This window comes from Grampus griseus, assembly GCF_964374135.1.
Source record: "Grampus griseus genome assembly, chromosome: 4".
Taxonomy (NCBI): Eukaryota; Metazoa; Chordata; class Mammalia; order Artiodactyla; family Delphinidae; genus Grampus; species Grampus griseus.
Genome location: NC_138997.1, coordinates 31,174,563 through 31,230,182, shown reverse-complemented (window position 1 = coordinate 31,230,182; position 55,620 = coordinate 31,174,563). Strand labels below are relative to the sequence as shown.

At 42.3% G+C, this 55,620-nt stretch overlaps 1 protein-coding gene across 1 annotated transcript; it reads left to right on the top strand.

Annotated features, from left to right (window-relative positions):
* The first annotated feature begins 1,620 nt into the window (after window positions 1-1,620).
* On the top strand, window positions 1,621-45,818 carry TMEM154 (transmembrane protein 154). The gene is made up of 7 exons (XM_082653857.1): window positions 1,621-1,742; window positions 24,554-24,799; window positions 24,890-24,928; window positions 31,083-31,110; window positions 32,298-32,383; window positions 34,477-34,537; window positions 45,689-45,818. Exons 1-7 carry the CDS (start codon window positions 1,655-1,657, stop codon window positions 45,702-45,704), a joined length of 564 nt encoding a protein of 187 aa, XP_082509983.1. The 5' UTR covers window positions 1,621-1,654; the 3' UTR covers window positions 45,705-45,818.
* Window positions 45,819-55,620: the final 9,802 nt, after the last annotated feature.

Genomic DNA, 55,620 nt, shown 5'->3' with positions numbered 1-55,620 from the left:
ACCCCCATTCTAATCCAACTCAGTTCTATTTTGTTTGTTGTTAACAACCTCTGAGAAAATAGCCATTCAAGAAGGAAGAAAGGTAAAATACAGAATTTTTCCCCCCTGAGAACATATTCTGCTTTGGAAATAGGCCCCTTAAAAGATCATTTATCTCTCATCATAGATCCAGCAATCGAGCTCCTTGGTATTTTCCCAAAGGAGTTGAAAATGTATGTCTACACAAATAGCCGTACACGGATGCTTCTAGCAGTTTTGTTCCTCATCGCCAAAACATGGAAGCAACCTCGATGTCCTTCAGTAGGTGAATGGATAAATAAACTGTGGTCCATCCAGACAATGGAATATTATTCAGCACTAAAAAGAAATGAGCTCTCAAGCCAGGAAAAGACATGGAGGAAGCTTAAGTGCATTTCACTAAGTGAAAGAAGCCAGTCCGAAAAGGCTACGTACTTCATGAGTCTAACTACCTGTCATTTTGGAAAAGGCAAAACTGTGGTGACAGTAAAAAGATCAGTAGTTGTCAGCAGTGGTGGTGGTGAGGGCTGCATGAACGGGTGGAGCACAGAGGAGTTTTAGGGCAGGGAAACTACTCAGTATAATACTATAATGATGATACCTATCATTGCTATACCTTTGTCCAAACCCACAGCGTATACAACGCCAAGAGTGAATTCTAATGTGGACTGTAGACTTGGGGTGGTTATGATGTATCCATGTAAGTTTATCCATGGTAACAAATGTACCACTCTGCAGGGGGTATTGATAATGGGGGAGGCTGTGCATGTTTGGGGACTGGGGGTACATGGAAAATCTCTGTGCTTTCCTCTTAATTTTGCTGTGAATTGAAAACTGCTCTAAAAAATAAAGTCTTTATAATGAAAAAAGATAAACCAACCAAACCTAAAAAGATGATTTCTCTCTGGAGAAGAAGAGCACACCCTTCAGGCATGGGTGTAGCACTGTCCTTTCCCTTCTGATGAGCTGTGGGGGGCAGGGCATTCAGGGCCCAAGGAGGAGCATGTGCCCGGCCAGAGAGAAGTGGGATGGCCATTTCCTGACAGCACAGGTGTCCCTACTGTCTGGTGTCCAATATGGTAGCCACTAGCCACATGGAGTTACTTAAATTTACATTAAGAAAAATAAAAACTAACAATTCACTTCTCACTAGCCCTATTTCGAGTACTCAGCAGCCTATGTGGCTAATGGCTACTGTATTGGACCTCTCAGATTCAGAACATTCCCATCATGTCAGCAAGTTCTACCGGAGAGCGCTGCTCTAGACTCCAGGCAGCCCCGGAGGCTGACCTGGAGTCTGAGGATCAATAAAATCACAAATCGAGAACCGACCCCCAGTCCCAGATTCTGAATGACATCTGAGCAACGGACACTGCTTCCACGGGGACAATGTCAAAAGACGGAGGCCCATGCGGGGCTGGGACAGAAAAGGGCTTGAGAGGCGTGTTAACTAAATCAGTGCTTGAAGAGCAACTTCTCTTTGGCAATTCTTGCTGGTCTGACAGGCTCATGCCGAATTACATCACTTCCTAAAAAACAGGCAAACACCTCTGCTTCAAGTCAGCACCGACCCAAACAAGCAGGAAACAGGAAACGTTTACGTTTCTGCGGGGCTGAAACTGCGCGCAGCATCACGATGCCGGGGCGCGCGTATCCCGAGGCTCGCCGCGCCGCCCTCATCTTCGCCCTGGTCATCGCGTTCCTCTCCACCCGCCAGGCGCAGGGTAAGCACCCCTAGGCTTTCCACTCCAGGCGGGGAGGATAATGAACGCTTGTCTCGTGCCGAGGCTACAGAACTCTGCCGGGGAGGGTAACACCCAGAAAAATCTAAGCCTTCCTGTGAAAAAAGTGGAGAAAAGTCGAACTGTCTTTTTTGGGGGGAAGGAGGGAGGAGGGACTTGGCTTCGTTTGCAGCCGGCTAATCCAGCTCCAGCTCACTCACTGAATTGACCCCCTTCCCGCAGTCTTTGTTTTCTAAGATGTAATTTACCGGTCCCAGTCATTTACCGGCTTTAATGGGCATATTAAGAAAATGATCAACTCTTTGGCAGTTCCTGTAAAAGAACGTTTCAATCAGCTGAAACAGAGAAATTATGAATTTACTTTTAATGATGTGGGCTGAGAAGTCTGCTGCTTCCAAAAATTCCTGGAAAACTGGGGTATGGACATTTACTACTGGAAAGTAGACTAAAGAAACACAGTAATTAAATTAAAAAAAAAGTAAACAGGAAATTATCTGAGGAATTACCAGGCATCCACTGTAACTTCTTAAGTCTTTCATATGCTTTCCTTTGATCTTGTTACTTTGGGAGAGATTTTCTTTGCATTGATTACGACAAATGAAGCTTTGTTTTAAAAAGTAATGTGACAAAAAAAAAAAAAAGTAATGTGACTGTAGTGAATCAAAGGTACCAGAAAAGACAAAATATTAAATCTCATAATTATGAGCTAAGAGCAGCAGTTGATTTTTACCCTGACAACAAGTCCATTCACCCTCCATTGCCTCTTACAGTTGTGTGGATTTGCCCTTGGGTAAGTAAGCTAGTTGCCTGTGGTTCCTGTTAGTGAACACTGCCTGCTGCTAGTGTAGAGCTGTACTGGGGGTGCAGCTAGACTGAGTGTCCAGCTGTTCTGGGGGTGCAGATGAAGAAACTGAGGTGGAGGAAGGTGAGACCCACCGACAGTCGGCTCTCCTGATTTAGACTCCAGGGTCTCCCCTCTCCCCGCAGGGGATCGACCACGCCCCCTGCCCGGACCTCTGGACCATATTCCTTCCCCTGAGGGGCGTCCCTCAGCACCCACGGGAGCAGGGCCCAGCCACCCCTCTTCACCCCTTTTAACTCTCACAGCCACCACAGCGTGTTTGCCTCAAACACGCTCCTGAGAATGACATTTAACCTGCCTGAGTAGTTTCTTGAGCATCTGAAAATGATTGACTCAAAGTGTCTGCAATTCAGGAGATGCAAAGGACTCAGTGAAAGGTGTCCCTCTGAGACCCGTATCTGATCAGTGACTCTTCCCCTGAAAGAGCTCCGGTGGCTCCTCATTGATGGCCCCTAGCCTCTCACTGCAACCTCCTTTCCACGGTATCTCCTTCTGTCTCCCTTCTGCTCCCCAGCTGCAGCCCCTCAGTCACGGTACAGAGTGTATGCTCCAGGCCTCTGGGGCTCTGGCCACAAGTGATGACAAGTTCCATTTTTTTTCTACTGAATGAATGCCTATGCCTATGCCTATGCTCAGACTGAATGTTACCTCTTCTTTGGTGTCTCTCTCACTGCCCCTTCCCTGGCACGCTGCCTGTTATGCCCCCAGAGACCTAAATTTCTGTAAACCCAGCCAACCACCTGGAATCATAACTGTGTCTATGTCCATGCCTCCCACCAGGCTGTGAGCACCTCCAGGGAAAAGAAAATCCCCTTTTGTTCACCTTTGATTCCCCCAAATCTTGTAAGGGGTCAACATAAATTAGGAACTCAGTTATTCTTGATAAATACTAAAATCGTCCTAGAATGGATATGAGACTGATCACTAAAGACTGATGAGCTCCTGAGAGCAGGTAGTGTTAGGATGTCAGGAGAAGTGGAAGATGAAAAGCTGCATTTCAGGGGGGCACAGGGATTATCTGAATCATCCCACACACTCACCTGTCTCCATTCCCAGTGCCTGAAAATGCAAAACTGCCCACTTGCAAGCAGCTGTATAATCAAAGCTTATTACTTTGAGATTAGCCAAGGGAAAGGCTCTTCTAAATTAAGGACTGAATATATATTGTAAAATTAAATAAGGTATATCCTTTTGAGCTAATGGTGCCTAAGACTTTAGGACGTGAGTTCGTTTAAAGGTGTCACAGTTGTATCTATTTCTTTGAATTCTTCAAAAAATACCTTGGAGATATTTGGTAAAAGAATCCGATCTACTGAACAGCCTGATTCTCCTTTGCAAGCATAATCCAGGTTTATCTCAAGTCAAGCCTTTATTAACCACAAATAGGCAACATTATTTAATAACTGCAGTTACCTGAGACCAGCATCATTATGGTTGAGTCAGCATCTTTTTTGCTTTATGTAGATAGAGAGTTTGGTGCAGAACTGATTACTATCACAAGTGAAATAATCCACTTGGAAGTGAGAGAAATGAGAAAATAGCTTTTCTGGGATTTTGACAAAACAGATGAGAATAATTAAAGAAAAGCTCTGGGCCTAGGTATCTTGGCCAGTGTAGGATGCTAAGAAAGTTCAGACTCAAGGCAAAATTCTGCCCGTGGAATGAAGGGCCACCTCATTCCTTACCCTGTGCCCTCTCAGTGTCAGCTTAACACTATCAGAAAGCTAAAAGCAACTTCCAGATACCAAAAGCACGGGATTTATTAGCTGCTAAAAGCAGAACGGTCTGTAGAAAAAAGAGCAAAAAGTCACAAGGCAGAAATAAGTCCTCTGTAACTGTTTTGGTGACCAGAGCTAAACATGGAATTTGACAGAGGGGACTAGGAGATTTTTCTGGGCTGTTTCAGAACAGTAAGGATCATATAATTATTGGACGAACCTTCAGAAGAAGAGAAAGAAGAGAAGAAAATACGGGTTGCAAAGATGAAACTGCACTTTCTGATACTGTTCTTATTTCAGTGAATGTGACTGCCACCTGCTATTTCCTGGGACAGTCCCAATTTCAAGTAGTAAAAATGATGATGGCCAACATAGATACTGCTCAGTATATGCCTGTTCTGAACACAGGACCAACTCATTTAATTCTCATAACAAATCTTATACAGTGGCTACTATTATTCCTATTTTACAGATGAGAAAACAGGCACAGAGGGGTTAACTGACTTGCCCAAGGTCACACAGCTAAGTAGTGGATCTAAGTAAGATTCAGCCTCAGGAGTCCACGCTCTAACAATACACTGTATTACCTCTGGGTTTTCAGGTTCTGTGTCTAGTTTTAGGTTTGGAAAAGTATGTCTCTGGCGCCTTCCTGACTGTGTAGGTGTATCACACAAACTCTTGGCTGGGCTGTAAGTTTATCACATGTTCATAAAGGAGCTGTATTTGTTTGATTGGGTCAGAGACTGGCTGACAGGAAAAGGGATAGTGGAGTTGGGTTAAACTTTGGCCTGTGGAGGGGAAGGGAGAGGCTGAAAGGTACAGAGTGAGCAACAGAGAATCTGGGGATTAGCATAGTGAAGACCAGAAGCAGGAAAAACAGAATGTTGAAGTCACTGGGTAAGAGGCTTTGGGGTGTGGGAACCAGGGAGAGAAAGCCCAGCCTTCTGTCAGGCAGAGTCACTGCCGTGGGAGAGCCCAGCTAAGAACTGACCCCAAGGACCAAACAGCCCTCAGGGCCAAAAAGAAAAGAAAAAAAACAAACAAACAAGCAGAGAGGGTTTTATTAAGGCTTAAAGTCCTTCTGTGTCTGAAAGGCTGACCCAGGAAACCAGGAGAGGGCAGGACTTTGGCTGGGATAGGCTCAGTTCTGTAAAGAAACAGTGCAACCTGCAATTTGCCTACCTGTGTATATAGTTTGCACCACCCTCAACTGTTGGCAAAGATGTGGAGAAACAGGAACCAGGCGCCGCCCATGGGAGGGCAGATCCGTGCAGTCCTCTAGTGTCTCCTGCTGCTGAACCCATGCATTGGGCTTTGAATTTAAGTTACCATATTTTTCATTTCTAGAAAATCCTAGAATATTGTACAATATATAGAGAGAGTCTTGGTTTTATTTTTCCTTATTTATTCCTTCTTTTATGTCTTTAAACATACTATTCACTATTTGATCATTTTTATCTGAAGTTTATGTAGATCGAATCTTGTTGCTTCTTGTATCTGTCACCTACCATCATGATGAAAATCTTGGGGGAATTAGGGCAAAACCCAGCACACAGAGCTTGGCCCACCCTATTTAACAGAACCCCAGATTTTCTGATCCTGTCACCAAGCTACTGTAAATACTTTCCCAGGGCAGCCTCAGTCCTGTCACCACAAAATAGGGTTTGGAAGAAACTCAGATAGGGGTGTGCTCTGGGCTTGAGGAGAGCGGGTGCTTGGACCTCAGGCTTAAACCCCAGCCTCGGGTTGGGGAGAGGGAGACCTCAGGGACCAGCCTCCAAGAGCTGTGTGAGGTACCAAAAGCTCATTAGAGGTGCAGGCCAGCAGAGGCAAGCCGGTAACCAGAAGCAGGTGACCCAAGAGACCAAAGTGACTGCCAAGGAGAACGAAGTAGACAAAACCCAATTCAAAACCAGGCCGTGGGTCAGGGGTCCACAGTGTCAGGATGATGGTGAGGTCAGCCTGGGGGAAGTGCAGCTGACTTTGAACTTTGCCAGAATCATTGAAGCTGCTTTTCTTTTTTCTTTCTTTCTTTTTTAAAGCCATGAACTGGTGTTTTAGCTTTCACTTTTGACCCAGTAGGTGGACAGGAATGCCTGAGAGTACTATATAGCTTCTCATATCCTGTGGGATTCGGGCAAGTCCCCATAGGTGGGTAGGTATGGCTCTGAATTTAAATTTCCTCTACAAGTTTTTTTTTTCTTTCTCCATATTTTCTGGGCCCTTGGGATTTCCTTGCTTTTTTATTATTTCTTTATACATTTAAGAAGTTGTTTCTTCTATTTCATCCAGTATTTCTAGGTGCTGCATACTGGGCGAATTTTTCAGGTTACTAACTATATGAGGTTATTGGAAAAGGAATTTTTTTTGATACAACCATTCTGGAGAACAATCTGGAAATATTTAGTCAACTGGAGATGTTCATACCCTACAACTACAACAGTTCACTGTCAGATCACTCACAAATGTACGACCGCAAAGAGTCATGGCCAAGGATGTGGACTGTAGCATTGTTTGTAAAAATAGAAACAATCTAAATATCTATTAACAAAAGAAAAATACATGAATCTTGGTATAGTCACAGAATGAGATATCATAGAGCAGGTACACTTAATGAACTACAGCCAAATGTATTAAGATAAATCAGTCTCAAATGTAATGTTGACCAAAAAACCAGTGGAAGGTTAATAATTACAGAATAATTACATTTATTTAAAGTTTTTAAAACACTCCAAATTCTGCTTCTATTGCTTAGGGACACGGGTGTATTTGGAAAGTGTGGGACTGATCCGTGTTAATTGAGGAGAGCGGGTAACTTGAAAGAGATTGGGGGAAGGAGGGCTTCAGCTGTGTTTACAATGTTATGTTTCTTTCAGAAAAATACATGGTGGTCCAGGGTCAGCAAACCAAGAATCATGGGCCAAACTCAGCCAGCTTCCTGCTTTTTTCCAACGCTTGAGCTAAGAATGGTTTTTATATTTTTAATGGTTATATAAAAACAGATAATAGCCTGTATTTTGCCTCTTGGCCCACAAGCTCTAAAAGAGTTACTCTCTGGCCTGTTAGGAAAAAGTTTGCCAACCTCTGCTCTAGTCATTATGGGGAAATAGAAGATAATTAGGGTGGGTCCCCTGTTATTTGTTACATTCGTCTCTATTCCCTTTGGTAGGTATACGTTCATAATGAAAAGTGAGAGAGCCTGTGAGCTCTTTTCCAGCTCTCCTGAGTCCCCGCGAGCTCTCCTCCCTCTTTCTTTTCTATAACTCCCAGTCTCTTTGAAAGACAGCCAACACATCTTCATTTTCACTCTCCGTTCACTTCTCAACCCCCTGCGATCTGGTTGCCATGTCAAGCACCGCACTCAAATTGCTCTGTCTGGGTCACCAGTGCCTTCTAATAGCCGAACCCAAAGGACCCATTTCCATCTTTATCTTCTGTTTTTCTCTGTAGCACTTAACATAATCAATTATTGAAACCCTCCTCTTCCTTGGGTCTTATGAGGCCATTTTCCTCTTGGTCTCCTAGGACTCTGATTGTTCCTTTCCCGTTTGGAGTTATGAATCTTTCTCTTCCACCTGTTCCTTTTGTATTTATCTTTTCTTTTCTCACTCCTTACATCATCTCAGGGTCGTGACACACTTTCATCGTTTTTATCTCCCTCCTAGGCTGATGGTTCCCCAAATCACTCCAATCAGGGATGTCTGTTCAGCTGAAGCCCTACATATTCATCATCGGTCTTCCTTGGAGACGTCCCAGGAGTCCTGGGCTCAGCTTGGCCAAAACGGAACTCTTTCTCTGCTCTCTACTGGTTTAGGCCCTTCTTAGCTCTCACCTAGGTTACTTCATTAACTTCTTAACTAGTCTCTTTGCCTTTAGTCTCTTCTCCAACCCAATTTCACATAACCTCCAGAGTGATGGTTCTCTAACAAAACTGTGATTATTTTTCTCTTGTTTTCACCCCTTCAGTGGTTTTTCATTTCCTCGGATAGATTCCAGCCCCCTCAGCCTCATTACGAGGCCCCTTGTAAGCTTGTGCTGTGTTCCTTTCCTACTAGACACTTCCCACCATGCATCCTATGATATAAGTACTTGAATGTGCCAACCTCTGTCGGGCCACGGAGCTTTCTATAGCTGTGCTTCAGCTGCAGTGCCTTCTTGCCATCGTTGCTTGACGAACTCCTGCGATTCAACTCAGTGGTCACCTCCTCTGGGAAGTTCTCCTGAATCCTCCACCCCGGATGCAATGAATGCCTTCCCCTCCCATATCCTCATGATGCTCTGTGCCCAAACATATTATGGCTTTTATGAAACTGTAATGTAATTATTGATTTGTATGCCATTATCCCTACTTACCAGTCACTTCCCAGGGAGGTTGGGGCCTGGTCTCATTCACCCTTACGTCTCTAGAATAGCTCCTGGTACATGACAGGCACACAACTCACTGACTAAAGAAATGAATGACATGAAATTTATTCTATAGCCCAAGACTTACTTGTGTTTGTGACAAAATTATAATCATTTCAATAATGCAATGAAACTGTGGTGATACCTGGATAAATATGACTTTTCATTAATCCAGTTTTATTTTGTTCTGAAATGTTAAAAGTCTCCCAAATCATTTTGTGTGTGAATAGTTCAGTTCTGGCTCCTCAAACCAAACAGGGAACAGCTATAGCTCCCTTTCCTGTAGAGAAAGCTACGTGGCTGTACCTATGAGTAGTTCCGAGAGAGCCTTCTGTCCTTCTCCCTCTCAGAATATAGAGGAAGTTCAGACCCAGTAGATAGGCATTGAGCAGCATGACAATTCGCAGAAAAGCCAGGTAGTTACAGACATTTTGGGGAAGTACTTGTTTTTTTTTTTTACATATTTATTTTTGTATTTGGCCGTGCCCCGCGGCATGCTGGATCTTAGTTCCCCGACCAGGGATCGAACATGTGCCCCCTGCGATGGAAGCACAGAGTCCTTACCACTGAACCACCAGGGAAGTCCCTGGGGAAGTATTTTTGAAAAAAAAAAGGGGAATATTAGTTTCATAGACATGAAATTTCAAGCCAGTAAGAGCTGATTTGAAAACTTGAAAAAAAAAAGTTATGTAACATAAAAAGAATAGAAAAGTCTGCCTCTGGTGCCTAAGACAGCATAGAAGCATTTCCTGAGAAATTAGAGGAGGTGGTTGGAAAGGAGAGCTATCCACCCCAGCAGGATCTCATGGGTTGTGGTGTTTTGCGTTTGCTTCCTTAAAACAAAACCAGCGAATCTAGTTTTTTTGGTGCAATCTGAATTTTTTTCTATGTTTCTTTATTTTATATGAATTAAAACAATCTTTATTATTTCTTATTTCCCCACCCCACTGTGGCATTCAGAAACAGGAGTCTACTTGTTAGGAGGGTTTGTTGACATTTTTTTCCCCTGACAACACTGTTTATTAATTTTAACATCTATTTATTCTTTTCTAAAAATTATGCTTATTTATTTGTCTATGATTCAGATGGCCAGATTTAGCAAATAATATAAAACACTCAGATAAATGTAAATTTCCAATAAACAAAAATTTTTTAGTATAACTATTGTACATCCCATGCAATTTAATGTAAGTATACATAAAATATTGCATGGGACACATTTATACTAAAACATTATTTGTTGTTTACCTGATATTCAAATTTAACAGGTGTCCTGTATTTTATCTAGTAACTCTATTTATGATTATGGTGATCTTTTGGCAGGCAAAGACCATTGCTGTGTTGGTATATCACTAAGACCAGAGACATTTTGACTATGTAGCCAGTTAACAAATATTAGAATATCTAAGTTGAGTCCTAGATCAGTCATTCAAATAACAAGGAATTATCACTAAAAAATAAACAAACAAACAAACAAACCCCTGGTGATTAAGTAGACTAAAACAAGGAATCCAAGAGTGGATCAACTTTAGAGAATCTATTCATGTAATTTGTCATATCAAAAACTCAATGAGAGGGACTTCCATGGTGGCGCAGTGGTTAAGAATCCGCCTGCCAATGCAGGGGACACGGGTTCGATCCCTGGTCCGGGAAGATCCCATGTGCCACAGAGCAGCTGAGCCTGTGCACCACAACTACTGAAGTCCATGCGCCTACAGCCCGTGCTCCGCAACAAGGAAAGCCACTGCAATGAGAAGCCCGCACACTGCAACCAAGAGTAGCCCCCGCTCAGCTCACCGCAACTAGAGAAAGCCCATGCGCAGCAACCAAGACCCAACACAGACAAAAATAAAATAGATAAATAAATAAATAAATTTTTAAAAAACTAAATGGGAAAAAAGTCATGGGATTGTATTAATAAATGCAGAAAAGAGGTTGACAAAAGAGAGTGAGAATAGCCCAGAAGCTCAAGCTGCGATACTGAAATTCTGAGGACTTAGATGGATGGGCAAGGATCTTGGATGCAAGGGCAGGATTGATTCTCTTTGGAGGTAGAATAGGGTCACAAGCCAGGCCAGCTTTAGAGACCTGCTAAGTGGCTTTGCTGACCCTAGAAAATCCCATCCACCGTTTTCTCCACTCAGATGCCACTTGGAAGACCTCACGAACTTGCTTCCTTCTTGAGCCTCCTGTAAGACAACTTCCAACAGCAAACACACTCTGGCCCTCTGCTGCCCCAAAGGCTGGCACGGAGAACTTTTGGTTATACCCTCCCCCCTTCCCTCCTGCAGCTCCTGGGCCCCCACATCTCCTTCCCCTGCCTTCCTCTTCTCTGATGATCACAAGCATGCATCTACCATTTAGGTTTTGGTTTGTCTCTCCTGCAGTGGCTTCTGGTAACACTGAGCTTGTGCTGACCTGAGCAAGGAGGCCAGGCCAGCACAGAGACCTGTGTGACCTGCACCAGAGTTCCCCTCATTTATCCACCCAGAGGGAGGCTGACACAGCAGCCAGGGAGGGCAGGGCAGGTCGAGGAACATTTGTTTTCACGTTACTCTTTTACATTGTAATTTTGAAATTGGCTTCAAAAGAGAGGTAGAAATATAATAAAAGTAGTAATTATCATTACTAACCTGAATACTTTTCTATCACTTAATAATCTTTCTTTTTTCATTTTAAAGTATTTTTCACACTACTATATATAAAATAATCAACAAGGACCTACTGTATAGCACAGGGAACTGTACTCAGTACTCTGTAATAACCTATATGGGAAAGAATCTGAAAAAGAATAGATGTATATATATGTATAACTGAACCACTTTGCTCTACACCTGAAACTAACACAACACTGTAAATCAACTATACTCCAATATAAAATAAAAATTAAAAAAATAAAGTACTTTTGTATCTATCATCCCACTGATGGTAGGAAGAAATTTTAAATGTTAAAAGTGTATTCTGTGTCATAAAAATATATACATTTCTTAAAACTGCCAGGTACTGACAGGCCAGGATAGGATTCCAGTGTTTGAAAAGGTACTCAGATGGTCAAAAATGCAGTTTCTCCAGGTGAGTAACTTCAAACCAGAGACAGCCTTAGGGTCTGGGCAAGTCTGCTTCGAAACAAGCAAGCTTTCTCTGAAAAAGACACCAAATAAAAAGTATAAAATGAAAAATGCATCTGAGCATGTGGGCCTCCATGGTGGGACATGTTTTCCTTTCTTTTCTTTTTTTTTAATGTTATTGGAGTATAGTTGATTTAAAATGTTGTGTCAATTTCAGGTGTACAGCAAAGTGATTCAGTTATACATAAACATATATCCAGTCTTTTTAAGATTCTTTTCCCATATATGTTATTACAGAGTATTGAGTAGAGTTCCCTGTGCTATACAGTAGGTCCTTGTTGGTTATTTACTTCATATATAGTAGTGTGTGTATGTTAATCCCAATCTCCTGATTTCTCCCTCCCCACCACGTTTCCCCTTTGGTAACCATAAGTTTGTTTTCAATATCTGTACGTCTGTTTCTGTTTTGTAAATAAGTTCGTTTGTATCATTTTTAAAAATTAGATTCCACATATGAGTGATATCATATGATAGGCATGTTGTAATCTGATAGTCAATTGCAATTGCAGGGTGCTTCTCAAGGCAATGGGGTAAAACACAATGGTGCTTCACAGGTGCTTTCCAGAGCAGACTATTGTATGAAAGCCTTTTATCAGATGACCCTGCTCAAAATAAGCAAAAGAGGCATTTCTTAATGATCTTTCTACATAAGGCATTGCCACCTTTCGTCGTCTGATGGCTGAAGGGAAAGGGTGTACGAAACACAGGCACTACTTTACCTAGACTGCCCTTTGGTGCTTACAATCTGCCACTAACCTTCGCTGATTTTGCACTGAGCCTGTTCACCCAACTAATTTATAATGTCAGAAAAAACATACTAAGTGAACATATTCACTTAATAAAGATGGTCAGATGCCTAGTACAACAGAGCTTACAGAGGAAGTAACAGTCCACCCCCACTAGTCCTGCACCCCAGAGAGAGTTCATGTGCCTGGACTATACACGTGAGGAACCCTGTGACACACCTGATTCCAAAACCAAAACCAAAACCAGCAAACAAAAAGAAAACCCAAAAAGCTAGAAACGTGAAATTTCATCATTAGAGATTCTTATCTTTTCACTAAACAATTCCTCTCATTTCCCAGTGTTTTCTTTAAAATTCAGATAAGTTTTTGAGACAACCACCGTAGATCCCTTTTCTCTCTGTGACTAAGAACACACTATGTGTGTTCCTGGAAGGGGGTTAGGTTGATTGAGGGAGGAAGATATCAGTCTCTTGATAAAAAGGCGACAGGCCTGTCTAGCACTTTACCTCCGGCTCATCTGGCCTTTTTCCTAAATAGCTGTTCAGTGAACAGCAACCATACAGCAGACACGGTTCCCGGGGCTGGAGATAGATACAGAGCAGAACAAAGGAGGACACAGACAATAAGCAAATAGTACAAGGAGGAAATCATTTCAGGTAATTAACAGCTCATAGTACTGTTTCAAAACCAAGTAAACTAGAGAAAGGGCAGAACCCTTCAGAGCTCCCCCTGTGCCTTATGCAGGATGGTGTCCCAGTGGCACCGTCTGGTCCACGCCAGCACCCCAGCACCGAGGAGGTGGTCCATCCACGCGGCGTTAGTACCCCCTGCATCAGCACAGTCATCCTCCTGCAGCCCAGCTTGGGCCTGGGGAGTCTGGTTTGTTTGTTCCTGTTGTATTCCCGTTTTACCCCTGGCCGCATCACAGTCAGATGTCACAGATACTGAACAACTGATTTTTGTAAAAAGATGTCAGGGCTTCCCTGGTGGCGCAGTGGTTGAGAGTCCACCTGCCGATGCAGGGGACACGGGTTCGTGCCCCGGTCCGGGAAGATCCCACATGCCGCGGAGTGGCTGGACCTGTGAGCCATGGCCGCTGAGCCTGTGCGTCCGGAGCCTGTGCTCCGCAACGGGAGGGGCCACAACAGTGAGAGGCCCACATACCGCAAAAAAAAATGTCAGAGTTGAAGAGATAGACTGCTTGACAGGTACATGCACCTATTTTTGTTGTTGTTGTTGTTAAAGTATAGTTGATTTACATTATTATATTAGTTTCAGGTGTACAGCATAATGATTCAGTATTTTTATAATTATTCTCCATTACAAGTAATTACAAGATAATGGCTATAATTCCCCATGTTGTACAATATATCTTTGCTGCTTATCTGTTTTATACATAGTGGTTTTCATCTCTTAGTCCCATATCCCTAATTTGCCCCTCCCCCCTTCCTTCTCCTCACTGGTAAACCACTAGTTTGTTTTCTGTATCTGTGAGTCTGTTTCTGTTTTTCATATAGATTCATTTGTATTATTTTTTAGATTCCACATATAAGTGATCTCATACAGTATTTGTCTTTGTCTGACTTATATTCACTAAGCATAATATTGCCTAGGTGATTCCATGTTGCTGCAAATGGCAGAATTTCATTCTTTTTTATGGCTGAGTAGTATTCCATTGTATATACTGGGTGGGCCAAAAACTGCCTTCAGTTTTTTAAGTAAAAATAAAAGACACATTTTTCATTTTCACCAAGAACTTTATTAAACAATGTATTCACCCTTTTGTTCCACTACTTTCTGCCATTTTTCAGGCAACTTCATAATTCCATCTTCCCAAAACTTTTTATCTTTTTGAGCAAAGAACTGTTCCTGGTGCCTTTCACAGTCTTTCAGGAATTGAAATTTTTTCCATTCAAAGAATTTTGTAAAGACTGAAATAAATGGAAATTCGAAGGTGCAATGTCTGATGAATAGGTGGATGAATCAGAACTTCCCAGCCAAGCTGTAACAGTTTTCACCTGGTCATCAAACAAACATGTGGTCTTGCATTATCCTGATGGAAGATTTTGCCTTTTCTGTTGACTAATTCTGGACGCTTTTCATCGAGTGCTGCTTTCAGTTGGTCTAATTGGGAGTAGCACTTACTGGAATTAATCATTTGGTTCTCCAGAAGGAGTTCATAATAGAGGACTCCCTTCCAGTCCCTCTATACACACAACATCACCTTCTTTGGATGAAGATGGCCTTTGGTGTGGTTCGTGGTGGTTCATTTCGCTTGCCCCACGATCTCTTCCGTTCCACGTTATTGTTCAGTATCCACTTTTCATCGCCCATCACAATTTGTTTTAAAAACAGAACGTTTTCATTACTTTTCAGTAGAGAATCGCATGCGGAAATATGGTCAAGAAGGTTTTCTTCACTTAACTTATGTGGAACCCAAACATCAAAGGAATTCACATAACCAAGCTGGTGCAAATGATTTTCAATGCTTGATTTGGATATTTTGAGTATATCAGCTATCTCCTGCGTGGTATAACGTTGATTGTTGTTAATCATTGTTTTGATTTGATCACTATCAACTTCAGCTGGTCTACCCAACTGCGGAGCATCGTCCAGCAACAAATCTCTGGCATGAAACTTTGCAAACCACTTTTGACACGTTTGATCAGTCACAGCACTTTCTGCATACACCGCACAAATCTTTTTGTGCGTTTCAGTTGCGTTTTTCCCTTTCTTGAAATAATAAAGCATAATATGCTGAAAATGTTGCTTTTTTTCTTCCGTCTTCAATATTAAAATGACTACACAAAAATTCACCAATTTTGGTAAGTCTTTTTTAAAATGCATGCTGATAGGACAGCTGTCACTATACAATCTAACAAAACTGTTTTGAATGAAGTTAAAGACGACCAAGTGCTGCTGGAGCCATCTTGAGGAAAAAACTGAATGAACCTTTTGGCCCCCCCAATATTTACCACATCTTCTTCATCCATTTATCTGTTGATGGACACTTGGGTTGCTTCCCTATCTTGGCTATTGTAAATAGTGCTGCTGTGAAGATTGGGGTACATGTATCTTTTTGAATTAGGATTTTCATTTTTTCTGGATACATACCCAGGAGTGGACTTGCTGGATCATGTGGTAGTTCTATTTTTAGATTTTTTTTTTTTTGCTGTACGCGGACCTCTCACTGTTGCGGCCTCTCCCGTTGTGGAGCACAGGCTCCGGACGTGCAGGCTCAGCGGCCATGGCTCATGGGCCTAGCCACTCTGCGGCATGTGGGATCCTCCCGGACCGGGGCACGAACCCGTGTCCCCTGCATCGGCAGGCGGACTCTCAACCACTGCGCCACCAGGGAAGCCCTATTTTTAGTTTTTTGAGGAACCTCCAGACTGTTTTACACAGTGACTGTACCAATTTACATTCTCACCAATAGTGTAGGAGGGTTCCCTTTTCTCTACACCCTCTTCAACATTTGTTATTTGTAGACTTTTTGATGATGGCCATCTGACAGGTGTGAGGTGATATCTCATTGTGATTTTGATTTGCATTTCTCTAATAGTGATACTGAGCATCTTTTCATGTGCCTGTTGGCCATGTCTATGTCTCCTTTGGAAAAATGTCTGTTCAGGTCCTCTGCCCATTTTTGGACTGGGTTATTTGTTTTTTGATATTGAGTTGTATGAGCTGTTTATGTATTTTGGATATTAACCACTTGTCATCCGTATCATTTTCAAATATTTTCTCCCATTCCGTAGGTTGTGTTTTCGTTTTGTAGATGGTTTCCTTTGCTGTGCAAAAGCTTTTTGTAATTAGGTCCCATTTGTTTATTTTTGCTTTTATTTCTTTTGTATTAGGAGACAGATCTAAAAATATATTGCTACAATTTATGTCAAACAGTATTCTGCCTGTGTTCTCTCCTAGGACTTTTATGGTTTCAGGTCTTACATTTAGGTCTTTAAACCATTTTGACTTTACTTTTGTATATGATGTGAGGGGATGTTTTAATTTTATTCTTTTACATGTAGCTGTCCAGTTTTCCCAGCACCATTTATTGAAGAGACTGTCTTTTCTCCATTGTATATTCCTGTCTCCTCTTAGATTAATTGACCGTAGGTGCTTGGGTTTATTTCTAGGCTCTCTATTCTCTTCCATGGATCTACGTGTCTGTTTTTGTTCCAATACCATGTTTCTATTATTCTGGCTTTGTAGTATAGTCTGAAGTCTGGGAGGGTTATGCTTCCAGCTTTGTTCTTTCTCTTCAGGATTGCTTTGACAATTCTGGGTCTTTTATGGTTCCGTATGAATTGTAGGATTAGTTGTTCTAGTTCTGTGAAAAATGTCATGGGTATTTTGAGAGGGATTGCATTAAACCTGTAGATTGCTTTAGGCAGTATTGATTCTTCCAATCCAGGAGCATGGGATATCTTTCCATTTCTTTGTATCATCTTCAATTTCCCTCATCAATGTGTTATAGTTTTCAGAGTATAGGTCTTTCACCTCCTTGGTTAAGTTTATTCTGAGGTATTTTCTTCTTTCTGATGCAATTTTAAACAGCATTTTTAAAAACTTTCTCTTTCTGATAGTTCATTATTAATGTATAGAAATGTAACAGATTTCTGTATATTAATCTTGTATCCTGCAACTTTGCTGAATTCATTTATTAGTTCTAATAGTCTGGGGGTGGAGACTTTAGGGTTTTCTATATAAAGTGTCATGTGATCTGCAAATAGTGAGAGTTTTACTCTTTCCTTCCAATTTCAATGCCAAAATACACCTTATTAATTTTGCTCCCAAAGGCTTCTTTCTGTGTAGGATTCCCCAGTCATCTTTAAAGCTAATAGGACTATCTTCATGAATAACAGCAAATTAAAGTCAATTGAATTATGATTTAACTCAGTAATTTTCAACCCAGCATAAATACTTAATGGACTCATCTAGGGAGCTTTAAAAACATTCCGTTGCTCAGGGCCACAACCTCGGATGTCCTCAAGTAACTGATCTGGGTGGAACTTAAAATACCAGATGATGCTGGTGCACAGTAAGTGCTGTAAACAGCAATAGGTATGACTGATAATTAAACACAACTCCATGAGATTGTTTGGGCCACTCAAACCCATGGTTCTCCAGGTATGGCCCCCAGACCAGCAGCATCAGCATTTTGTTAGAAGTGAAAGTTCTTGGCCTCATCCCAGACCTGCTAAATCAGAAGCTCTGGGGGTGGCGCCCAGCCATGTGTGTGGGATGAGCCCTCCCGATGATTCTGGAACACACCAATGTGGGTGGACTGCTGGTTCAGACCTCCAAGCCTCTCTGCCAGCAGTGACCTTTGCTGGAGACGTGGTTTTTAAGTTCCAGCACAATCTCTGTTATTAATAAGTCCCTTATTCAAACTTATTCGAATAATAAGGCACGATTGTCACAGCTCTCTCTCAATATATCCTGGCCAGAGGCTCTCAGGGGTTCAAGACTTCAGTGATGATTTTTTTTTTTTTGCGGTACGCGGGCCTCTCACTGTTGCGGCCTCTCCCGTTGTGGAGCACAGGCTCCGGACGCGCAGGCTCAGCGGCCATGGCTCACGGGCCCAGCCGCTCCGCGGCATGTGGGATCTTCCTGGACCAGGGCACGAACCTGTGTCCCCTGCATCGGCAGGCGGACTCTCAACCACTGCGCCACCAGGGAAGCCCCTTCAGTGATGATTTTTAAACGATTGTGTTCTTGTGATAGAGTGGGCAGCTGCTGGGAGCTGGGATCCAAATCCCTGGCCTGATTCTCCTCCAGTTCACCAAGAAGGAACAGAGAGAAAGAGGGGTAGACAGGGGAGGGCCAGGAGCGGGCAGGGTCTGGAGCCCTGGTTCTCAGCCTTGGCTGCACACTGGACTCTGTAAAAGATACTGAGGCCTGGGTTCACCCCAGGTATTTGGATGTAATGGTTTGGGTGTGTGCCCTGGGCATTGGGAGGCTGGAAAGGGCCCCAGGTGACCCTAATGTACGGCCAAGGCTGAAAAGCACTGGAGGACTTCTTGGTTTGGTTTGATCTCTTCCTTCTAACGTGAATCTCTTTGCTGTAGACAGAGGTACGGGGGAATGGAAAGTGGGCAGGCTTCTTGGGTTTCGTTTCTTGAGCATCTTGAAATCCATATTAAATCCAGTTTCTCCACCGAGCAGGACAGCATTTGAATACCTGACGCCTGCCGTGTTTTCTTCGTTTCACTGCCTGAATTATAAGATAGTTTCAACAGTCTGTGTATGGAGTCGACATAACAAGTGAAAGAATGGAGCGTCTGATTGAGGTCCAACATGCTTCCCGATATTCTGAGTTTAATCACATTCTCTCCTCATTGTTTTATTTTACATTGTAATATCAGTGTGGCAACCGTGCAGTTGCTATATAAGACTTTTATTTTAACTTTAAGAACTAGAGCTTGGTCGCACATTTGTTCCATTTTCAAAAGGAGAAGTCAGCTAGTTTGCTTCACCGAGAAACAGAGTCACTTCCACTGGGGGACGATGCTCGAGAGTGGTGACAAAGGGGCGAGGTGCCCACCCAGTTGCTGGGCTGCCAGGCTCACCTCAAGCATTTTCCCTCTTTTCCCACTTATGAGGATCCCTCCCAGGGTCCCCACCAGATGTGTGAAATACGTGTTTGCATGGATATTGTCAATAGTCGTTTCTAAGTGACTCTCTACACTGTGCAGTTAATTATCTGGCCATTTTAGGATTTTAGGATTAAAAGTAAAGGGAAGGGCTTCCCTGGTGGCACAGTGGTTGAGAGTCCGCCTGCCGATGCAGGGGACACGGGTTCGTGCCCCGGTCCAGGAAGATCCCACATGCCGCGGAGCAGCTAGGCCCGTGAGCCATGGCTGCTGAGCCTGCGCGTCTGGAGCCTGTGCTCCACAACGGGAGAGGCCGCAACAGTGAGAGGCCCACGTACCGCAAAAAAAATAAAATAAAAAAAAAGTAAAGGGAAGTATTGCAGCTTAATTTCATCGCTCACATGACCACTCCCATTATCTGCTATTAATGCTCCATTATCTGAGCAGAGAGGGAGAGAGTGAAAGGGAGAATCCCGGGAGGTTTGCACTGGGGTCACTGGAGAGAGCGTGACTAAGGCCCCTGGAGGGAAGAGGGGTCCCGGCAGACCCGCCCTCAAGCCCCTATACCAGTGCAGGCGGGGTTCAAAGCCACGCCCGCTGCCCTTCACACAGCCCTTCTGCTTTCGACAATGGTCCTCCTTCTTTCTTCTGCTTCTTCTCTTGTGCACTTCGCTGGCTGCCGCCCATCTCTCCACTCTCACGCTTGGTCCTCTTTCTATTTATGCAGCTTCTTCAGTTGTACCACCCCCCAACCCCTGGCTGCACCCCTTTTTCCATGAAATATGTCCACATTTAGATAAGAAGACAAAATGAAGAAGTTATACCGGAAAGATTAGTCTCCTGGGCAACAGAGAATAGATCAGTCTAGAGATGGGGAAACAGAGTGGGCAGAGGACGGAGGAAATAGCAAACTACCAGCACCAGGCATGAGCGTGGGCCTTTGTGGAACACACAGCATTTTCACAGCTGGGATTCCTGTCCCCCTGGCGACTCACTCCTGGTTAGAGATGCCTGGCCCGCCCTGGTTTTCCGGCTCACCCTTTGATGACATTTGATGCTCTTGGCACAGACTCTTGGGCTGATCCCCAACATTTTCAACTTTTCCATCACAGACCCTCTGCGTACCCAGCCCTTCTCCAACTCAGTTTCTGCCGATTCTCATTGCGCTGGGACTGGCTGGAGTTGTCTTGGAGCAGTTGTGAGGGCAGAACCCCCAAGAGCAGTTTGGTGCTGCACCCAACCTCCTCTCCCTAGTCTGGAGATACACTGCAGATGTGCAAGCTGACAGGTGTGCAGGGGCTACTGTGGCAGCATCATGGGAAACACAAAAGAAATAACCTACAAATACAAAAGAAATAACCTAAGTCCCCATCAATAGGAATAGGTTGTGTTATATACAAATAATGGAAGGAAAAGGCAGCTCTCTGTATACAGACAAGTAATAATCTTCAAGATCTAATTTTAAGTGAAAAAAGCAAGGGTCAGTACAGTATATAAATTTTGCTACGATTTGTGTTAAAAAAAGGAAACAGGAAATGATACTTACACTTGTACATGCAGAGAGTTTTCTGGCAGAAACAGTGGTTACCTCTGGGGAGGAAAACTGAGTGGCTGGGGAAAGGGTGTAGTGAAATGTCCTCTCTGAGCTTAGTGCCATGTGTGTAGTGCCTGTTCAAAAAGTCTAATTTAAAACAAGATAAATGCTTTAGAATCAACATAGAGATGTGGAAATAGATGGGATCTTGGGTCTCATTCCTTAGTTGTACAGATTAGAACATTGAGCCCAAATTTCCATAACCACTAAGTGACTAGAACCCTCACTGTCACTGGCACCTATGCTCAGGGGAACGCAGCTTCAAAACCCTACATATCACATGCACGCCTATGTTCACAGCAGCACTATTCACAATAGCCAAGATGTGGAAGCAACCTCAACGTCCATCAACAGATGAATAGATAAAGACGATGCGGCATATATACACAATGGAATACTACTCAGCCATAAAAAAGAATGAAATACCATTTGCAGCAACATAGATGGACATAGAGATTATCATATTAAGCGAAATAAGTCAGAAAAAGACAAATATCACATGATATCACTTGTATGTGGAATCTAAAATACGGCACAGATGGACTTATCTACAAAAGAGAAACAGACTCACAGACATAGAAAACAGACTTGTGGTTGCCAAGGGGGAGGAGAGTGGGGGAGGGAAGTGTTGGGATCTTGGGATTAGCAGATGCAAACTATTATATATAGGATGGATAAACAACAAAAGGAAAGGGAGGGTTGGAGGCGAGAGAGGTTCTTCCCAGGTCACTGTATAGCACAAGGAACTATACTGAATATCCTGTGATAAACCATAATGGAAAAGAATATGAAAAGAATATATATATATTATATGTGTGTGTGTATATCTATCTATCTATCTATCTATACATACATACATATCTGAGTCACTTTGCTGTACAGCAGAAATGAACAACATTACAAATCAACTGTACTTCAATAAAATTTAAAAAGAACTCTGTGTATCAGTAGAGCCGACAGTGTAAATATCAGGGTTGTACCACAGGGCGAGACATTTGAGACTCAGTTTCTTTATTTGTACTGTGAACAATGAACTTGTTGTGAAGATAGTTAGATGGTGCCTGTTTATCCTAGTACCTAGCATGTACTATCAGCATCTGATAAATGACTGTTATTTGGAGCTATTATGCTCTTGTTTGGGAACGGAGGGATGTGAGGAAGGATGGCACAGGAGCGTCTGGAGATGAAGGCTTGCAGAATAAAGAAAAATAAAACACACAGAGAGAACCCTTGACTCTCATTTATTTAAATAGTCACTAGAGAATCAGAGAGAGTAAATGATGGTTAACATGGAAAACGTATGTTAGGCTGTGTGTAAGAGGGATATTGTGGAGAAAATTTCCAGTCCTTTTCACTCCAAAATGCCACTAAGAGCCACCTGTGACCAGCATTGTCCCTTGTGCTGAGAAATAAATGTGCACGACCCGGGACCATCTGTGTGCTTCTCTCCATTTCTCTTTCATGCCTGATTGTCCAAACACCCTCATTATTCTTGCTAGCTTATTTCCTTTCCCATTTTCTCCTCTTCTGGGGCAACAGGTCAAGTGTGACTCAGAGCTCTGAGTATTCTACTGGGAAATTGTTCGCCTTCCGTGGAGAGGCTGGAAAGATCCTGTTGTTCTGGGCAGCTCTGCTCACAGCTGCCTGGGCTGAGGAGCTTAGCAAGAGGCCAATGAGAGCCCCTCATTGCCTTTGTGCCAGAAATCCACCTTCCTGTAGGCTGAGGGGCAAGAACACAAGTTTCCCTCTCTTGGTTACCACTTCATGATTTGTAATCATTCCATTCCTGCCTGATGGGAAGGAAAATATTGTGTGAGGTTCCAAGCTCAGGTTCTGCAATCATCCCTCCTGAGTTTAAATCTTCACTCCCCTGTGATAGCTTTGTGGTTGTGTGCTAGTTGTATAAGCTCCCTGCCTGGTTTCTATCTGAAAAAATAGTGGGGGCAAAATGAGATAATCTGGGTACAAGGCAGAGCACAGGGCTTGGCTCTTAGTAAGTTATCTGAAAAGGTAACTTGAAATCATAGCAGCAGCTATAGCAGTAGCAGAAGTAAATAAACAGAAGAAATAAAAAGGAGGTCTGGTTATTGGAGGAAGGTCCATCAGCACTGACTTCAAGGAATAGGGCCATTGTCACCAACTGCATTTGTGTGTGTGCCACTGCTCCCACTGCCCACCTGTCCCCCCCAAATGTATCCAGTCTTTGCTGGCCTGGGTTACCAGTGAAGAATGCTGTTTGGTCCCAGTAGTTCTGCAAGCAGGGTGATTTTAAGGAGGAGATGTCCTGGTGGACAAATATCTTTTCCTGGTCCAGAGTGATACGTGATATATCAAAGCTTTTAAAAATGTGTGAATACGTTATTGACTTACCTTATTGCAAAGACATAAATATAGGGCAAAGTCACTTAACCCTGAAGGCAGAGGTCAATAAGTGGTAGATATTTTTTAATCCTGCTTTCAGTAAATACACGAGAAGAACACCAGTTACTTAGACTCTGCAATTTGTAATTGATTCTGAGGGTTTGGGGTGGCATTGACAGATATGATTACCAAGTGGATCCCCTGGCCTTCGGAGAAATTGAAGTGTTTATATAACTGAAAAGTTAGACTGTGATCAAAGGAATACTTTTATAAGTCATTGTCATGCAGTCATGTGGAGAGCTAAGGACTGAATTGACCCTGCCATGCCCAGTCGGTCACCCTCTGGGTGGTGGCCTAATGTGCCTGAACATGGCTTCAGGAAGTGGACATCTTCCTTTGCAGAGTAACTTTCACCTTAGAAAGAACTTTCACATAAATTATCCCATTGGATAAGTTGTCTGTAGCCTCAGCTCATATGCTGGTTTTCTCATTGGACCCCACCTGAATGATAGGCAACACTGTACCACGATGGGAAGAAAACCTGGACTCTTCTCACCATGGTCACTACAGAGCCGGATGAGGAAAGATTTTTCAAATAATCATCTGGCTACTAGTCTTTTCCTATCCTGTGATGAACCATGGATGTTTCCGAACACAATCTGAAGTCCCAACAGAATAAACATGCATATAGCTTATTAATAGGGAAAGTTCTAAAGATGCATGTTATTCAATAAATTTAAATACTGGTGTAGTTTCCTTAGTTTCTAAGGGAACTTCCCCTTGAGAATTTCACTGTACAAATGAGATACACATTATATTTTTATTTAGAGTCCAAGAGGATTTCTGTAGGATCATTTCAGAGACGACTTAGTTCTCTGCAGAACTGAGGCCTACACTGACATCTGATCAGTCACCCTGATTTCAAAGAATTCTTTTCCATTGGTAGGTAAACTTCTATTAAAAAAAAAAAAAATTAGGACACAGTGCAATCCTTTTACCTAAAAGTGTTACGTGGCAAGTGCTTAACTCTCAGTAAAAGGGAATTTAGATTTATTCAGAAATGTTATTAAAATACCCTATAGGATATCCTGGAATATCGCCCTTGACACAACAGAGCTTCTCAACGCCCTTGGCTTAAGTGCGTCTAAACTGCCAGCCTTTGTGGGAGGTTTATCTCTGGGCTCTGATCCACGTTCAATATACTCCCCGGTTGAGCTCCATTTATGTTCGATCAATAGTATTCTGTGTCACACTGAACTGGAAGACCAAAGCCAGCGGATCAAGTTTATCACTGGATGCATGTAGGATAAATTTCAAATCATTGAAAATATACCATATTAACTTTGTCTCCATGACAATCTCAATTTTGTGTGTGTTCCCACAGAAATGGAAGAAACAGAACTGTCAACAGAATTGGGAAGCAGTGATGAAGAGGCTACGGTTCCGAGCATATTTGCTGCAGTGACCACAGAAATATTCACTGTCAGTATGAGTCCTACCCTTATTAGTGAAGATGCAGGCCAATTACAGTTTATATTAATGGGGTTGATCCCAGTGATTTTATTGGCCGTCCTACTTTTACCCGTGATACTCTTTGTAATCTACCGTAAAAGAAAAAGGAATAAACAAGGTAAATATTTTGCCTGTTCCCATTTCCAGACAACTGCTTCATATGTTAATGAATAAATGATAAAACACAATACTTTTTGCTTCCACACAGAGCCTTCTAGCCGAGGATCTCAGAGTGCTTTACAGACAAGTAAGTATTATCCTAACACCTGCCTGGAGTTGGGATGGTGTGGGAAAAGAAACCGAGAGGTTTTTAAGTGAAGCAACTACGTAAAATAATATGTGATGAATGACTTGTTTCAATGAAGTTTTCCAGAGTTTATAAATGTCATATTCCTTCCTATTTAAAAAAAAAGAGAGAGAGAAAATGCTTTCAGCCTAAATTGAAAATTAAAATACACAGCTGCCATCTCTGTATCTAATCTAGATGAGGGCCCTGTGTAATTTTGGCCAATAGGTCAACGTAACATTTCCTGACCATTGGAGGAAACAGTTAGGCTGGTGAAGATGTGGGTCAGATTGCGGACAGGGTGGGAAGGCTGGAGTCCTTGGGCTCACCGCCACAAGAAGAGGATTCTTCCATCTGTGCTTTGTCACAGATACTGTTTTCTGCCCTATGCCCCATCCCCATTTAATCTTGAAAAGGCCTGGGTGAAGCATGGTTCTTATTCCTATTAAATCTATGCTAACTTTTAGAATGAAATCCCTGATTGGCTAAAGATAACTATCATCAATGGAAAACTAATCTGATAGAACATCCCCGGGGTCAGAGATACACTCTGAGAGGATTCACTTCCAATGCCAGGACTATCAAATACTAGGTGTTGGGATAGTTCTGAGTCCAAAGCAGACTTGGTTTCTTTTGGCTTGTGCCGGTAAAAGTGACTCCAATTAGATCTTTTTGTTTGTTTGTTTGTTTTTGTGGTACGCGGGCCTCTCACTGTTGTGGCCTCTCCCGTTGCGGAGCACAGGCTCCGGACGCGCAGGCTCAGCGGCCATGGCTCACGGGCCCAGCCGCTCCGCGGCATGTGGGATCCTCCCGGACCGGGGCACGAACCCGTGTTCCCTGCGTCAGCAGGCGGACTCTCAACCACTGTGCCACCAGGGAAGCCCCAATTAGATTTTCAAGTTGAAGCCTTTAGGGATTCCAAAAGTCACTCAAGGGTGATAAGATACATATTTATATGTGCATACAAAACTCACTCTGTGTACTTCACATCCACTAACAGGGCACCTCTGGCTTTGAGATCATGCCCTTGGCCTGCGGGCCCCCTCACCATCCTAGTACCAGGAGAGGCTTTAAGCTCTCGTGGAGCTGTAAATGGTCATTTTCCATAATGCCAGCAGGTAGGGCAAATGCGAGTCGGGAAGGAAGCAGAGAAGAGCATTACCTTTCATGGCAGGGTAATAGATTCCAAGAAAGTAGAAGATATACATATGTTTCTCCACTGCTTGCAATTTCAGGGTGACCTAATAACAGTCATCACGTGGGAGCTCCTTTGTAAGCTAGAGAAAGAGAAAAAGCAAACAGAGCTGCCTGGACCCGTTTTTTTTTTTTAAGTAGGGAAAGTAAGAATTTCCTGCCCAAACCCTAACCTGTAGCTGATCTTACCTAATGTAGTCATGGGGTCAGGGAGAGGTCGGGGTTGACTAGTCAAATGGTCATGCTCTGAGGCTCTAAATCCAGAAAGGGACTTTTCACTGAATTTTATTTGGAGAATCTCAAAATTCAAAAGCCATTCACAAGTGAGAACTGACCTCAGACACGGTCCAGGCAGTATTTGCTGTTCCCTTTCCTGATGCCTCCATGCCTGATTGATGTTATGTCTTCTGTCTGGAATTTCCTTCTTTGTTGCTTGGCAAACTGCCACCCCCTTCTTCAATGCCCAGTTCTAAAGATTTTATGAAGAGCTGAGTAATCACACCCCAGGCAAAATTAATCACCACCTCTTGACTGTTCACACTTATTGTGCACAGTATTTACACTGGCGTAAGTTGGTGACTTGCCTTTTTTTGGTCTCTCTTTCTTACGAGGTTATGTTCTCTTTAAGGTCCGAGAGAACTAAGAACTTGTCTTATTTATCTTGTTGAACAGTGTGGCGAGGACAGACTTTGGAATACTCTGCCTAGTTGGCTTTTGCCTTTCCTAGCTCTATGACCTCTGCTTCAGTTTCCTCATCTGTCAAATGGGCAAACTCAGCACCTACCTCATAGAGTTGTTGCGTGAATTAAGTGGATTCATCTGTTTAAAGCACTTAGAAAAAACAGTGCCCGGCATATTGTGTCAGCTAATTATTATTATCCCTTTTATCTAACGGAATGCCTAGCCCAACACATATATTAGCTGCTCAATAAAAGTGTTGCAGGAATGAGTTGATGACAGAACGTGAGAACGTTTACTTATTCTCAGAGGTAAAAGTACATTTGCACATTATTCTTAATACAAATTGGCATATCGTTTTTACTTTAAATATGCCTCACTTGAAGAAAACACAAATGGAAAACTTAGAATTTCAAAGCAACTGCTTATCACCAAAGTTTTTGGTAAGGAGCGCTTTTTTGGAATATTTTCTTTTACTTGCCACTCCTTTAATATAGATTCAGATGGTTAACTGATGACTCTCTCTTCAGACAGACTGACAGAGAAAAGGTTCACAACCACTGCCCACTGAAGTCCCCCCATTCATATTTAGCATTATAATGCAAGTCAATAAAAGGAGAATATATTTAAATTAACGGAATTTGATTTAAATATATTTTTAATTTATTTTTCCAGGAAAAATAAAACTGTCATACTGCGTCAGACCAGCATTTTGCTTGGAAAGTTCCCAAAGGAATGTTTTGTGGGAGGGCATGGGTGATGTCTCAGGTTAGGAATAGACACGTTGTTTCTGTCCTCAGGTGAATAGAGCCTGCTCTATTCTTCCACACCAAGAAATGTCTTTAAATTTGACAACTGGGGAGCACTTGGCCAATATTTGTAGAAAGAACACTTCACCTGTTTGGAAATTACCTTTTTTCTTTGGGCCTGTCCGTTCCTTGTCCAGGAAAGGGAAGGCTGTGTAGTGACTTAATGTGCTATTGTCCTTTTCCCTAGACTTGCAAGCATTAGATTTGCAGTTGTTATTATTTAATATTTATTAGGTGTCCTGATGTGCTGCATCTCTGGGAAAGAGTTGCAGGGGAAACAGCTGGCAGTAAAGCATCCCTTTAAACAGGCTTTAACTACAGGACACCTGGCTGGGCTCAAGCTCCAGAAAGACTCTCTTGCTCACTGTTCAGCACAGAAACCAGATAAGAGAGCCGGTGTCCTGCTGGGTCCCCTGTCCCCACCTCTACCCTGCAATCCTACCGTCAAGTGCACCCGGGAGTCTAGCCGGCAGGGGGCTTCGTGGGGCTAAGTGGGTGTCAGGGGGGAACTGAAGGAGGCGGAGGGAGTGTGGAGGCCGACAGGAAGTGGCAGGGCTGTGGGAGGGAAAATGGAATCAAGTGCGGGTCGTGGGTTGTGTGAGACCTGCGTCTGCCTCCCGGTGCAGAAGGAGTAGGTGGCTATTAATAAAGAGACAGAAGCCAGGTGGAGTGGAGCGGGCAGGGCCTGATCGCTGAGGACGGGTAATTGGTCTCCCTCCCAGTTTAATGCTCGGCTCCTGGGCGCTCTCCCAGATGTTTTCCCGTTGCCATGGCGACTGGGGCAGGGGTAATGGCCGTGGAGCAGGGGAGACGAGGCCACAGGAGGCTTTTTGCTCTCTTTGAATACTGATTACAGGAGCTTCGCGTTTGGTGCATCTGGAGCACTTTTGTAATGGGTTTTTAAACTTTTCTATCATCCGCATGCAGGGCTAGCTTTGACTCACCGCGAAGCCTGCGGGCACCCAGATTAGAAAGATAAATCCCCCCCCCACCCCTGCACGGTGGGGCTGTAAGGGGTTATTAAGCAGGGAAAGAGGGAGGGGAAGGCGGGAGGGACAAAACAGGGGCATTTTTATGGGTCACCTGTAGGGAGGTTCAGCTGTATAGGGGCTTTATTTATAGTAAAATCCCTTAAGGAAATAGCCTGTACATTTTAGATGAAAAATGCATGGATATAAAATGAGATGAACATACTCCCCTTTCCCCAACTGAAGTGTCTGAGGAGTCAGGCACCTGCAGGAAGCTTCAGATTCCTACCGAGAGGCAGGAGGACACAACCTACAGCCCCTCGAAGGGAAGCAGTGATGGCATGAAACTGACATCTGTGCCCAACTTTCCTGGGTTAGCTGTGCCATTAAAGTTTGCCAACCCACAGGAAATTACAGCAGCTCCCGGCTGCCAGGAGCTCAGTTCCAGGTGCCTGCTGGTTGTGTTCCCTCGCTGAGGACCTGCACCTCTGCCTGCCAGACAAAGGCGGCCTCTGATGGCTAAGGATCGAGACCATTTGACTATTCAGTGGACCTCTACAAAGCGGTTTCCTTCCCAGTGGTTTTCACATCATAGAAGGTGCAGTGGGGCTGTGCTATCCACTCGCTGGCCATCATTGCCTCGTTTCTCTGGGTGCATTGGTTCCACTGCCAAACAAAACAGAGTCTGAGCCCTGGGCTCTAATTCTTGCCCGTGTTCATCTGGAGTCTGGTCAGCATTCAAGCCATTTTGCAAACTGTTACCTGACTCACTTCAACTAACAGCAACAAAAAGCAGGCTTGTTGGAAGTTTCACTACTATGAGAATGTTAAATCCAAAACATTGGGCACACATTTAACCCCAGGGCTGGACAATCCAGATTAAGACCTATTCATTTATTCAATAAATATTTACGGGGTGTTTGTCAGGTACCGTGCAAGCTGGATGGGGTAGGGCTGGGGGATGCCACCATGAACAAGGCAGACATGATCCCCGCCCTTTGGCAGCTATGGTCTAGTGGGAGTGACAGACAAAAAAGAGTTAAACAGAGAAACTGATCAATGACAAATTGTGGCAGACACTATGGAGGAGCACATGAGGATCTGAGCTGGGAAGCAGTAGGAAAGATGGGCCTTACTTCAGACAGAGGAGGTAGGGGAGGCCTCTCTGAGGAAAGAGTATAAGTTGATGTAACTGGGAAAAGGGCTCGAGTGCCCAGGGTGCAGGAAGCCAGGCTCTGAAAGAGCAAAGGAAGCCAGAGTTTGCAGCAAAGGAAGGATTTATTGCAGGGCGCCAAGCAAGGGGGTGGGAGACAAGCCTCAGATCCAGTCCAACTTGATCACTGAGTTAGGGGTGTTTTTAAAGAAGAACAAAGAAGCTGCGATTAATCATCGTCTTGTGACATTTCTTTTTCTTTCTTTCTTTCTTTTTTTTTTTTGTGGTACACGGGCCTCTCACTGTTGTGGCTTCTTCCGTTGCGGAGCACAGGCTCCGGACGCGGAGGATCAGTGGCCATGGCTCACGGGCCCAGCTGCTCCGCGGCATGTGGGATCTTCCCAGACCGGGGCACGAACCCGTGTCCCCTGCATCGTCAGGCGGACTCTCAACCACTGCGCCACCAGGGAAGCCCTCTGTGACATTTCTTAATCGTGATTCTGGGAGTCAGGACGTTTCTGGTTTACGATTCTCTGACGAGGTGGTCCATGGCTGGGGGTCTGTGAGCACCACTTGCCCTGGAGAAACAACCTGAGTTTGTGCTTTAATGATGAGATCTACAACAGCAATTTTAGTCCATTAACGATGTTATCGATAACAGCAGTTTTAGTCATCTGACTCTGGTTGGTTAGTGTTCAGTTAGCACAGGACTGAGGTCAGAGGGAAAAAGAAGGGGAATGAAGATTTGGATAGAGAGATTAATCATAAACTTGGTAGGGGACCTTCTGTTTTAGGGGGGACTTGGTTTCACTGAGACCAGAAGGTTGTGAGAGATCCACCCACACAAAGAGCAGGGCGAGAGGAGAGTTCCAGGGGGAGCTGGTGATTGATAACCCACGTCCTACTCCGGGACAAAGGGACAGTGTGTTGCAAGGAGATGAGACAGCAGTGGTTTGAACTGGCACATCTGGGGGCCCAGGAACAAGCCCTCTTTTCAACTCCTCCTTTCTCCATCTTACCACTATTTTCCTCTTCCTATGGATAAAAATAGTCAAGAGGGATAGACATCCACTGTGAAGTGAGCGCTCTCAGAGGGCCACCAGATCTAAAAGAACAGATTTCACGTGGATGGGACCTCATTTCAATATGGCAGTCTGCCCTTGTTTGACATAGAGGTTAACTACTGCTCCTTTCAAAACGTTATCTACTTGAAGTAATTTCCTCTCTTTGTAGAGGAGATTTCAGCTGTTGGAAATAAAAAGTTGTTACACACACTGAAAGTTAACACGACTTTTATATTTACTCTCTTTTAGATGACCTGGGAAGTGAAAACATGAAACTGTAAGTTCCCCACTGCCTCCAGTCCAGCTCGGGATAGGCCAGGATGTCAGGGGATGAACAGATTAGAGAGCCGGCTTTTCAATAGTTTTGGGTTTGACACCCCTTCCGGGGACCTTTGGCTTCCCCAGCCCCAGGAGGATGTGCCCGAGTGCCCACACCTCACCCCAGGGGAGATCTGAGAGGAGGGCAGGGTCCTTTGTTCAGAAAAGAACTTTTTTTCTGACTGCTACTGATTCCAAATGCATTGTTGGTTGAGTATGCTGACGCTGGGTGTATTTCAAGGACATCCGTTCATTTATTCTGATTAAAAATTTTATCTCCAGGGAAGAGACTTTAGCTGGTTATTAAGGGAGGGGAGCCCTGGTAGAAGCCTGAGGTTTGTATGTTGAGAAGCAGTGCGTGGTGGGGAGAGGGGGCGAGAAGAGGAATGGAGGTGGCAGGAGGGGGTGGAGGAGAGAGAAGAAGAGAGGATGACACCCGGAGGAGTGGCCTGGGGCGATGTCACCACCACCTCTGTCACACACACACACACACACACACACACACACACACCCGGTTATTTGGACACTAGGCTGGCTTCCTCTGCAGGGTGGCGCCTACGCAGCGCAGCAGTCAGAGCAGGTGGTCCCCTCCCCCAACCCCACCTGCATTAACCTGGGCTTCTCCCCTGAACTGCGCGCTGAGCCCCGGCTAGGGAGGACGGTGGATTTTTTAGCACAAGGGCTCCACTTCTTCATGGCAGGAAAGCCTGGGAATGGAAGGGCGAGGTGATGAAAGTAGCCTGTTGACCGTGGCCTCTGGACGTGGAGCACTGATCAAAAACCCCCAAAGAAAGGGAAGTGAAATTGAGCAAGGCTAAAATGCTAAATGTGGCAACTCCCCGGAGGAGTCTCGGGCTTGGTACCTTCCGGAGGAGCAGAGTCTCCTGGGCTGCCTTTCAGCCCATCATCAGTAATGGATGACGGTTTATTTTCGTTTTTGCCTTTTTTCCTATTAGAGTTTGGTCCTCTTGAATAGGGTAAACCCCCAGCCTATCCTGGAGTGTAAGACACTGAATCAAGTTCGCCTTCCTCACAGCCAACGGTCAACATCCTAGGCGCTCCTCAAACGAAATTCAGCACATCACACATGTTGGGTTTGGTTTTTGTTTTATTTTTTCCCACAAGCTCTTTATTTTCTCTCTCCAGCCCTATTTTTGAGGAAGACACACCCTCTGTGATGGAAATAGAAATGGAAGAGCTTGATAAGTGGATGAACAGCATGAATAGAAATGGTATGTGGTGTGGAATAACCTAAGGTGGGTTTTTTTGTGCTCTGTGGTAAGAGAAGGCTGCCCCCAATTTGTAACTATGCCATGAGTCCTAGAGGGACCCTGTGAGCCCACCCACATTACATCTGGCACATGCACGAAGTAAGCAGGGTGTCTGACCATCCTTAAATATGCAGTTTAATTATTGCATCAATGGTTGCTACTCTTTTGTATTTTTTTTTTTTTTTTTTTTTTTGCGGTACGCGGGCCTCTCACTGTTGTGGCCTCTCCCGTTGCGGAGCACAGGCTCCAGACGCGCAGGCTCAGCGGCCATGGCCCAGCCGCTCCGCGGCACGTGGGATCTTCCCGGACCGGGGCACGAACCCGCGTCCCCTGCATCGGCAGGTGGACTCTCAACCACCGCGCCGCCAGGGAAGCCCTCTTTTGTATTTTTGCACAAGTTTTTCAAATGGTCTTTTTCTTCTTGAAAATGATCTTATTTTCGAGCAAGGAAATCTCTTGAAACCAAACTATCTGGAAAAAGTTACCATCTGGCATTATCTGATATATTATAGAATCTAGAGATCTGTGATTTTAATCTGTATATAAATATAAAACTTTATCAAATATGGTTTACATAGATCTGTCTGTCTAGTAGGCACTAGCCATATATGTCTATTTAACTTAAAATTTAAAAAATTAAATGAAATTTAAAATTTTGTTCCTTACTCATTCCAGCCACATCTTGAGGACTCAGTAGCCACCTGTGGCTAACAGCTATTATATCAGACAGTGCAAATCTAGAACACTGTAGAAAGTTCTACTGGACAGCACTAATAGAGATAGTAATATAAATATCCAATTATAACTTAGTTTCCAATTGATATCTGGCAGTAATTGTAGTATATGTCCCTTACTTTTCATTAAATCAACATTTAGATGTAAAAATGATGACAGCTCTTTTTTCTATTTTTGATTCCTTTAAAAAATCAATAAATTATTTTAATGCTCATGCTAAACTACTACAATCTACTATTTATATTATCCTATCACTTGTATTTTTAACATTTATCTTAAAGAAAATACCCTGGGAGCTGTCAGATTCAACAATCTACAATGGAGTTCTCAAATCCAGAGGCTTGGTGTTAGAATTTTTGTACCAGAGGCTTTCAAGATGAGCTTTGTACCAGAATTTTTGTACCAGAGGCTATCAAGATGAGCTTTCCAGAAGATGAGAACCATTTAACTAAATTGTACAATTTTGAACAGTTTTTCATAGTCCAATATTGAGGGAAGAATGGTTCTGTAAAGCATTTGAGGATGGAGTGGGTCATTGAGATAGTCCTTAAAGTAGTTTCATTTTGTTGTTTTTAGTTTTGTTTTAGTTTATAAAAATAATATACGTACACAGTAGAATTTTTTTTTTCCAAAAAAAAAAAGAAAAGTGTTCCACCACCCAGAACCAATCTCTCTTAATATTTTGGTGTATTTCCTTTTATGACTCAGATAATTGTAATATAAAATCATGATCCTGTTACACTCACTAAAACCAGAAATCTGGAAGAAGGCATTTCCATTTGACAGCTAAAGCAGAGAGTGGCTTTGACACATAGGTGATAGATCCAGTGGATTTTTCTCCCCCTTGGAAACAGCAGTCGTGTAATAGGAGAGAATTCTGATGACTTTAACAAGGTCGACTGTTCCCCACTTTACCTGCTTCTTTCCTGTTGTGCCTCCAGACTGAAATCATTCTGCAGACACATCAGGACCTTGGGTGAAGCCGTTTTATTCCTGTGTCTACTCTGATCCATGCAGATTCTAGCCTTTGGAGCCCCAGTGGTGTTCCTCAGGGACTGAATAACCAAGCAGTGATGAATTGTGCCCTTTCCAACGGGGCCAGAGGCACGTTGAAGTCTTGTATCTGTGCTGTTAGTGCTTTTTCCATTTCAAGAGCCTTGCCGTCATTAATCTTTTAACCTCTGAAACTCCCTGGTGAGGCCATTTCTGCACAACTAACCATACAGATCAGAGAAATGTGATACTCAACTGCACGAGTTTTGTAGATAAAAAACAGAATTTTAGTGACTAACAATGAGCTTGCTTTTATTCTGTCCTAGCCAACTATGAGTGTTTACCTACTTTAGAGGAAGAAAAGGAACCAAACCACAGCAACCCAAGGTACTTCTAATTTCTACCACAGATTATATATGGTTGGGAGGGGGAGATTGGAGACCACAGTTGAGGACTTTTGCTCACCTTCTCTGTGCCTATAAATTTTTTAAAAGATTTCTTTATTATTCATTTATTTATTTTATTATTTTTGGCCGCATCGGGTCTTAGTTGCTGGCACATGGGCTCTTTGTTGTGGTACGCGGGCTTCTCTCTAGTTGTGGTGTGCGGGTTTTCTCTTCTGTAGTTCAGGGCGCCAGCTCAGTAGTTGTGGCGTGCGGGCTTAGCTACCCCGCGACATGTGGGATCTTAGTTCCCTGACCAGGGATGGAACCCATGTCCCCTGCATTGGAAGGTGGATTCTTTACCACTGGACCACCAGGAAAGTCCCTGTGCCTATAAATTTTATGTGACAGTTTTCATGGGTGTATGGAGAAACGAAAGTGTGAGTTATGGAAAATAGAAAGGTACAAATTAAATATCCTAGTGACTCTTTATCTTTAGAAATAAATTAGTAGTGACATTTTTTTGCCCTTCTAAAGAGACACTGTTGAGTCGGCTTCTGTTTTAGTCCTAAAACTTTCTGATTATGACAAACTGTAGGTTTGTTGACCTTGGATGAGTAGATGTTTGGTAAGGAAAACAGATGGAGGTGACAATCTCAAAGGGGTAACTGTAAACAAGAGTGAGTAAAATGAACATAAACAAAACAAAAGAAAACCCCGCCTGAATTGGATTGTTATATGAGATAAATTAAATGAGAATTTTTAAAAAACCCATACTCCATTCTACCACTAGGTGGCTCTGCTTAATAGAAAATTTTAGCGCACTGGGGCCTGTGCGTCCTTTAGCCTTCCACAGTCTTGTTTAAATTATATTATCTTTTGTGAGGATAGAAATTACCGTGTCTGGGTGTTTTTGATCAGAGAATCCTTTGGTCAGGACCTGGGACATGCTCGCAGGAAATAGGATTGATGATTCAGTAAGTCAGGGACTTGCTCCACAGAGCACTGCTGTGATTTGGGGGGCACAGAATTGCTGATGGGGTAACTCCGAGATGACCGACGAGTAGGGAACTTGACTGAGCCTGTAACTGAGATATTACACTTCTGTCGGAATAAACAGAATACATTTTCAAAGCAGGATAAAGACCACCCACCGTCTCTCCTTCCAAGTTAACCAGAGGCCCTGCACCAGTCCCCTTAAATGTTTCCAGAGCGCAGTCACTTGTCACAAGCAGTTCCTGAAGCCAGAGCGATGCGAGGAAAGACTGATTATTAGACAGTGATTGGGGCAGTCAGATGTTTGTCTTCCAGACCCTTGTTCTGCTTCCTCCCCTAAGCCTTACCTGAGAAGTCGTGCCACCATAATCTCACTGAGGTGAGCCTCCGCTCTGATGCAGGATATGCACCTTATTGTAGATGTCAGTCATTGTTACCTCTGCGGGTACTTGCATGTTAGAATTCACCACTGGTTCAGAAAAGAGTCTATCCTATTTAAAAGAGCTATCAGACATTAACAAGATGAAAGAAAAAAAAGAATGCTCGTGGGAGTATCACAGAGGACATTACGAAGGAATTATTTCCTTTGCATTTTTACCTAAAAATGAACATCTGTGTGTGTCCAGTTTAGGGCTCAGATCACCCCCCAAAACCTTATAAATATCTTATTACTGCATCTCTGATGTGCACCCTCAAAAGATGTGAGATATCATTGGTTTTTATATACCTGCCTCTTGTTCCTTGAAATTATTGGCAACATAGAAGAAGCTTAACGTTAGAGAATTGTATGGTGGTAAAAGCTTCTTAGAAATCATGTTTTTGAAATGCTGAGAGGCTGGTCTCTGAAGTAAGCTCTACCACATTTCCGCTTCTAAGGCAAAAAGCCTTAACCTATTCGGAGAGCTGCTTCATGCTAAATTATTGATTTTAAAGGGAATGTCTACATTCCTCTGTTGGTCTGGTTTTAATTCACAGGACAACTGTCAAGCTGTCACCTCATTCCCTCTTGATGAAGCCAGGACCAGGGTCATAGAACCAAGAGTGGCAAGTCCCCAGTCTTTGGTGCTGATGACACTGTCTGATTACTTCAAAGGGTATCATGATATTGCAGAGCAAATTTAATTTTTATTCACTAAAAACTCAGAAAAGTACAAAGCACTTAGAACAAATCCTGGTACAAAATTAACTCTCAATAAGTATTAGTTATTTTTAATTATTATAAAAAGTTAGAATTGATATACATAAACTTATTGCCTTTTGGGTGAATGAGCCTGTGTCCTAAGGTCCAGGCACATCTAGTATGTGGAGCATTCTTTTTGCTCCTGGTTTCCCTGGGGACTTCTTTTTGGCGCTTACCAATCCTGAGAAATTATGAATTTGTTTCATCCCCTAGTAATGATCTGGAGCCTTTAGGTTCCCCATCCATTACCAGCGTAGGTAATATGCTGGTGATTTCAGAATAGTCCTCTCAGCCGTCCGGAATTTTTGAAAGGGTACATAGTTTGGATTATCTTGTAGTTTGGATAATCTTTTCTGTCGTGATTTTATTTACATTTCTTTCTCTTATTGTCTTAATTACATTGATAATTGATGAAACATTTACTTTGAACCTTGAATCCAGGACAGATAGAAGATTTTTTTTCTGAAAGCTTGTGAATCATTAGAGATACAGGTGGTGAGTGCAATGGTCACTGGGCTTAGAATCAGAAGACTGGTTTCAAGACCCGACTTGGATGATCATTTATTCTTTGTACTAAGACAAGTCACTTTAACTCTCTGTAAGCTTCAGTTTCCTCATCTTGTAAAATGGATATAATGCCACCTGTCCTTCTAGTTTCACAGGATCCCAAGAGAGAAAAAAACTTTGTAAGTTTTAAAGCACCACACAAATGAAATGAATTCTTTTATGCTCTGGCAATAATTCTCCCCATCCTCTCCAACTGACTTTTTTTTTTTTTAAAGATTTTCTATTTTAGAGCAGTTTTAGATTCACAGCAAAATTGAGCAGAAAGTACATAGAAGTCCCCCATACCCCTGGCTCCCACGTGCACAACCCTCTCCGCTGTTGACACCCCCCACCAGAGCGGGACCTTCGTTACAATCGGTTAACCTATTTTGACACATCATTACGTCCAAAGTTCCCCAGTGGTTTTGACCTCTGTGAATCATCCTTCCTCTACCGTCTAAGCAGTATACGGGTGACTCTAATGCTTCAGAAAGTATATAACAGTCACTGCAGATTGAACGTAGTGGAAAACACACTTCCCCATCCTGCTTGGACTAGCAGGAGGATGGGGAACTAAGACTTCTGGAATCCATTTACTTCTTGATGCTAGAAAGACACTGTGACATAAAGCCTCTGTTATCCATAAAGTCCACTCTGATCCTGGGACAACGAGGTGATCTGGTCACCAGCCTACACTTAATGCACTACATTGTGTGCAGACGTCAACCCTTCACCTTCTCTTGTTCAGGTTCATAATCTCAGGTCTTTCCAGACTTTTCCCACACATCCCATTAGCCAGCAGTTCCTCATTACTTCGCCTTGTCCTCACTGAGTGGACATTTTCCTCGAGCTGTGGAATCTGAAATTTAGCACAGGATTTTAATAAGGGCCAGGGATGTGCAAAGTACCATGGGAAGTTTAAAGTATGGTTTTCATGTTTTCAAAAAAATCAGTGGGAAAAGACAGCAAAGGAATGGTGGGGGAAGGGGAATTCTATATCCTTATTTCCCACCTTAGCATTTTTCCCTATAATTCGTACATGTTATGTGCCAGGCAACGTATGGGGTACCGGGAACAGTGTCAGTGGAACAGTGTCCAAGGGGTGGGCAGGGTGGAGCTGAGGTCTGCCCTAGAGTTGAAGAGAATTTCATCACCGACATTGTTCAGCCTTGCCAGCGTGTGTTGATAACAAAAAACAGATCCATTGAGTTGGTTTTATTATTGTTTAAATTGTCTTGAAAGAATTCACTCCCTTATTGTCTACCCCCATCCTTACAATACCTTCTCTAATGCCACTCGACAGTGGCAAAAACAAGATGGAATTCCTTTCATCTTGGTGCTTACAGTCTGGGCAGTCTCTTCCTTCTTCCTGAGGCCTTTATAACTAGACAATTTCCTGAAAGCGTGGTGTTTCTGCCTCTGCAAGCTTAGGTGAATAACCACAGAAAAGGAATTGCAAATATTAGCCAAGCGCACGTCTTCTTTCCCTTTATGCCTGTTGGCCACAGTGATGATTTTATGTTGAGTAACAGCATTGGGAAAGATTGGGGGAGAATTAGATTTCATCCAAGTCAATTTATAAATTTGAAAGTACAGTAATAACAACAATAATAAGACACTTATTCTAGATACCAGATACCTAGCTACTACTACCTAGGAAATTAACCAAGTCAAAGAAGGTAAGTAACAGTATACCTGTTCTGCTTTTGTAATAATTCCATTGTTCTTTTTTTTTTTTTTTTTAAGAATCTCGGGTGTGAAACTCAGACACCAATGTATTTTTATTAATTTATTTATTTTTGCTGTGTTGGGTTTTCGTTTCTGTGCAAGGGCTTTCTCTGGTTGTGACAAGCAGGGGCCACTCTTCATCGCTGTGCGTGGGCCTCTCACTATCGCAGCATCTCTTGTTGCGGAGCACAGGCTCCAGACGCGCAGGCTCAGTAATTGTGGCTCACGGACCTAGTTGCTCCGCGGCATGTGGGATCTTCCCAGACCAGGGCTCGAACCCATGTCCCCTGCATCAGAAGGCAGATTCTCAACTAATGCGCCACCAGGGAAGCCCTCCATTGTTCATTTTATGATTCATGTCTGAGCTCAATAATATAAAAATGTATCACTTTAGTATTTTTCAGGAAAATGCAGGTTAGCTTAATAGAGAATTTTTTGAATTTCTCCCTGTTTCTTCCCTTCTCTTTGTGTTTTTTTGGAGAAAGTATGATCGTCAGTGTAATTTTTCAAATATACTTATTGAGTGCCTAATATGTGCCTGGCATTGTCCACATCATGCCAAGACAACCAGCTAAAAATGAAACAATCCATCTGAGTAAACCTGGAAATCAGAGAGGTTAAGTGATTTGTCCAAGTTTGCACAGCAAGTTTTTGATGAAGCTCAATCTAGAGAAGAGTTTAAAATTGGATTTTCATTTTCTTTGACTAATTAGTTAAAATAAAAGAGATATTCCATAAATGAAAAGACAAATTAGAAACTTTTAAAAAGAACCCTTAGTAGCAAGAAAGCCATCCACCATGAGGCCAACTATGAAAGTCTTCGGTGGCTGATGCAGTGCAGACATTGACAAGACTGAACCATGAATTGCAAGAAAACAGCAGTTTTGTGTGAACCGTTCTGGCCTCTCCACTCCAGTAAATCTCTGTGGCCGCTTCCAATTACTTTATGAGTTTCCTTCCTCTTTTTCTCTCCAGTCCCTCTAGTCATTTAAAAGTCAACAAGTATTAAATATTAAGTATATTAAGTGCCAACTGATTTCCCTCAAATCCGAGCTAAGTATCATGAGAGATACAAAGTCAGTTTATAATCCTGCAGGATGCTAACCTCAAATGACATGGTTAACATGTAGGGGTGTGTGTATATGTGTGTGTCTATGCCTGTCTGTGGTGGGTGAGAGAAGATGCACTAAATTCAATACACCACAGCCTCGTTTGAATACTAGCCCAGATTGTGTCTACACCGTGGGCATGATCTATGTGTCTTGGACCAATTCTGGGCCTGGCTCTGATGGCAGCCAGATTCTCGTCTCTATAATTCCACCTGGGCAGGCCTCTTACGGGAAGGAGAAGGGACGTTCTATTGATGACGCGGAAGAGAGCATGATCTAACTGTTCCGTGACTTTGTGCTAAACTGAACTTTGCACTCCTCCCCAAACCAAGTTAGAGAGCATCATAATTAGAGAAAGGTTTAGCATAGGTTTATTACATCTTGGGAGACAGGCAACATTAGCTGTGGTCAGAAAGAGAGATTGTTACAAGGTAAACTGGTCAGAAGGACAAAGATGGCTTATCTGATCCTGACTGCAACCAAGGGGCAGTTATGAAACCAGGTGTTACAATTGCACCTCCTCATTTAACTGGTGGCGTTCCACTTAAATGCTTTCTTAAAAATCATCAGATGATGCTTTTTAATCAATTCAATTGGTTTTTTACAGTTTGGAGGCTTGTTACTATACAGCTTTTTGGAAAGCTACCCCACATTCTTAAAATATCTACATATAACCCTCTGAGGAAAATCACTCACTCGTGCTGCTGTCACAGATAAGTGACCAAAGCCGTACGAATTAACATCAAGGCAAACAACAGAAGTTTGAAGCGGGATCACTGATTTTATTTGTTGCAATTCTGTGGCAGTTTGCCAAGATATTTTTAACAGGGAATTCTAGCATTTGCCAGAGCTGGAAACATCAGGGCTGATTCGATCATTTCACAGAGATGATAAATAACCACAAAGATAGCAGGGAACACATCTAACTCAATAAAGGAACGAGCGTGAGGGAGAATAATGCCTCCAGGCTCGGGCATGGGTGGGGAGCCAGGTCCCGGGTTGCTGACTTACTAACAGGCACGTTGTCCATCACACCACCGGTGAAAATCGCGTGTGAGAGTTGCAACACTAGGAATGACCTGCTGACCCACTGCTGAAGCAACTTGTACCCACACTGGGACTGTCTCTGGTGTGGCGGACCTGGCACGTTGTCAGTGGCCAGATCTATAAGCACATAAGTTCCACACGTATCATGCATGAGGTCCTGTGCTCTTTGATGCTTTAAATGAATGGGTTCTGGTTGGTGGGCAGTGTCACACTCTAAGCCTTCATAATGTTTGTAGAGTGTTCTAAACAAACTGCATTTAGGTTACACTGTCCTCAGAAACTGAAAGTTTGTTTTGGAAGACGGTTTCTTAAAGGCTGTGGATATTTGAAGCAATGTTCAAGCTTGTGTTTAACTGAACATTTACTAGCATAGAATCTAGCAAAATCAGAATGCCCGTTCATGTGTCTGGAGGTCGGGCCCGTGGCATAGAGCTTCGCCTACATTTTCTCATTGATTTTTTTCCAACAGCCTTCTAAGGCACATGGTATTATTATGCATGTTTTGCAGATGAGATGGGCTAAGAAATGTTAACTTGCTCAAGGTCACACAGCGAGAAAGTGGCTGAGCCCTGACTTAAGCTCTGCCCACCTGACCCTGGGCTCAAAAAGCCACCATGAGCACACGCCAAAATTTGGCTCAACTATAGAAGCAGCCCAAGAAGAGAAATACCTAGGCAAAAACTTAATCCAAAAATGTATGGATAATATAAAAAGAAATTGTTCAAATTTTTATGGAAGAACATCAAAGATATAAACAAATGGAGAGAGACGTACTGTGTTTCTGAATGAAAGACTCAACAGTGTGAAAATTATCCTTTTAAATTCAACTTAGTCTTTTAAAGATCCCAATGAGCATTTCATCTGGGAGAATAATTGTGCGCAGATAGGGTAATTCTAAAAGAAGGAAAAAGAACAATTGTGTGTGAGGAGGTGGATTTGCAGGGAACATGCTCCAATAATTAAAACTGTGCATACCCAGAACCAAATAAGTATTACTGGCATAGAATAATATATTCAAAACAGCCTCAAGTATATGTAAACATTTAATATATTATGAAAGTAGCAATTCATAGCAAGTGGATTATTCAGTAAATAGTCTTAAAACAACTGACTAACATTGGGAGGGAAAATTTAGAACTCGACCTCACACTTTAGATTAAAATAGACTCCGGATAAGTTTATATGTGAAAAAGAAAGAACTAAAATCCAGAAAAATTAAAGATAAATATTATAACTGTAAGGTGAGGTCTGGTTGAAAACATGACACACAGTCAGAAACCATATCAGAAAAGGATAGACTTAACTACATTAAAAACTCAGATTTTTTATACTTCCAAAAACACAATATAAAATTAGGAGGAAAATGACAAGTTGGGGGAAAGTATATGCGATATGTATGATGAACAAGGAATTATTATTAATACATAAATCAATAAAAAGATAATGTCCCATATGGGCAAAGAATATTAATAAGCAGTTTGGCAAAAGAAGAAATTAAAATTACCAACAGAGCTCTGAAAAAAACTTTAGTCTTCCTAGTAACAAAAAAAAGTAACCCAAGAATATGTTAAGGTAAATATTAGATTATTTTCACCTATTGAATTTACAAAAGCTAAAAATAATAATATCCAGTATTAGAATGTTGGGGAAAGGATATTTCCCTAAAGGAAAGTGTCAAGAGAAGGTAAATTTCTAGGGAAGGGGGGTAATTGGACAATGGGCTGGTCAAGCTTTAAAATTGCATACATTTTAACCTAGCAATTCCTCTTCTAGATATTTATGCAAAGGTAACAACTGGAAGCATGCAAAAATGTAGCAATTTTTATAATAAATAAAAATTATAAGTTGGAAATAGCTTAAATGTTTAACAATAAGGATATGCCTAAAAATAATGTTCTTGGTGAGACAATGTGAGACAATGGTGTGCTCTATAGCCAATTAAAAAGATATGGTATATTTATTAGCCAGAAAAGAGGTCTATATATGAATGAGAGTGAGAAAAGCAGATTACAGAACAATATGCATAACATAATTCCATTTTTGTACAAAAAGAATATATATCATTATCACAGAAAAAAGTTTGGAAGAATAAATACCAAAATGTTAACTGTAGTGAGGTTGTTAGTATTTTTATTTGGCTTATTTGTATTTTGTATTTTTTCAACAATGAATATGGATTGGTCTTATAATAATTAACTTTAAAAATCACTTCTATTTTAACTGCTGGACACAGATTAACGTTGTGGACAAATGAGGGACTGTGCCCATTGCTGTACAGCCTTGTATTTTGGTCTGCTTAGAGTAGCTGAAATGTCAAGATAAAGCCACAGAAGGAAAACATGCACTTCAGGGACTTATGCTCCATAGAGATGAACTCCTGGATCTCAGAAATATTATCTTGCTACCACCCAAGTTCCAAGAAAGGAAGCCTCCTTGCCCAGTTTAAGAGCTGTTCAGTGTGACGTATGAAACGGGTTGTTACGTTCGTTCTTCAGATAAAGAATGTCTTCATTTGCAGTCAGGTTTCCATTAAATAAGTTTTCCTATAGAAGTTGTCCTTTTTTATCCATGTCTGCTTTCCCCTTTCTTTCCCATTGGTCAGCTTTCCTGGTCACAGCTTCTTCCCCCTGTCTTCACAACACAGACACAGACACACAAACACATACACAATGTCTCTCCTCCTCTTTCTTGGCTAGATCTAGCTAGCTAGCTAGCTAGCTCTCTATCATCTAGCTAGCTAGCTGGCTCTCTATCATCTAGCTAGCTAGCACTCTATCATCTAGCTAGCTAGCTGGCTCTCTATCATCTAGCTAGCTGGCTGGCTATCATCTAGCTAGCTAGCTGGCTCTCTATCATCTAGCTAGCTAGCTAGCTCTCTATCATCTAGCTAGCTAGGTGGCTCTCTATCATCTAGCTAGCTAGCACTCTATCATCTAGCTAGCTAGCTGGCTATCTATCATCTAGCTAGCTAGCTAGCTGGCTGGCTCTCTATCATCTAGCTAGCTAGCTGGCTCTCTATCATCTAGCTATCTAGCTAGCTCTCTATCATCTAGCTAGCTAGCTGGCTCTCTATCATCTAGCTAGCTGGCTCTCTATCATCTAGCTAGCTAGCTGGCTCTCTATCATCTAGCTAGCTCTCTATCATCTAGCTAGCTAACTGGCTCTCTATCATCTAGCTAGCTAGCTAGCTCTTTATCATCTAGCTAGCTAGCTAGCTCTCTATCATCTAGCTAGCTAGCTGGCTCTCTATCATCTAGCTAGCTAGCACTCTATCATCTAGCTAGCTAGCTGGCTCTCTATCATCTAGCTAGCTGGCTGTCTATCATCTAGCTAGCTAGCTGGCTCTCTATCATCTAGCTAGCTAGCTGGCTCTCTATCATCTAACTAGCTAGCTAGCTCTCTATCATCTAGCTAGCTAGCTAGCTCTCTATCATCTAGCTAGCTAGCACTCTATCATCTAGCTAGCTAGCTGGCTGGCTGGCTCTCTATCATCTAGCTAGCTAGCTAGCTAGCTGGCTCTCTATCATCTAGCTATCTAGCTAGCTCTCTATCATCTAGCTAGCTAGCTGGCTCTCTATCATCTAGCTAGCTGGCTCTCTATCATCTAGCTAGCTAGCTGGCTCTCTATCATCTAGCTAGCTAGCTGGCTCTCTATCATCTATCAAGTTGCTTCAGAGACCTTTTGGAAACACCTGGTGTGTCACTGAGCAGGCGAGAACTGAGGTAGGAGTCAGAAAAACATGGTCTATTGCAGCCTCTACGAGCCTCTGAGCTAAGGAGACACCAGGTCCTGTTGATGATCGTCATTCAGGCACTTCCTTGGAAACACAGGTCACTTCAAGTGTAGACATGCTAGAATTTGGGTGAAAGGACACAAAATTTTTAAAAAGCGGGTGGAGGTGCGGGAGGTCAAGTAGTCTGCTTTCCACGAGACTTGGGTGGAGACATGGTCTCACTGGGGAAGAGCTATAGAGCCAGACCTGTGGCTGAGAGAGCCAAGTGAGAAACAAAAGCAGAAATTAGCCCGCGAGCATGGTTATGTCCACACACCATGTCCATAACTTATGTCTACTCACACCTGAAGATGCCTGATGATTGAATTCTAAATGACACTGAGAAGGCACTTCCAGATCCTCTATGCCTGGGAAAAAAAATGGGCTTTTGAAAACACGCCAGGACCACAAACCCTTGAGAGAAAATAACATATCGAAATTTTTTTTTTAAGGAAAAAGAAAAGGCGGTTTGGCTTCTATCCATAGAGAATGGGATCCGATTTCTTTAAAGGGGGAACCCCGGCTCCATCTGGTTCTCTCCGCATCAGCCCTGGGGAAGATATTACAACCAGAGCTAGGGATTATTTCTTGGCTTTCCTAGATTTCCTCCTCAGGGTTCAGATATAAAATCCAAACTGAACTGACCTTTGTTTCAGAAATTGTAATCTGGACACCGTCGGCTCCCTGACTGCTATGTTATCCTGAGTCACCTCCATAGCCGAGTGACCAGCTCTCAGTAGCTTCTTGGAAATATACTATTGTTCTGTTTTTTGCAGTGACAATGAATCCTGAAACTGAATGGTGCTAATGTTTTCCAAGAGAAAGCAGCCCCGGAGGGAGCCTGCTGGGCCTGCCAGCAGAGGATGAAGAGGATCCGAATTTAATTAATTTCAAATCAATGTAAACACAAGAACCTTTTGCTGTTGCTTCCAGCGCCCAGTCTTCCAACGCCCAGTGCATCACCTGTACTTGGAAGAATGCTCGATTGAGAAGTGCTGGGCAAAGGCGTGGCTGCCATCCATCGCTGAGGGTGGAGGAACCATAAGATGCAGTCAGCGCTTATCAGTGGGTGTTTCCTCCGCCCAGCCAACCTCTAGATGACTGTACCATCACCCTGGCCATGCTCTCAAGCCCTTGTTACCTTTCTGCTTCATTCCTCAGGGTACAAATCAGGAAGCTGTCTATGGTTTCCTTCTGGGTCACCTTGCGACCTAGCTAGCTTTGGATAATTTCCTCTCATGAGTTAAGTTCTCTGATAGGTCAATTACATTCAGTGGGAACTTTGCTCAAGGTGAGTTATGTCATGGAATAGACAGCAAACAAAGCAAGTGTTTCAATGTGGACCCCATCCCAGGGGGTGGGTAAGCTCATTTCCACCTGCCATGAGACACAGTGTGAGAGCCCACAGTCCTGAAGGGATGCTGTTTGGGGACGTGTTGACCCTGAGTTAGCCAGGTGAGGGAGGAATGGAATTCTCAGTGAAAGAGCACCTGTTTTCCTTCTCAGAGAAAATCAGCTGCTTGTTCACACTTCCCCACGGCTCATCCCCGCCCTCACCACAACTCCCTCGCGTGTGATGTATGGATAGATGTGTTCAGCTGGGCCTCCTCTGCCACCTTCTGTGTCTCTGAGATCTTTAAGGTTGTTTGGAACAAAGAGACCAGCAATAGGCTCTGTCTGTGCCCGAGGCAGGTACCCTTCCTCATACTCAGGATCTTTCCTGCCAGCCTGACCAGGGCTCGTGTCCTCAACGCAGCTCCCAGGAGGCCACCACCGGTCATCAGAGATGACATTCTACGTGATATTTGTTGACATCCTCCTGCTAGAAGCAATGGTGCAAAATGCAGAAGGGCCTAGTTATCACTCCCACTCACGTAAAATCAATCACCATTTAATCCTTAATTTTCCAATTCTGACCTTTAAAGCAATCTAGCAAATTAGGAGCCCTCAGCTCTTCCACGGCACCTAATGTTTTATTCCAGGAAAGAAACCAAGAATGAGAACTGTATCTTACTCCCCGCATATAAACGGAGGAGGGGTTGAGGTTCACCAAATATTTGCTGCTGTTATTTGGGGTCTTGTGTTTGAAAGCCTGCCTTAATGCATAATGAAAACAGTCCTTTTTTTCAGAATCCCTTTAACCAGCACTTGCCTTCTGAACTATGCCCACAATTTTAAAGGCAGAATTCCAAGCCAGGGAGGTCTTTCCACCGCAGTGAAAGATAGAACTATCTGGCTGTGTTTAACCACTGCTCTTATGCCATCCCGGGGTTGCAAAGAGCTTTGGCAAAAGACAGTCTTCATGGTACAGAAGCACAACAGAGCTGTCTGCTGTGTTCTCTTCAGCACATCCTGATTTTTGTTTTCCTTGCCGTTTTGCATATTCATATTCAACTTGTGGTCCATAGTGACTCTCAAGATATTTATGCCAAAATCGCTACTTTCCAAATCATCGTTTCTGGCTGTTTTGTTACCTTGTTTCTCATCCACATTTTGACTCTGTAAAGAGTCTCTTCTTTCTCTAGGTAGCTAAGATTTTTGCTGAACTTTTGGGCCCGTAAGCGTCATCCAACCCTATCAAGTAATGGACTTTAGCGGTTCAGAGAAGGATAGGAGGTCTTGGAGTCTCACTCTGATGAAGTGATATTTTATGATATGGTACATATATTCTCATTCGGTATTTGAAATGACTTCAAATTCCAGAAGAAGCAAGCTTCAGCAGTATGTCATTGTGTTTATATCTGAAAAATGTACTAACCTCTATAGTTGCATCATGTGCAAAGCACTTTAAAAAAAGAGTTTACTCTGGCAAGATATATGACATTAGTATGAGTCAAAACAGCCAAAGTTCAGTGCTCTGTATCTTTTTATTACTGTCCAGTCAAGAGGCATCATAGATTATGATCATTCCAAGAATTGTATTTAAACCTAATCTTAATTTTTATGTTTCAGTTTACTGTTAGTAAAAATCTTAATAATTTGCCCTAATTGGGTAGCCAATCAGAGAAAAATCTGACTTTAGAATATTTTCAAATGTGTAAATTTTATCGTTTTTTTGTACATATTAACTAAGCTAAGTTAGCAACATTGCCTTGTTGAACTCCTCAGGAAACTTGTGGTAATAAATATGTGAAAATCTCAGTCTTAACTCAGCGATGTGACTCCTCTCTCTGGGAAGGTCATTGTCATCCAAACAGCGAACACATAGCATGGATCAATCTTGACATCCATGGGGTGACAGATGCTTCTGATCACCCTTGTAGCTCTAGCAATGTAAACGGGTGCTTTAAAAAATACTTTTGTCTATTCATTTGTTTTGGTTGTTTAAACTATCAGTTTTCACCATCTCTGTAAGAAGGCCCTTATGTTGAGTAAACATAAAGTGTACACATTAGTTTCAACTTCTGTCAGAATTAGTACATATTCTGAATATAGTAGAGCAATAAGACATGGCTCACACTGGGAGACATAGCTGAAATTCTCACTGTGAGGAAAACATTGACATTTTCTACTGAATTAAATTTACACATGCTGCTTTTTCACACTCAGGATGAATTCTGGCCTGTCTATTTAATATCTACAATAGGTGGTCCAGAGTAGCTTCATTCATAGATTATATTTCTTTGCTCTTACAATAACCAAAAGATCACCGTATATTAGTATGGTGTGGAAGTAGTCAAATTGGTTATTAATAATTGCTAAAACCAAACACCCAATTGCCTGAATTATTTATTTTTTTGAACAGCTCTTTCACCTTGCCTTGATACTGTCTTGTCTAGTAGCCAAATTTTATTTTCCTCTTAGTCCTTTTGTAAATATCTGGTGGGATTTGTATTGTTTTTTGCCCTCTTATCTTTTCTAAATAATACGTCATGTTCATGAGACAGCAATCCATACAATTATATAAAATAAAACTTTTTAAATCACCTCTATGGATACTCTAAGCCCTTTCTGAAATGATATTTTAAGAAGTTAAATTCTTAAACCAAAGTACTTACAGTACCATAGGGACTTTAATCTCATTGCTGTACAAGATTAGAAATATATGTTGAACTGCTTAAGACAACCAAAGGTGGATGGGGTCCTGTGCCAATTGGTCTCCAGGTGCAGAAGGCTCAGTTAATCATCCTCCTTCATTGCCATCATATTATTATCATTGACCTTTGGTAGGTTATAAATAAATAACTAGACTTTTACAAAAAGCCTATTCATCACATTTTTCACTTCTTTGGTCTGCATGGAAAGGAATAAGATAATGATCTCTAGATACTACAAACAGTAGGTGACATCTTTTCCAGTGTAAAGATCAGTTGACTGAACATTCAAGACGGCGGACGAGTAAGACATAGAGATCACCTTCCTCCCCACAGATACATCAGAAATACATCTACATGTGGAACGACTCCTACAGAACACCTACTGAACGCTGGAAGAACACCTCAGACTTCCCAAAAGGCAAGAAACTCCCCACGTACCTGGGTAGGGCAAAAGAAAAACGAATAAACAGAAACAAAAGGATAGGGACGGGACCTGCACCAGTGGGAGGGAGCTGTGGAGGAGGAAAGGTTTCCACACACTAGGAGCCCCTTCGCGGGCGGAGACTGCGGGTGGCGGAGGGGGGAAGCTTCGGAGCCGCCGAGGAGAGCACAGCAACAGGGGTGCGGAGGGCAAAGTGGAGAGATTCCCGCATTGACGATCGGTGCCGACCGGCACTCACCAGCCCGAGAGGCTTGTCTGTTCACCTGCCGGGGAGGGGCGGGGCTGGGAGCTGAGGCTCAGGCTTCAGGGAGAGGTCGGAGTGCAGGGAGAGGACTGGGGTTGGCGGTGTGAACACAGCCTGAAGGGGGTTAGTGCACCACAGCTAGCTATGAGGGAGTACGGGGAAAAGTCTGGATCTGCCAAAGAGGCAAGAGACTTGTTCTTCCCTCTTTGTTTCCTGGTGCGTGAGGAGAGGGGATTCAGAGAACAGTCTAAAGGAGCTCCAGAGACGGGCGCGAGCCGCGGCTATCAGCGCGGACCCCAGAGACGGGCATGAGACGCTAAGGCTGCTGCTGCCACCACCAAGAAGCCTGTGTGCGAGCACAGGTCACACTCCACACCTCCCCTCCCTGGAGCCTGTGCAGCCCGCCACTGCCAGGGTCCCGTGATCCAGGGACAACTTCCCCGGGAGAACACACGGCGCGCCTCAGGCTGGTGCAGCGTCATGTTGGCCTCGGCCGCTGCAGGCTCACCCCACATCCCTCACTCGCCCCAGCCTGAGTGAGCCAGAGACCCCGAATCAGCTGCTCCTTTAACCCCATCCTGTCTGAGCAAAGAACAGACGCCCTCATGCGACCTACACACAGGGGCGGGGCCAAGCCAAAGCTGAACCCCAGGAGCTGTGCAAACAAAGAAGAGAAAGGGAAATCTCTCCCAGCAGCCTCAGAAGTAGCAGATTAAATCTCCACAATCACCTTGATGTACCCTGCATCTGTGGAGTACCTGAATAGACAACGAATCATCCCAAAACTGAGGCAGTGGACTTCAGGAGCAACTGTAGACTTGGGGTTTGCTGTATGTGACTGACTGGTTTCTGGGTTTATGTTTATCTTAGTTTAGTATTTAGAGTTTATTATCATTGGTAGATTTGTTTATTGATTTGGTTGCTCTCTTCTTTTTTTTTAATATATAGATATATATTTTTTAACTTTTTCTCTTTTTGTGAGTGTGTATATGTATGCTTCTTTGTGTGATTTTGTCTGTATAGATTTGCTTTTACCATTTGTCCTAGGGTTCTGTCTGTCCATTTATTTATTTTTTAGTATAGTTTTTAGTGCTTGTTATCATTGGTGGTGGATTTTTTTTTTTTTTTTTTTTTGGTCTGGTTGCTCTCTTCTTTTTCTTTCTTTTTTTAAAATTACTTTAAATTTTTTTATTTTTAATAATTAAAAAAATTAATAAGTTTATTTCTTTTTATTTTATTTTTTTCTTTCTTTTTTTCTCCCTTTTCTTCTGAGCCGTGTGGCTGACAGGGTTTTGGTGCTCCGGCCGGGTGTCAGGCCTGTGCCTCTGAGGTGGGAGAGCTGAGTACTGGACGTTGGTCCACAAGAGACCTCCCAGCTCCATGTAATATCAAATGGCAAAAGCTCTCTCAGAGATCTCCATCTCAACGTTAAGACCCAGCTCCACTCAACAACCAGGAAGCTAGAGTGCTGGACATCCTATGCCAAACAACTAGTGAGACAGGAACAAAACCATACTTATTATCAGAGAGGCTGCTGAAAAACATAATAAGTTCACAGACACCCCAAAACACACCACCAGACGCGGTCCTCCCCACCAGAAAGACAAGATCCAGCCTCATCCACCAGAACACAGGCACCAGTCCCCTCCACCAGGAAGCCTGTACAACCCACTGAACCAACCTTAGCCACTAGGGACAGACACCAAAAACAACGGGAACCTGCAGGCTGTGAAAAGGAGACCCCAAACACAGTAAGTTAAGCAAAATGAGAAGACAGAGAAACACACAGCAGATGAAGGAGCAAGGTAAAACCCACCAGACCCAAAAATGAAGAGGAAATAGGCAGTGTACCTGAAAAAGGATTCAGAGTAATGATAGTAAAGATGACACAAAATCTTGGAAATAGAATGGAGATTATACAAGAAACATTTAACAAGGACCTAGTAGAACTAAAGAGTAAACAAGCAATCATGAACAGCACAAAAAATGAAATTTAAAATTCTCTAGAAGGAATCAATAGCAGAATAACTGAGGCAGAAGAACGGATAAGTGACCTGGAAGATAAAATAGTGGAAATAAATACCACAGAGCAGAATAAAGAAAAAAGAATGAAAAGAATTGAGGACAGTCTTAGAGACCTCTGGGACAACATTAAATGCCCCAAAATTCGAATTATAGGGGTGCCAGAAGAAGAAGAGAAAAAGAAAGGGACTCAGAAAATATTTGAAGAGACTATAGTTGAAAACTTTCCTAATATGGGGAAAGAAGTAGTCAAGTCCAGGAAGCACAGAGAGTCCCATACAGGATAAATCCAAGGAGAAACACACCAAGACACATACTAATCAAACTATCAAAACTTAAATACAAAGAAAACATATTAAAAACAGCAAGGGAAAAACAACAAATAACATACAAGGGAATCTCCATAAGATTAATAACTGATCTTTCAGCAGAAACGGTGAAAGCCAGAAGGGAGTGGCAGGACATATTTAAAGTGATAAAAGGGAAAAACCTACAACCAAGATTACTCTACACAGCAAGGATCTCATTCAGATCTGACAGAGAAATTAACAGCTTTACAGGCAAGCAAAAGCTAAGAGAATTCAGCACCACAAGCCAGCTTTATAACAAATGCTAAAGGAACTTCTCTAGGCAGGAAACAGAAGAGAAGGAAAAGACCTGCAATAACAAACCCAAAACAGTTAAGGAAATGGTAATAGGAACATACATATTGATAACTACCTTAAACGTAGATGGATTAAATGCTCCAGCCAAAAGATGTAGACTGGCTGAATGGATACAAAAACAAGACCTATATAGATGCTGTCTACAAGAGACCCACTTCAGACCTAGGGACACATACAGACTGAATGTGAGGAGATGGAAAAAGATATTCTGTGCAAATGGAAATCAAAAGAAAGCTGGAGTAGCAGTTCTCATATCAGACAAAATAGACTTTAAAATAAAGATTATTAAAAGAGATAAAGAAGGACACTACATAATGATCAAGGGATCAATCCAAGAAGAAGATATAACAATTGTAAATATTTATGCACCCAACGTAGGAGCACCTCAATACCTATGGCAAATGCTAACAGCCATGAAAGGAGAAATCGACAGTAACACAATCATAGTAGGGGAGTTTAACACCCCACTTTCACCAATGGACAGATCATCCAAAATGAAAATAAATAAGGAAACACAAGCTTTAAATGATACATGAAACAAGATGGACTTAATTGATATTTATAGGACATTCCATCCAAAAACAACAGAATACACTTTCTTCCCAAGTGCTCATGGAACATTCTCCAGGATAGATTATCTCTTGGATCATAAATCAAGCCTTGGTAAATTTAAGAATATTGAAATCGTATCAAGTATCATTTCCAACCACAATGCTATGAGACTAGATATCAGTTACAGGAAAAAGTCTGTAAAAAATACAAACACGAGGAGGCTAAACAATACACTACTTAATAACCAAGAGATCGCTGAAGAAATCAAAGAGGAAATCAAAAAAATACCTAGAAACAAATGACAATGAAAACACGACGACCCCAAACCTATGGGATACAGGAAAAGCAGTTCTAAGAGGGAAGTTTATAGCAACACAATCCTACCTCAAGAAACAAGAAACATCTCAAATAAACAACCTAACCTTACACCTAAAGCAATTAGAGAAAGAACAACAACAACAAAAAAAAGTTAGCAGAAGGAAAGAAATCAGAAAGATCAGATCAGAAATAAATGAAACAGAAATGAAGGAAACGATAGCAAAGATCACTAAAACTAAAAGCTGGTTATTTGAGAAGATAAACAAAGTTGATAAACCATTAGCCAGACACATCAAGAAAAAAAGGGAGAAGACTCAGATCAATAGAATTAGAATGGAAAAAGGAGAAGTAACAACTGACACTGCAGAAATACAAAGGATCATGAGAGATTACTACAAGCAACTCTATGCCAATAAAATGGACAACCTGGAAGAAATGGACAAATTCTTAGAAAAGTACAATCTTCAGAGACTGAACCAGGAAGAAATAGAAAATATGAACAGACCAATCACAAGTACTGAAATTGAGACTGTGATTAAAAATCTTCCAACAAACAAAAGCACAGGACGAGATGGCTTCACAGGAGAATTTGATCAAACATTTAGAGAAGCTAACACCTATCCTTCTCAAACACTTCCAAAATAAATCAGAGGAAGGAACACTCCCAATTTCATTCTATGAGGCCACCATCACTCGGATACCAAAACCAGACAAAGATGTCACAAAGAAAGAAAACTACAGGCCAATATCACTGATGAACATTGATGCAAAAATCCTCAACAAAATACTAGCAAACAAAATCCAAAAGCACATTTAAAGGGTCATATACCATGATCAAGTGGGGTTTATCCCAGGAATGCAAGGATTCTTTAATATACGCAAATCAATCAATGTGATAAACTATATTAACAGATTGAAGGAGAAAAACCATATGACCATCTCCATAGATGCAGGAAAAGCTTTTGACAAAATTCAACACCCACTTATGTTAAAAAACCCTCCAGAAAGTAGGCATAGAGGGAACTTTCCTCAACATAATAAAGGCCATATATGACAAACCCACGGCCAACATCATTCTCAATGGTGAAAAACTGAAAACATTTCCACTAAGATCAGGAACAAGACCAGGTTTTCCACTCTCACCACTATTATTCAACACAGTTTTGGAAGTTTTACACACAGCAATCAGAGAAGTAAAAGGAATCCAAATCAGAAAAGAAGAAATAAAGCTGTCACAGTTTGCAGATGACATGATACTATACATAGAGAATCCTAAAGATGTAACCAGAAAACTACTAGAGCTAATCAATGAATTTGGTAAAGTAGCAGGGTATAAAATTAATGCACAGAAATCTCTTGCATTCTTATACACTAATGATGAAAAATCTGAAAGAGAATTTAAGGAAACACCCCCATTTACCATTGCAACAAAAAGAATAAAATACCTAGGAATAAACCTACCTAAGGAGACAAAAGACCTGTATGCAGAAAACTATAAGACACTGATGAAAGGAATTAAAGATGATACAAACAGATGGAGATATATACCATGATCTTGGATTGGAAGAATCAACATTATGAAAATGACTTTACTACCCAAAGTAATCTACAGATTTAATGCAATCCTTATTAAACTACCAATGGCATTTTTCACAGAAGTAGACCAAAAATTTTCACAATTTGTGTGGAAACACAGAAGACCCCAAAGAGCCAAAGCAATCTTGAGAAAGAAAAACAGAGCTGGAGGAATCAGGCTCCATGACTTTGGACTATACTACAAAACTACAGTAATCAAGACAGTATGGTACTGGCACAAAAACAGAAATATAGATCAATGGAACAGGATAGAAAGCCCAGAGATAAACCCACGCACATATGGTCACCTTATTTTTGATAAAGGAGGCAAGGATATACAGTGGAGAAAAGACAGCTTCTTCAATAAGTGGTGCTGGGAAAACTGGACAGCTACATGTAAAAGAATGAAATTAGAACACTCCCTAACACAATACACAAAAATAAACTCAAAATGGATTAAAGACCTAAATGTAAGGCCAGACACTATAACATCTTAGAGGAAAACACAGGCAGAACACTCTATGACATAAATCACAGCAAGGTCCCTTTTGACCCACCTCCTAGAGAAATGGAAATAAAAACAAAAATAAACAAATGGGACCTAATGAAACTTAAAACCTTTTGCACAGCAAAGGAAACCATAAACAAGACCAAAAGACAACCCTCAGAATGGTAGAAAATATTTGCAAATGAAGCAACTGACAAAGGATTAATCTCCAAAACATACAAGCAACTTATGCAACTCAATATCAAAAAAACAAACAACCCAATCCAAAAATGGGCAGAAGACCCAAATAGACATTTCTCTAAAGAAGATATACAGATGGCCAACAAACACATGAAAGGATGCTCA

Coding starts and splice junctions, on each gene's coding strand:
- TMEM154 (XM_082653857.1), top strand. CDS start 1,655: ATGCCGGGGCGCGCGTATCCCGAGGCTCGCCGCGCCGCCCTCATCTTC. Junction 24,800..24,889: donor AAGAAAAAGGAATAAACAAG/GTAAATATTTTG, acceptor GCTTCCACACAG/AGCCTTCTAGCCGAGGATCT. Junction 31,111..32,297: donor GGAAGTGAAAACATGAAACT/GTAAGTTCCCCA, acceptor TTCTCTCTCCAG/CCCTATTTTTGAGGAAGACA.